Genomic DNA, 72,089 nt, shown 5'->3' on the forward strand with positions numbered 1-72,089 from the left:
CTTGAAATGCTGTAGAAGTTAACATAATGGACTGAAGATCATGAAAATACTGTGTAAGATCACAGTGTCCCAGATACTCTCTGCATACAGCAGAAACAAAGGGAATGTGGTGTATAGCTTGGGAAGGTGTATGTGGATTGAGGTTTTTGTGATAACAACTAGGAGGAATTGCTAGTATCTTGGATTATTCTAATTTTTTCAGACTTCCTCAATAAACAATACATATTAAAAAGTTATATCGATACAGAGCTCTAGCTCCAACACTGCTAATGTTGAAGACAGTAGATTCACCCCCTGTATTTTACCTATAAGAAAAGTTGTATGTGATTAATGAAGCCCAGGACTGTGTTTACTTGCATTTATGCTGCTGAAATTGATCTGAAAACAGTCCAGGAGGAAGGATTTATTTATACAAATTGCATCTCATTGATAGGCAGGAGCAGTGGTGGATATTGCGAAGGAAAAGCGTGTTAAGCATTATATAGTGTTTTATGCCTGTAAGCTATACTTGTCACAGTGGTGTTTAAAATGTTGAAAACTCAGCAGAGGAAATCTTATCACTAATTACATTGTTCTGAACCAGAACAATGTCAGCTCTTTTCCTTGGAAACTGATTTTTTGTTTTGTTTCTTTCTTAATCAAAAGCAAACATTTAGCACCGCGGAAAAATATAACCTAGTGACTTAATACGTCCATATCCCCCTCACAACTGCTTATGTGTAGGGCCCTTCCAAATGCACAGTCCATTTTGGTCAATTTCACGGTCATAGGATTTTAAAAATCATAAATTTCATGATTTCAGTATTTAAATCTGAAATTTCACAGTGTTGTAATTGTAGGGGTCCTGACCCAAAAAGGAGTGTGTGTGTGTGGGGGGGTGTTGTGGCACTGCTACCCTTACTTCTGCACTGCTGCTGGTGGCAGCACTGTCTTCAGAGCTGGGCAGCTGGAGAGTGGTGGCTGATGGCCAGGATCCCAGCTCTGAAGGCAGAGACACTGTCAGCAGCCCCGCAGAAGGAAAGATGGCATGGTATGGTATTGCCACCCTTACTTCTATGCTGCTGTTGGCAGGGCACTGCCTTTAGAGCTGGGCACGTGGCCAACAATTGCCACTCTCAGGCCACCCAGCTCTGAAGGCAGCGCAGAAGTAAGGGTGGCAATACCGCGACCCCCCTAAAATAACCTTGCGACTTGCCACAACCCCATTTTGGGACAGGACCCCCAGTTTGAGAAACGCTAGTCTCCCCCGTGAAGTCTGTATAGTATAGGGTAAACGCACACAAAAGACCAGATTTCAAGGGGGGAGACCAGATTTCACGATCTGCGATGCATTTTTTAATGGCTGTGAATTTGGTAGGGCCCTGCTTATGTGTGAGAGATCAGAGCCAACATCCAAGCAGCGGAGGGCATTTACAAAAAGTGTGTCTCGTCCCAGCCAGGTCAATCAGAGAAAGAAATTGTATTGAATCATAAGTTGCGGTTTTCTTGTCCCCCAAAACAATCATTTGGGGAATAAAATAAAAACATGAGGACTTTAGAAACCTCTTAAGTGAACATCAGCTGAGGACATACCAAGACAGACTCTCCAGCCGACTTCCTGTAAGCCAGTGGGGTAACGCCAGTGAGTGGCACTATTGGAACTGATGAGAGAATACCTTGCTACAAGGAAAAGGATGGCATGTCCTTCAATGCCGCCGAAGACCTGGAGCGAGTGAAGGACCCGCCGCCAAAGTGCTGCTGAAAACTTGGAGCACCACCCTGTGAGTACAAGCCCCACATGGCTTTTTACATGTTTTTTTTTTTTAAAGTTATCCCTGCTGGGGCCCCGCCAAAACTGTTCAAATTGGGGCCCGCACTTCCTAAAGCCGGCCCTGCCTGCTGTTGTAGCATGAACAAATATAAGTGACTTGGTGATAACATCAAATGAAATCAGAGAATATATCAAGCTCAGATTTGTTAATTGCTCAGGTGATACTAAGTGGATGTGTCAGTGTTTTATAAATATTTCCCATCATCCTCAACTGGCAGTTACTTGTTCAGATCCGATATCTGCCTTACCCTCTCAGCTAATCATCTACAGAGATTATAATTATGTTACAATCTACTGTCTGTCATTATTATTCGCATAAAGATTCTGACACTGATGTTAACAATGAGCTGGGAGTATTTCCCTTAGTCTGTCAGGAAAACAACTTCAAACTAACATAGTCAGATCTGTTAGGAATAGATGGAGAGAGCACCTGAGAAATTATTTACAAGGCAGTGTACCAGTCAGTGATGAATTTGCTCTTTTGGTTGCCCGGGATCACAACTGTAATGTTGCAGTGAGGTCCTTGTAAAGGCCTGAGGTAAAATCCCCGTCCTCGGCTTCTGCAAGAGGGCTAGAGCACTAGTACTAAGCAGGCAAAGTATCTGTAAGTATCTCATGCAGCTAACCACTGGAGTCAGTGTGTTGATTAATAGTAAAGGTCTGTCTCATCTTACGCGGGGGTTCCGTTCCGCTGTTAGCGCATAAAGCGAAAACCGCGTATAGTCAAAATTACATTGAGTTCAATGGCAGGTGGAATCGCCCACACTACAGGTACAGTATTAAAATTGTTATTTTCTCTTTTTTTTGTTTTTGGTTTTTGCCGACTGCGTAAAGCTGAAATCGCCCATGTTAAATGCGCGTAAGATGCGACAGACCTGTATAGCCAACTGATTGACTATGCTTGCTGTTCATTATTAAGAATGTTCAAGAGACCAACTAACCAAATGTAGCCAAATTTGCCATCTCAAGACAAAACAAAAAGGAGACATACCCTCCTTCTCGGAAGCAATTCTTGTCTTGCAGTATGTTCACCTTACACAGAAGGTATGCTTCAAAGACTCCTCCTCCAAAACAACTTATATTTATGTCATAGCTTTTTACAAGTTAAAGAGCACTTTATAGCTCACCTAAGATCCAGCCCACTAATTCTTTAACATGCTGGTCTGTACCTTTCCTTAGCTCAGTCAGTTTTGTATGCCACATTCCAAACAGTTGGGTGGAGAAGTACAGCCTGTGCTAGGGAACACCATTTAATGTATCTTGGCTTTGAGAGGCTTCCTGTTGTCGGTTGCTGAAGCTGACCTCAGCTTTGCAAAGTGTTGTGTAATACATGACATGGGTGAATGGAATCATGGGAAGAGAATAATACATTCAGTTAACTTCCCAACACTTATATACATATATAATGTATATTGAAACCATGCACATACTACCCCTTGATGTGGTGTATACTACACCTATCATATATAGATTGGCTAACAAGTGGTTACAGCCCTCCAATGATATTGTCCTTTGTGACCCTGCTCCAGGTCATGTGACTGAGGACAGGACATAAAGTTCAGTCTCTTCCAGCACCCTTATTACACCGGCCATGTCGGAATGCAGGGGGCACAGTGGTGCAGAGGCCAGGGAGCAGCTAGGCACGCCACTGCTCCTAGTTCCCAGGAGTCAGAGTCCTAACCAGGTGCAGCAGTGCAAAACGCCACCTTTGGCAATTAGTATTCATGACTAGCATTCACAATCATCATGTCGAATCCAAACTGGAGTCATCTGTGCCTCCTTTTCTCTAACTTCTGGCCACTTGGTGTTAGCTCTCATTTACTGTTGCTTGGGGCACTGGCCCATCTGGCCCATAAGGACTCATATGTCAGTGGGTTCTGTTACAAAATAAGAAAGTAGGTAATGAGAACCCCAGGTCACGCCTTATGTCCAGTGCCAAGGTCATTATTGCTGTTAGATACTGAGCACTGAATTGAGTGGGAGGAGAGGAGATTAACTAATTGTCAGTTTGTTTATGCTTAAACGGGCTTCTTTTCCTCTGCCAAGTCAGAGTGCTGGTTTGAAAGAAGTTGGTACAGTTCCCTTTACATAATAACATGAACAATATTGAAGCAAGATTATATCTGTCACTGAAGAAATACTATAGTGATGCCTGTCCTCAAAATCCATTAATTGTTTATGGGCTCAAAGCCCTCTAGGTCGTGTCAGAAATCCACATAATATTCTGCAGTTTGCATTTGGATCTCTAGTTTGGAGAACACGTGAGAAAACACTCATAACAAAGTAACTGTCTCTTGCATGCACATCTGCAGCTGTTGAAGAGTGTAGATTATTCCAGATAAAGTTTGCATTAGATTAGGTTGACTTTTTCCTCCAGAGATGCCTTTTTTTCAGACAGTACATTACAACATTATTTCTTGTTTTACTAAAAACACCCACATTTGTTACACGCCTTCCTTCTGGCCCACTAGTGGCAGGTCAGTACGGATGTTACATACAGATATACAAACTGCGTCATGCAAGCCTCTGTCTTCTGTAGGTCAGTGTCAAGAAGCAGCTTCTCCATTGACCTGTAAAAGGCAAGATTTCAGACAAGCATTTCAGTGTGAATGTAAATGTTACTTCCAGTCAGCTTTTGCGTGGGATTCTGCTCACATAATTAATAAGAAAAACTCCTAGAAACTATAATTTGAGAAAAATTGTCATCTAGTTTTTTAGTGACTTCCCAATCGTGTCTGTCATTGACACTTGATTGGCTATAAATCCTCTGAAGCACAGGAAGCAGGAAGTCATGGAAGTGGTTGTTGCCAACTAACTAAAGAATAACTAGGATTGTTTTTATTTTTAAACCACATTCTTTAAATAGGACAGTGTAAACATGCTGCCTTCTGAAAAGTAGAATAAATTACATGAATACTGCACTGGGGAACTTCAAAAATCCAGTTTCAGTGATGATTGCATTGTATATGCAGTTCTGAGTGGCTAGCCAAGGTGAAAGCACAAATACCAGGTTAGATTGCAATATTTTTGTTAGTAAGCCAATTCATTTTATTTCAAACTTTTCCTTTATTTACATTACCAAAAGATTACAGATTTGCATTAATAATACATTTTCATTTCCATAGATGTCCTTAGTCTGCCACGTCTCCTGGGCAGTATGCATCACCCTACCAAACACCTGCTTCTCGATTATGTATCACACTGGAGAGTGGGTCATGAGAAAAGTGGCAGGGCCGTGAGAACAGGGATGCATAGCCTTAGCAGTTCTGAGTGTCACAGGCTGGTGTTTGTAGCTATCTCTATTAAGTATGGAATTCTAAATTCCATGGTTAACTACAGTGTCAGGATCCAGGTGCATAAATTCCCTCTGGGAATTTTCTGATGATAAGGCAGAGGCATCAACACGTAGCACAGTTCCTTGGCCATGTTTCTGTAGTAAAGGATGAAGCAATATTCTAATCTCAGTGGTGGGAGCACAGACAATCAGTATCTGAGGCAAGAGGCTGGGTGTAATAAATCAATACCCTCACTAAAAATATGCATAACCACATTGTATAGCTGAATATTTTACTAGTGGAAATTTTAATCAAAGTCAAGTTTTATAATAATGATGATGGTTATTTTATCAGCAACTATAGGCCCCCTAGACTGAGCTTTGTTGGGACTGATCTCATCCTTGGCAAGAATTTGTTTTAAGGAGTAACAGAAAAAACGGCAAGTGGGCTGATTGTGGAAAGAATGCCAGCTCCCCAGATTCCTACTGCAATCAGAAGAAAGCCCATGTCAGAGTTCCACAGCTCTTTGAAGAGACTCCAGGTCTTACACATGTTTCAGATTATCAACTACAATCTTGAGACAATGTTTGAGCTGCAGTTTTGTTATGTCAATGGTAAAATAATGGCAGAGTCTTCATAAACCATGAAAAGCTAAGTCATACAGAGATTTTATTCTTTGCTAACTGCATTGGTCTCAGGTAAAGCAGAAGATCTGGCTAGAACACATAATATAAAACATCATTCATTGCTCTGAGGCCCCCCTGCTTTAAAGGTTGCAACCAAAAAGCATACAAAGGATTTAGCTCCGACTCTGGATATTTCGCTGCTTCAGTTGATCTGCAGGTGGCATCTCATTCCATTACTCCCCAGCTGATCTGCAGGAGGCTGGGTGGCAGATTTATGTTACCAATCTGCCTGGGGCTTCAGGTGATCAGGCTGAGGCCGCAGGATTGTTAGGGGAGGAGATGAAGGAGCACACCAAGTGACTAAATTTAAAGGTTTATTAACCAAATAACAGCGGAGAGTACTGGGCACGCCCCACATCACTCAGAGGGAGGAAGAAAGCGTTAGTGCCTGAGCCCTAACCCACTTTCATACTTACACACACATAACCCAAGGCTGGCCAAGCCTGGGTGTAACATAAGAAGAAGATGAGGGGAAGCATAGACGAGAGTTCTGCCCTGTGCACAGGTCGTCTAGGGTCCACTGTAAATCTCCGACTTGCTTGAGCTCTCGGGAGGGTTTTAAGCCCTGGGTTCTTCCGGGGGCGTTTTCGTCCAGGGACCCTTGTCCCCCGTGCTCTCGGTACCAGTCTGAACTGGCCTTCCGCGGCTCCCTTAGTTTACTCAAAACACACTGGTTTCAGGGTCATGAGACTGTTGTTTTTCAATTCACTGACCTTTGCAATCTTATTAGTTTTGCAACCCTTTCAGTTCTGTCTGGCTAAGTTTTTTTTTTCTTACAGCTGGCCGGGGTTGAGATACAGGCTTTTGGCTGTTTGGCAGCAGAGAGCTTGTTTGTGTGCGCTGGTGTTGGGCTGCAGTTTTGTTTCTTATTTTCAGGCCTAGCTGGATCATTGAGTTAACCCATTCCTTTCTCCCTTCCTCCCCCCTTTGGCTTCTTGTAACCTGCAAAGGAATCTCCCACTCCACACTCACACCTTTAACCCTTCCCAAGATACTTTTCAATGCATATAAAGGTGTTAGCAATATATAACGCTGGTGCTGACCCAGGAGACCCCATGTGGGGGCGCATTTTATTGTGACAGCTGCCACTGTTAAGAGCACCCATTCCCAGCGTAGCTGGGGGCTGCATCATTATCCACCACACCAGGAACGTGTCTGTTTCACATACATCCCTCCCCAGAGCAAGAATTAATGATTTTGGAGGCTTTGAATGGGTCAGAGTGAGAACCATATGATTCTGCCCTCCCCCAGCCTTCCACCTAGCAGCTGCACATGCAAACTTTGCATCTACCTTGCTGTTGAGAGTGAAAAATGTTAATCTGGTGCCTCTGTTCTGCACTATAACCAGCTACTAGAGGGGACTGGAGAGCAGTTTGCTGCTGTTCTTCTCAAGCCTGAAAACACTCCTGCTTGAATGTGATAAATTAGCCCAAGGGTGGCTCAGACTGATACATAGTACATCCCAATGGGCAGTCAGAATTTGTGGTATATGCCTCCTGATGCCAGCCCAACTGGCATTATTTTAACGCAAAGAATATTTTGTCTAGTTTAGGTTGTTTCCGGCTTAGTGAAAAGACAGTGAGACAGGATGGGTTTGGGGCTGGTTTCAGACAATGTGCGGCCTTCAACATTCGCTCCCACATTAAGGCACTGTCGCCAAGATCCAGCTTTAAGTGAATGACTACAGTTAATGCAAAGATCAATGTCTCTGCAAGTGAAGAACTGAGTGAAGAGTGAAAAGCTGTCCCTCTTTGCTGTTTGTACAGGCCAGGGAACAATGAGGGAGATTTTTTAGAGAAAATAACAGTATTTGTGAGGAGGAGGTGAAAGTTGGGAGATGGGTTCATCCTCTAGGACTTGGGAGACACCACACTAAAAGTCCTTGGAATACTTGCTTTGAAACAGTTTATTGGCGGGAGAGCTGCTGCTTTTCCAAAGGAAACAACGGGAAGGTTTGTAGATTTTGTTCAGATTACAATGGCTGGAACACACATTACAGGCCTCAGGCTGGCAGCTACACCAGGTCTATAAACTGTAGTGCTCCCAAGAGAGTGTGAGCAGAGAAACCATAAATGGGAGGGTTGTTTTTGGACCATTCGTACTGAAATATGGCCAGAAGATCTTTTCCTAGCTGCCTTAAAACATTCGCTCCCACATTAAGGCACTGTCGCCAAGATCCAGCTTTAAGTGAATGACTACAGTTAAGTTATACACCCCCAGAAATAGAGATTTCTGATTAAAAACATCATTAGTCCCATCAGTCTAGTACAACTCATAAATGATACCATTATCAGACAAACATCTGCATCCTAGGTGAAGTCATAGTATTCTTTTCCTCTAACATAACTTAGAGCTGGTTATTTTCATAATTGAAATATTTGGCAACATTTTCAGGCACACTGAGAATTTTACTCTGAAATATCCATAGTGGTATAAAACTACTGTACATTGCCCCAACAATTCACAGGATCCTAATGACTGACTAGAAGAATGGGAGCAAAATTAGCAATATTTCTGTGGGTTTTTTTCACGCTTGCATGAGTTGGAGAAGAACATAACATTCTGGAAGAAGCTGCAGATTTTCACACCACAAGGGCAGGTTTTGCCTGTGAAAATTGGCTTTTTGTGAAAAAGAGGGGAGAGGGGGGAGATGAAAAGTGCAAAATGTTTGTTTTTCACAGAACTGGTGAAAACAGCATTCTAATGGCCAAACTCTGTGGCTGACAAGGCTGAGATGAACATTTCCCCAAAAGATTGTTACGTCATTAAATTAAGTGCACAACACACAAAGATTTTCCAAAAGAGTTTAATAAATAGCGAGGTTCTTTCTTTACTGTATAAACTATAAATATACCATGCAGTCCTTATAATTTAAAATAATTTACAGGCTGAGGTAGGGGGGATGGGAGGATGTGGGCATGAATGTTTGTTCCATCTCAGGGTCTCACTGTTTTCCGGCTGAGCACGCACACACATGCGGTATCGATTCGGATAAATCTCCAGGCTGCTTGCTTGCCTTCCATTGTCAGTGCTTTGACAAAGGTGTGCGTGGTGGTGCAGTAGGAATTCCAGTGCTTAGCATCAATTCCCCGGCACCCACTGGAGACTGGCTTAGGGTCCCTGCATTTGGTTTCGAAAAAGTACTGCTTGAAAACATTGTTGTTAATGTTCACCTCTCCCAGCACTGTCACCTCTTTGCCTTTGATGTCAGTAGCTGTGGTTTTGTCCCCAACCCACATGCTGACACTGTCACAAACTGAGAATTCTCCCCGGTGCAGCACAGGATGAGCAGTCCGCTTGGTTCGAATAGTCCTGTTAAAAGAATCTGCACTGTCCAGATACTCCATGTTCTGCCCATCCCCCAACACTGGAGGGGGCTGCGTGCTGAACAGAACCCGAGGGGACCGGAATCGTCTCTTTCTGAAAAGCTTTGGATCCACAGTGATGTTTGCTGCCTGTCCAGCTTCTCTGCTGTCTACCTTCCCAGCAAGGTGATGAGTGGCCGTGTGTTGAGCTGCCTTGGGAACGTGATTTGCTTTAGTCCGATGGATATTTTGAATGGTGGGTCCTGCAGGAAACCCCCATGGAGCATTGTCCTCTGACTTTGGTGCTGCCTGTATGCCGAGCAAAAAAGCTATAATCAGAGTGTAGTACAGCATGGACATTACGCTATGCACCTAGAATGAAACAAAAACTGAGGGTTACTACAAGTGACAGGGACGTGAACCGAAAGCACTTGTGCTACACGAAAAGTGCCCACTCTGACCTTGATGGGTATTTACTGATCTAATGCTGCTAATGACAATGAATTTGCTGGATATTTAGTACTGTAATGCTGATCATACAGATCTCATCAGGTATTCATGTGAGTCCCAGATGTTCTTCCAGAAAAGCTCATTCAAACAGCACTAATGTGCTTAATAAAGTGGTAATCCAAGGAAATAATGGCTGGATTATAATTAATTTCTTTGGTATTTGTTATTAGAACATTATATATGAAGCACTTGTTTGGGGTTACTAATGTGGAGACCATAGGATAAGAAGGTGTTCTCTGGAGTACGTATCTCCATTGATATTTTTTTCAAGCTCTTTGACAATGGCTACTGCTACTCTGGGGCCATTTTGGTCACAGCACTGGGAGTTATGGGTAGAGAAACACCCTTCTTTATTCGGACAGTCGTGAGCAAGTTCAAGTTCAAGACATCACTGAATAGAGAAACAAGGCCGGGGCTCGTCGCTCTGGAAGCTGGAGAATATGCACATCTGTTTGGGTGTGGAAAAATGTAAAATCAGTTTCTAAAAATTCTTCAGGAACAACGTTATTCCATAAGTCCAGTGACAGTGAAAGCTGCATTAGGCAACACAGACGTGTGTTAGGTAATGAATCAGTAGTGGGCATCCTAGGAATAAGAGAGACATTTGAAACATAATCTGAAATTGCACTTACGGGCAGACATTGTATTTCCCCTGCAAAGCATTAATAAGTAGAGACAGGGCATAAACAGAACAAAAACTATCAAGCCAGACTCCTCCCCTGTCTCAGTGTCTCATTTTGCCTGACATGTTTCAGCTGGCCTTGGATTTCACTGCATGTCCGGCAGGCACGCACTGACTGGACAAACATGATTTCACAGGGGAAAATTCAAACTCTGCAATTTAGCTCTAATTTCCCATAATGTTTTAATATTTTTCTGGACATGGATCACTTATTACTAAAGCTCCCCCCTCCCTTTCTGTTCAGCCTTCCCTAGCCTAAAATTGGGAGGATTACTAGAGTACTTGTTAAGTTTTTATGATTTTGCTAAGACTGGGATCTCATGGAGAACTCAGGAGCCTATGAGGAAACTGCTCTCTGAGATAAGAGCTGGATAGAACTAACCAGCTGAGTTTGTGCAGGACTGGATGATCTGATGGATTCAAGAAGCGAGCCGAAGATGCCAAATGGAAGGAGTTACTGAAGACGGTAATGATGCGAAAGTCCCTGCAATAAGGGGAGAGAGAGAGGCCAAGAGCCACTTTAGCAATTCTCAGTGCAGTGACCAAACTGGATTAAGTGGAGACTGAATGTTGGAGCGAGAGGCAGGTTTTGCTGCACTGAAAATCTTCACCATCCCAAACCTAACCTCATTTAGAAGGACCCAAGGCTGCCTTCTTCCCACATTCGGCTTGTGCTACACAGGCATCGTCTGTGTAAGGAAATAGAATTTGGAGGTGGGAGTAGCACTACAGCCATGTGAGTCTACGAGTAACCTCCAGTTCTCCAACTCAAATTAAAGTCAGATGGTTCACAACATCGCTAAAGAGTTTTCTTTTTTCAACAGAGATGTTATTGAAAAAGGTCTGCAGAACAAAATCCAGACGTAGTTTAAACACCCCCACAGCAGCCTCAGCCAAATGTATTTACATATAGACCCTTTGTTTATACTTTCCTTCTATAGGAAAGAGAGCTTAGTGATGCCAATAAAAGCCTGTTTTCTGCTTTTGTGTGATTCAGAATTCACTAAAATGCAGCAACATGTAAAGAATGATTTATCTCCCTTCCTCCAGCTCTTTTATTACACAGTTACTAACATCATTGTAGTCTGTGCTTTAAACCTACTAACACAAAATTGAAACCATCTCCAATTTTTTTCCCCATCCCCCAACTTTACAATTGCATTGCTCCATATTTCTCTTCACTGTAGCAAGTACTGTGCAGGCAGCATGGTGTGAGGTAGGACTAACCAGGACAAAGCTATTTGTTTGGGATTTTTAGTACACTTCTACCTCAATATAACGCTGTCCTTGGGAGCCAAAAAATCTTACTGCGTTATAGGTGAAACCGTGTTATATTGAACTTGCTTTGATCCACCGGAGTGCGCAGCCCTGCCCCCGCCTGGAGCACTGCTTTACCGCATTATATCCAAATTCGTGTTATATCGGGTGGCGTTATATCGAGGTAGCGGTGTAGTTATTTTTTAACCTTGAGAAAGCATTTTCAAAACTGGATCTCTCCATTTGTTTATGGGAAGTGGAAGATGAAGGATTAAAGCAATGTGTACCTCAATCACAGTTAATTGCATGTGCAAAATAAATTTAAAGCCCAGGGAGACCTTGAAGTGTGTGAAATATGGATTTGCTGTCTTACATAAATGGCCATTCCACAAGGTTTGTTTGTTTCTTTTCTTCCATTCACATGCTTAGTACATATTTGACCAGGGCTGCCCAGAGGATTCAGGGGGCCCGGGGCAAAGCAATTTCGGGGGCCCCTTCCATTAAAAAAGTTGCAATACTATAGAATATTATATTCTCGTGGGGGGCCCCTGCAGGGCCCGGGGCCTGGGGCAAATTGCCCCACTTGCCTGCCGCCCCCCCCGGGCAGCCCTGTATTTGACTCTTAAGTGCTGCTCTTTGAAAATGTGTAAAGTGTATGCCAAGTGCATCTGAGCTTCAGAGAGGTTTTACAGAGCTGCAACCTTTAGGCATGAAATTCAGGGACACCTCTTAGCAAATATAGCCATGTGGGTCATCACAAACCTTTCAATACTAAAAATATAAATACTGCAATGGAGAGTACTGCATAACAGATGTGACTTCAGAATGGCTCAGCTTCCATTATAATACAGTAATTAGTAAATATTTCCCACAAATGATGTAATCTGCTAGAAGAAGAAGGAAAGACTCAATGAAATTAAAAGGCAACTAATCAATTTTTTTTACTGATCTGTTTAGTTCACCTGGGAGTTTGCTGCTAGAGGATATTGTTGAGGAAAATCACTTAGTAAGAGTCATAACAAATTAGGTGCTTACAAAATAAGAATATTAAGTGAAAATAAACTGGCAAAAGTAAAAATGATAGGGTCTGTTGGTCTTCCAGCTTCAGAGTATAAACCAAGCACTCTTTGGGCTAAGAAAAAAATCTGCTCTTTCCACACCTGGTTGTACAGTTGATCAAGTGTATTATTATTTATTTGCTCTTCTACTTCTCCTCTGATGCAGCGGGTACAAGCCACTGCTGGAGACAGGAGGCTGGTGTAATGAGACTTGGTCTGTTTTGATATAGCAGTTACTATTGAGCTTACCTCTGTGTGTATTGAATGGAAAGCTGCTCCCAGGCAAGGTCTTTAGTGCCTCCAGACTCTGAGCTGAAGTTGGATGCAGCATGCCATCAGGCCAGTCTGACTGCACAGCTAAGAATCTCTGAACAATCTAGTCTGGGTTCTGCTAGAGGAATGAAAGTATCTGTGTCAATAATCATTCAGAAAATACGCTTTTCAAATAACCTTTCCCCATTGTTAGAAGGAGCACAGGAGCAAGACCTGGCAGGCAGGAAGCTCACTTGCAGGGCTCTTCGAACTATGATTTTTTTTGGCTAATTTCATGGCATAGGAGATGTCTGAAGCACAGCACTCTATGACTCTGCGGGCACTGGCCTTGAAGAACAACAAAGCATGAAAGCACATGCTTAACTTTAAGCACACGAATGCCACTGAAGTCAATGGAAAGTAAACTTTGGCCAGTTTAACTTATTCAGTGGCTGATTGTGCCAACCTCCCTCAGACTGCATCTGACCTTACTCTGCAAGTGGTCCATTCGGTTTCAATGTGGGTAAACGTGGCAGAACTAGGCCCCGCTAGTGCGGGTGCGCTCAGTGAGAGGATCATCCACCTGGCACCAAGGCATTAAAGAAGCTTTAGAATTTTTTTTTAATCAAGTTATTTTTAAACTGAAATTTCACAGGCCAAATCTGTGGAGTCAAACTATGCTTTTGGCTGCCCCTGCACAAGCCCCCGGTTTTCATTAAAAGGAGCTGCACATCAGGAAGTGAGGTTGTGGGATTTGGTTGATAGTGTGGCTCTTAAAAAATCAAAAGGCAAAGTTACTTCTTTTTAATAGTTTAATTGAAAATTTCCAAAGCACTTTTAGCATGGGGCTTGCACTAACTAAACCTGGGAGTAGCTCGGATAGCATCATGGTCTGTTGGAGCCTTTTGATTTGACAGATGAAGGACCTTGCATCACTTTGATAAGATGAGGTGGCCAATGTCTGTATGCAGATTATGGTCCACAGTCTACAGTATGGAGTTTGTTATAGAGAAAATTCCAGAATAAGGCAAATTACAATTACATGAATTTGTTAAGTTACATCAAACCCTAAAAACAAAATCGTCATGCTATAGAACTGAGTAAATTATATTTTAGTAAGAATGTACTAGTAAAATAATAACCCTTTCAATGTAGCCTGTTAGTTTAGTAACACTAATGATAGAGTTATAATATACATGCCACTGCCAAAAATAATCCAACAATTTTTCCAACTGTTCTGCCACCCTAAGAAAACACTGCTCAATTCCAACTGGCTGGTTATTTAACCACAAGAAAAAGTTTCATTTCAGCAGTTTTTTTCAAAGTTCTTTTACTCCATGCTTCCCGGATTCACCATCATGGCTGAATCCAGTAAATGATGCAGTGTCATTCAAATGATGCTGAAGACAGCACCTATCCATGTTTCCATTGTATATCCAATTCTCAGAGATTAATAGCATGTTAGATATACTGAAGCAAAACTTTCTTCAGAACTTGTCAGTTTAGATTTCTTTTTTCTAATTTTAAAGCTAGTTTAAGCCACTGCAACAAACATTTTACATGGAATTGCAAAATATAAATTTTCCTTCTTTCGGGATCTTCTCTTACTCATGCACTAGTTAAAGAAGTAGCACGTTATAAATATATACAGCACTATTCACACGAGTATCTTGTAGTGATCTACAGAGAAACAAAGCACTTTACTACTTAAAAAATAAAACAAAACAAAAAAAACCCTCAGACAAATGGTTACTGGAAAAGTCATCAACCTAGATTTAAATAACCTTCTCTCTTCTTTTGTATCACATGTTAAGTCCTGGCTGCCCACCCTACAATAAAGGCACGCTAGAAAAAAAGCAGAACAACATGAAATTAACAGTTTGCTAACAAGTATCGGGTTCTAGAAATGATGACCCATATTAAAGCACACAGAAGGAGACTCTCTTTTCACCTGGGAGACCGTAAGCAATGTATGCAGGCAAAGCAAAACCTAACCTACACCACATAAAACAAAGGAATTCAGCTCCATTTTTCTTCTACTAATAGACATCTTACCTCACGTGCTCCAGGATCTGCTTATAAAAATAAAAAAGAACAAAAGGACACATTGCCCGGATGGAGGTTATTCAATACTTGAAATATATTAAATGAATGGCCCCTGTGCCTCCTCCAAGATGAATACCAGTGGTTAACATTATTGCCAAAATCTTTTCTTTTCCTTGTTATGTTAAAAATACAAAAATCCTGTATCCATTGATTTCAATACATGTCTAGGAAATTGTTGTGTAGAATTATTCTATATAATCCGAAGAATCAGTAGACAGCCTTTAAGCACACACACACACACACAAAAGGGGTGGAAGTTCTTGCAGGAATGTATGGAATTAACACCAATATCTGTGAAAATTACAACAAAATATTTGCAGCTCTGACATTTGCTAGAAATACAAGAAATAAATACATAAAAAAGGAAGTTCATCTTTCGTTAGATCTATAGTAAGTCAAACCCTTTCTGAAAACTACAAACCTTTTTCCAATGCCCCTACAATGGGGGAAACAATAGATACTCATGCAAAGTCAAAAGAATTCCAGTTCATGGTTATAGAGATCCATTACTCCACTAACACAAAATACAGCACTGCAAGTTCAATACTATCTACCTCTTCTTCCTAGGAAATCCAGAGTGCACCAACACTCCAATAATATTAATGTTTGATTTAAACCCACAAAAGAGAGAATTTGGAGTTTTATTTGTCACAAGTCCAGCTCTTTAGTGCCATTGTTTCCTGGCACACTGAATGATTTCACAAATAGAAAATCTTGACTCAGGGCACCAGTGATACCTCAGCTTTACTATGGCATGATGGGCAATACATACTTGGGTCTCCTGTGGCTAAGCTGGGAGCTAAAGGAACTTTGTCACCTTCAAATCAGAATTCCCCTTCCTAGAATTTCCCTTTTTGTGTTTATCAGAATCCTAATATTGTATTTAATAGTATTTTTCTGTATAATTTTAACCGACAGACATTATAAACTCAGCTTTTATCACAAAATTATATTATATATGCTTGATGGTAACTGCCAAAACATCAACCAAGCGGTTGGATATAATGAAGGCTGGATTTCATGGGTATTTTTAAGCTTATGTTTAAAGTGGATTCATCTAGCTCTTTCATTAACTCAGTAGCAAAGGTCAGAGGAGATGAAAACCTGGTATCTTAAATTTACTTGATACACATATAATTATGTTTCAAAAAGTCTTCTAGTGTTTCTTATTTCTGGTTCCATTTGACCATGACATCATGAACAAAGGACAACTTTCCACCAGGGAAATTCACTCTGGGGCTAACAAGAGCTTCACAGTACTCATCTCTCCCAAGGGGACTTGAATCATTTTGAGTAAGAGAATCCCTGAGATTAAGAGCAGATTCTTTTTTCCCACACCTATAGAATGAAGGAAACCAGCCGCTTTCTCCTTCACCACTAACCTAGTGCAATTTAGCTATTTTAGACTCAAAGGAATGTGAATTCCAGCAATTCAATTCCCAGCAGAAATTGCAGTCTCTCTCTACAGATTGCCTTGTTTCAATTATATAGAGCTCAGTCACCCACTTTTTGAAAGCAAGAACAATCTGCCTGTTCTTTAATACATGTCACCCAAAAACGAGCCATATTATGAGGCCAGGGGAAATTATTTGATGTCAATACCAAAACTGCTGGATGTTTTAGCTGCTACTTTGTACAATATGTTCCCCTTCTGTATTAATCTACAGTCACCCAGCAGTTTAGTAACCATGGTCTGTAATCATTAGATTATAAATGTTACACTCCAATCTCTCTTACTGAATCAGTTAGTGCCTTAATGTGCATCACTTTCCCAACTGCTCTCCCAATTGTCCAAATCCAATTTATTAATTGATAAATGAAATGTATCAGCTTAATAATGTTGTGCCACATGCTTGAAAAATATTCAAAGTCAATAAATGTGTTAACCCTGAGTGTACAAAAGCAGGATTGTGATAGCATTTCCCATGTATTACAAGATATCTGGACACAGATTCTTATTGATAATGTCTATAAACAAACCTCTCCTGTCCTGAACAAGAAGCTACAGGAGCAGAAGACGTGCCTTCAGAGCCAAAGATGTTCAAATACAAATCACAGTCCAGTTAGCTTTTGCAGAACTGTCTATGTGATTTTACTGTTGATGGCAATTAATTCTTGCTAAAACATGAATTCTGACCAAAAAAGCCCTTCCATTAGACTGTTAGAGACTAAAATGTGCTGTAAGTATTAACAGCTCATAATTCCCATCATGTCTGGTTGGAATGTATTCTTGCTACACGGATTTTCCTTAAAGATTGCCATATTCCATTTTTCCTTTGAGGTTTCACCCCTTATGTTATGCAGCTCTGTAAAGAAGGTGATTTCATTGCTTTGTCATAGCCCATAATGCAAGACATGAAAGATCAGGAAAATATATAAAAACCTGGTTGTGCAATCGGTAATTAAAGCCATACTCCTATGTTACATTTTCTTCAGTGTGAACTGAAAACTAAGATGCAAACCTTGAGTTTATACAAGGACACCTATGAAAATCTCACATAATTGGTGGCCTGGTACTAAACTGGTGGGAGCAATAGCTGTGCGAAAGCAGATGGTTGCTGTTTGAACTGAAGGAGGAGATTCTCTCAAAAGTTCTGCAGAACCTTCTGACTTGCTGTCCATAAATGCCCCAGTGATTCTCTTCTGCTTCTAATTAGACCACAGTTTCCACCCTGAGTCTTCAATTCTTGTCACACTATTTTGTGAATGGAGATTACATATACTTTTTTTGCTCAACTGAAAGAGACCTTCTTTCTTTTATGTAGCAATATCTTATCACTTTCTTCACCCATGTTGTTTTAAGAAGATGCAGACCGTTCACACCTCTGGAGACAGCCCTCTGAACAGAACTGGCCAAAGGCTACTAGCAGGGACAGCTCTAGGCACCAGTGTTCCAAGCATGTGCTTGGGGCGGCACTATTCAAGGGGCGGTGCTCTGGCCCTTTGGGGGCGGCACTTTGCTTCCGCGGCGGCACTCCGTTTTTTTTGTTTTATTTTTTTTGCTTCATTGGCGGCAAAAAACCTGGAGCCAGCCCTGGCTAGTAGATTTCAGAAACATCTAAATTACTCAGTTTTTTCACCTACACATTTCTTCTGTATGGATTTTTATCACATTAACCGTAGGATTGGTGCCTTCTATTAGTTGGCTTTTGTGTGGTCTACCGTTGTGCAAAAACCTTCTGCTGGTGAAACCAGCCAAAAGCCACATTTTTATGGGATTATAATAAAAATTATTTTGCACCTTCCATATGCTCACCTGAGAGGCAAGTGAATCTTTTAAAGAGGGGCTAACAAAGGTCCAGAGAAGACAAAGGCTTGCTTTTTCAGAGGTGTTTAGAACCCATAGCTCCAATTGTACCAGCTTTATTATGGAATAATGTACCAGTCGGGCCATGGTTAACGTTGCCAGTAACTTTCAATGATAAGTCCTATTTTTGACCCAGGGAAGGGAAGTTGGCTGATAGATTAGTCATGACAAAGCCAATATACTGTGTGTAAGCTCTGTTATCTGCCCAATTCTGACTGCATATTGGGGTTCCCTGAATACTAACAAAGTCCAGTTATGAATGTAATCATTTCACTGGATGAGGGGAAAATCTGCATAACATTAATTTGTTATGGGAAAAATAAGACTCAAGAGTTAGAACCTGCTTTGTTTGCATCTGAGGCATGTTCGCTGATTCTTAGTACGGCAACGCTTTTCAAACACTGCAGCATGGCATTTAAATGGAACCAACTTGCAGAACATTCAGCTGCGTGTGTGGTGGGACAGAATTCTGAAAAAAACTATCAGGTGATCTCTTAGGCCCCTTGGCCCTCTTAACCGGCTCATCACCATACTATATCTAACCTTTATGTGTGCAGACAAACATCGTTAAAGTTAATTGGGACTACTAATGTGATGTTACTCAGTATGAGTAAATGCTGCAGAATCAGGCCCTATGTGAGGATAACACAAGGAGCAAGGAACATTATTTTTATCTTGGGCTCTTTTTCGGTGCAGATATGTTGGTAGAGAAAACAGAATTCAGCCTGCTAGCATGCACATTATCACAGTTGTGCAGTAAACCAGATCTCCCACATTACAAGGGAAAATATAACTAATATCCCAATCAAAAGTAACAGTAAAATTCTATTCTACAGAAAAATAAACCTAGCCACATGGGTTATGTTCTAGTCCTATGCAAGACACTATTTGGAATGCCTATTTGTGTCATTTCTGAAACAATACTTTAAAGAAGATGGCAGATTTTTGGGCCAGATAAAAATGAATAAATACTTAAATAAAAACCACAAGTGGTTCAAGCATAGCTTAATGATTAGAAAAATTCAGATGTTCCTTTAATTTATTAACTGATGTGTATGTCTCCAAATGTAAAGTGTACTTCTCCAACTCCTAGTCACTGCTGAGTCATAAAATCATAGAAACGTAGAGCTAGAAGGGTCCTCAAGAAGCCATCAAGTCCCGCCCCCTGTGCTAACATAGGACCAAGTAAACCTGGACTGCACTAGTCATGCTCCCTAGAGCAGGGCCTGGTCTACTACAAAGTTAGGTGGACATAAGTAGTCTTGTGTCGACCTATTTGTGCATGTGTCTACATTCAAATTTGTCACCGGGCAATGTAAGTATCCCATTACAGCAACACAGTATAACCACCTCCCTGAATGGCATGAAGCCCTGGTTGACCTACAGATGTTGACGCAGTGCAAGTGCAGATAGTGTGTAGCCTGTGCCAACCCTAACAATCCTCCAATGCTGTGACCGCTTTGGTCACAACTTTAAACTCCACTGTTCAGGGGTCACAGAGACCAGAAGCCATCCCCCACATTTTAAAACCGTCTTGCGTGTTTTTGAAATGCTTTTTCCTGATTGCTTGCCTTGGCGAGCACATCCAGCAGCGCACCTCTGTTGTGGGCAACTTCCCAAATTACCACGCCAGCACCATGCACTAGACACACTCCTGTTTGGAGCAGACAGGAGGTTTGGATCTCTTGGGCCCATGGGAAGAAGAGACTGTGCAAGCACAGCTACGGACCAGCCACAGAAACATGGACATATATGAAGAGGTGATGCAGGAGATGCAGGCAAAGGGGTACAACAGGGATCAGCAGCAATAGTGCCAAGTGTAAGTGACTTTACCTGGCATATCACAAGGCCAGGGAGACCAACAATAGGTCTGGTGGTCCACTGGAGAACTGCTGCTTCTACAACAAACTGCATGGCATACTTGGTGAAGAACTCACCAGCACCCCTCACACTTCTGGATACCTCAGAGGAGCCTGAGTCAGAGACCCTCTGCCACGAACAATAAGGAGGAGGAGGAGGACACAGTAGCCATGCTGTGAGCCACAACCAGTTTGAGACTCCACCATAGTCTAGCCAGTCCTGTCAGGTGAACATGGATGAGTCAAATGAGAAAACTTGGGTAAATGTATGCATGAATTTTTCCTTGCAATGTTTCAATATAAAGATGGCACCTGGTATCATAACCCAGAGGCCTCAAACCCAAGTCCATGGAGTTTATAGGTACAGCTATGCTGCAACCTTCCACTTGGCAGTTTGCTTATATCTGCTCACCCAGGACCCATAAAGCTCAGCCCCAGTTTGAGGCTCCACCCCCTGACATCCCATTGGTGGAGTCCCAGAGCAGCTGATTGGCCTGCTGCCCTTACTTAAGCCAGCAACAGGCACAGGAAGCTTTCTGAACAACCAGCAGTCACCTGGTTGGGACTGTGTACCTTGTGCTGTCTGCTCCCCCAGCTTGACTTCCTGGTGCCCTGACCTGGCTTGGCTCCTGGCATCTGACTTGTGGTTCTGATCTCTGCTTTGTCTCCTGCCTCTGAGCTGGCCTGACTGTGAACCCTGGCTCTGAGCACTATATCTGCTGCTCATGCTCTGCCTCTGATACCTGGCCCATCTGAAGTTAACAAGATGTAAGTATTGATTTTTCATTGTTTTACTCACATGAGACGCACTAGAGGTAGAGTTGGCATTTGCTTTTCATTCTCCTGGTGGGGGAGGGCATGTAGAACACTGAATGTGCGTGGGGATGTCCCTTTTACCCTCCTGAGAGATCTCACTGAAACTTCTGCAGTCCTTTCCTGAAGGCTTGTAGGAAGAGCTGCCTTATTTTTTCCTCTGCAGTAGGATGTTCCCCATGCCACTCTGCAATGATTTCAGCTGGGCAAGCTTTACTAGGCTTATAATATGAAGCAGTAACATGAGTTCTGATTACAGGAAATAGAATGTAGCCAACATCCCCATAAGAGTATAATAGTCTTTCAGGATGTTGCATGACTAATAGCGTACCTAAAGCATTTGAGTAGAACTCTGTGCCTCAGCGTGCAAAAGGGATTGCTTTGCTCTCTAGTGATGAAGCACACCTAATTATTGCTACCAGCTAATCTGTAAAGTATTGACAGCTCTTGGCCCTGCACCTGACACAGTGACACCAGGTGCTGCCCAGAAGAGCTTACAAACACAAAGGCAGACAGGCAAAAGTCTGGGTGCACTGGGAATCCCAAAGGGAGGTATAACTGGGAGGTGAGTCTTCACTGTCATTGTTGGTGGATCACTTCATTTGGGCATCTTCAAACACATGACTCACTTAGGAAGGCTCAGAGTTACTAGAGGGTGGTAACTCAGTAGAGATAGGTGTTGAGAAAAGGGAACAAGCAGGGTAGAGTGACTTGCATCCATGGGAGGGAAGTGATAAATGAGATGAGGTAGGCCACAGTGGAGCTGTGCAGGGCTTTGATGGTAAGAATGTGTTTAGCATGGGAAGCCCATGTTGGGGCTCAGAGTGGGAGGGCTTGACATGGTAGGAGGAACAGGCAGAACGGTAAAGTGGGAGCTGCATTTTGATGGACTGGTGGGGTCTGATATGGTCATTGGAGAGGAGGAGACTTTAGTAATTAAGGTGAGAGGACATGGACAGCCACCCTAGCTGTCAGGACAGAGGAAGGGATGGATTTTTCATAGGCTATGGAGAATTTGGACATGACCTGGATGTTTGGGCAGAATAAGAAGGCAGAATCAAAGATGACCCCCCCCCAATTGTAAGTTTGGACAGCCAAGAGGATGTGGGACCAACAGTGACAAGATGGGAAGGTTTAAGAGGAAAAATAAGGAGTTCAAGTTTAGCCATATTAAACTAGAGTCATTGGCAAGCTATCCAAGTGACGGTGCCAGGGAGATACCTTGCTGAAAGACAGCACTGGGCAGAGGGGCACAAACCCAGAGGAAAAAAGCTGGTTTGAGAGTGACCAGCTATGAGATAATAGTTGAAGCCATTTGAGTGGATGGGTGTCGGCCCTGAGGTGTGACTGGGAAGAGGTTGTCAGAGCCCGAGTCCTTTCACAGAAGAGGGTGAAAGCTAGAATAGAGGATCCAAGCTAGAATTAGAAGTGAGTGAATGGAGGCAAGATTTGTAAATAACCTGTTGCCTGAAGGGAGCTGGAGTAACGACTCTGTCCCATGACCTATCCGGGTACCTACTACCCATTCATTGTACAGTCAGACCCCAACACTATATATCTGATTGTCACTAGTAATTCTGGCAGTGGGCTCCAGAGTGACACAGCTGGTTAGAGCCGGGAGCAGACCACAGAGTGGGGGTAGCAAACATTTTAAGTTGCCATGATAAAAGTTTAAGAACCTTTTTTTGGGCCTGATCCTGCTTTCATACCATTTTTATATCCATATCATTCCACTGACTTTAATGGGGTTACTCCTGATTTACACCTATGGAAGTGAGGTCAAAATTAAGCCCCTTTTATGTCAATTATTTTTATTATAGGAGAACAGGAAAATGCCCTGCTTATCCTCAAACAGGGCAGTTTGGCCTCTCCCCGATATAAAACTAAAACCTCAGTAACATACATTCCCCAGTCATCCAATTTTTGCTTAATATTACCCAACACAGTGAAAACCACTAGGAAATGTGCATCTCAGAAATTCTCCTCACTTATGACTCTGACTTTGTTAATAAGGGGAGGATGGCCCCAAGCTCATCTATACAAATATTTTAACAATGTGTGTAAATTAGTGATACAATGTAACTTAAAACACTGAAAAGCCGGAAGGTCTGGGGAAGAGTGGAACCATGCTGACAGCATCATAATGACGGGTCTTACCTTGGGGTAAGATCAAGCAAAGGATATAAAAAAAAGAACTCTGAGCTCATTTCTTAGACTGTTATCAGCAAGTTACCATCTAGTGCAGGGGTGGCCAAACTTCCTGACCCTCCGAGCCGCATATGATAACCCTCAGAAGTTTGAGTGCCGCACGACACGCACAACCTGCCCTGTGGGACAGCATGTGCTGGGGCTTGAGCTACAGCCCTGAGACCACCTCCCCGCAGGGCAGAAGCCCCAGGCTCCCCATGCCCAGTCTGGTGGGTGGAGAATGGGGGTTGGGGGGAGGGCTCCATGAGCTGCACTTTAACTGCAAAGAGCCACACGTGGCTCACAAGCCACCGTTTGGCCACAGCTGATCTAGTGCATATATTACAGTGCCTGTGGGATACCACTTGTCTCTAGCCCTTCTTACTAATATGCCTCCAATGCTGTAATGTTCCACGAGTGCTTCCACGGGAAGGTGATACCTTTGGGAATAACACATTGCAATGTCCCTTCCTATGCTGCAGTATCATTCTGCACAGTTGTAGAAGGACGGGTGGCAGATCTACTTCTAGACTTCAGGTTCAAATCCAGACCAGACAGTGAGGAACCAACAGGTATTATCAGCTGGCTGTTTGATCAGTGAGGTTGCTGTCTGGTTCATGGGGGTTAAGGAAGACCATGCTAGCAATCTCATTGCACTCACTGCTATTGTTGGCTCACACAAATGCAGGCTAGGGAATTCTGGTGGAAGAATGTGCCGATGTATGAGAGTACCCTCATATTTATGGGTGTCTTTGGGATCAGGGCTCTCTATGGTTTCTCCCAATCTAGAGCGCACATTCATGAGGCTTTCTAATCACCAACAACTGTCTAGAGAACTGATTTCCTTTTAGTAACAGCACATGACCTTTAGAATGCTGCCCCAGTTAAGGGTTTCCAATGGGACTGAGCTGTCACTGACAATCCTGAGGGTTAGCAGGGTGATAAAAGCGCACAAAGTTGCCCTGACAGAGATAAAATTATCTAATTTAGATAACTAAGACAAAATGGCTTACACAGAACAAATGTTACTAAAATTAGTCATGTCATTCCAAGGGGCCTTAAACACGGTGAAGGAAAAATGAGTTAATAGTCACTCATGAGACTGGTGGGAAGTTTCTCTGAAAATAAAGGACAGGGCAAAATATCGGAGGGAGTGTGAGGCTCAAGACACAAGGGCCCTAATTCTCGGTAAGTCAATGGACTCAAAAGGTTTAAAGCTGGTATGATGGAGTGGTGAATCAGGCCGAAGATGCCCAAAACTCTGGCTGCAAAGCATTAGCTGAGCATGCAGTTGTAGAATGATCATAATAGTAGCCACAAATCAAACCTAACGCTAATGATTGACACATGATGACTAGCTTGGAATCTTCCATTGCAGACTTCGGTCTATGGATGAGTGTTTTACTGGAATTTTGGGTTTCATAAATCCTAACTCACTGGCACAAGGCACTGACTGAAAGAGGCTAAATCCTCACACAGAGGCCTCAGGCACTGACTGGAAAATCACAGCTGAGGGTTCAGGGTGAAATTCACTCCAAGAATGTGAAGCCTTCCTATTTGGGGTGGATGGGAAGTGAAATTCACTGCCCCCTGCCAAATCCAGGGCTAGGGTGCAGGGCTGCCATGCAGCTACCACTCTAGGCACAGGAATAGCATCATAATGTTCACTTTTGTTAGCAGTAAAAAAGAGATGTCAGTTTATACCACAGGGCATAGGGAGGTCTCTAAAACAATCTGTTACCTGCCTGAGATCAGTCATACCTTGTGGAGCATGTAACACGGAAACACAGAAGTGTTTGTATAAAATAAAAACTGGGAAATAGAGCTGGGTGAATAACTGACTTTTTGTTTTGGTAGCAGTTCTGAAAAATCAGGAAAACTGTTTGACCTGAACAGAATCTGAAACTCTCAGAATTTTCAGTCAATTGAAAAAGTCAATTTTGGATCAAACAAAATGCTTGTTTCTTAGTATTTTCAAGGGCTAAATTCACAAACTGGCCAGAGGAGGAGGAGCTTGTGCTGCCCCCCTCCACCTTTGACCCACTGGTTTGGGAACTCACCTGTGATGTGAGGAGCATGGGTTCAAACTCCTACTCTGCAACAACAATGTGGACTCAGGTCTCCCCTGTCTGAGGTGAATGCTCCAACCCTCAGGCTATTGGGTATTCTGGGGCAGGTCTCGCTCTCAATCTCTTCAGTTGAAGCTGTTCAACTTTATATAAATATTAATTGGGGCAGCAGGATTCAGAACCTTATTTTTTTCTCCAACATGCCCCTCCTCCAGTGAGTGCCCTAACCATTAGGCTCTAGAATAACTGTCTCTGCCTCAGTGACTATTTGAGGTTATCGGGGATGGGGGCGGGGCCAGCTCCAGGCACCAGCGAAGGATGCAGGTGCCTGGGGTGGCCAATAGAAAGGGGCAGCACTCTGTCTGTTCGCGAGGCAGCACAACTGGGTCCGCGGCGGATCCTTCAGTCCCTCTCGTCCTCGTCGGCAGCAGCTCAATCACTCCGCTTCAGTCTTCGGCGGCAGGTCCTTCAATCAGGTTTTTTTTTTCTTTGCCGCTTGGGGTGGCGAAAAAGCTGGAGCTGGCTCTGGATGGGGGGAGCACGAATACCACAACCTTCAACTCCTCCTAAGTCACCTTGTGAATCTAGACTGAAAATTGTTTTTGTCCTAAGCTACTCAGTGAATGTGTGCCAAATTTGTGAATAGTTTCAAGTTGACCAAAATGCATTTTTTGGCAAATAAACTATTTGTCCAAAAAATTTTGCCCAGTTCTACAGTTAAGTCATGATCAGAATCTCTTGGGCAAACAGATTCCATCATTGTAAGATTTCTCCAAAACTTTATTTTAGAAAAACATTCTTCACACACACACACAACCTTCAGGAAATGCTGACATAATCCTCATGGTATTTAATGATTTTTTGTTGTTGTTTCAATTCTTCATTCTCCATTCACTCTTTATCCAAACAAGGAATTTTTAACTCCTATCAGAGTCTCTCAAACTTTCCTATGCTTTTACTTTTTGTAAAAGCCACAAGTTTTTCAACAGGATGGGAATTCTATTCCATGTGATAATTATTACACTTGTTTGTAATTGGCAACTGAAAGAAGAAAAATAGATCAGCAGTGAAACAGAGGTCAGCGTTTGCAATGTAGGCGGTGGCCCTACAAAATCAGAAGCTAGATGAAGTTCATAAAATTCTTGTGATATCAAAAACAGTGAAATTGTTTTGGAAATTATGCCAAGCTATGAAAGACTGGAGCTGTTTTCAAAGATGAAACAGATTTGTCCATGAAAAGGGATTAAAAATTTGAATAGAAGAGATCCCAAAATAAGCCTGTACTCTACGAGAGGAAGATGTTCCTCTGCTCATAAAAGGCTTTCTAAAACCTACAGAAATACTGTTAATACTTAAATAGAATATTGGTTGCATTTACAAAAATGTTGTTCAAAGATCTCAAATGATTTTATACACAATAATTAATTAGGCCTTATAACAGACCGATGAGGTACCAGTAGGAATTATGTGGCAAATCAGTGGCAGAGTCAGGACTCCAGAGAGAAACTGCTGAACTCGAATTAATATGCAAACTAGATACAATTAACTGTGGCCTAAACGGAGACTGGGAATGGTTGGGTCATTACACTAATTGAATCTATTTCCCTATGTTAAGTTCTCCTCACACCTTCTATGGGCCATCTTAATTATCACTTCAAAAAGTTTTTTTTCCTCCTGCTGATGATAGCTCATCTCAATTGATTAGACTCTTCCTGTTGGTATGCATACTTCCACCTTTTCATGTTCTCTGTATGTATAAATATCTCCTGTCTGTGTGTTCCATTCTATGCATCTGAAGAAGTGAGCTTTAGCTCACGAAAGCTCATGCTAAAATAAATTTGTTAGTCTTTAAGGTGCCACAAGTACTCCTGTTCTTTTTGCGAATATACCTAGGAATCCTGTCTAGCAGTTTGCTTCTCTAGCCACTAGATACACTGCCTTGCTTTTCTTTACTTCAAGGAGACTTTCCTATTTCTAAATGAGGGATCTGTTCCCCACATGGGACATTGGGGGCTTCTTGTTCTTAGCAAATGAATTCCCTCTTTGTTCACTCACGTTACAGCCCTGAGAAATAACCTGCCAATTTGAAAAAGGTAACAAAAAATACTAATGAATGCTTCAGAGACTTACTACCTCAACTTCCAGTGCACTTGATATATGAAACAGCCAATAACATCCCAATGCAGTCCTGTTTACTCTCTGGGTTATATGCTTTTTATTTCAGGGTTTTTATGGTTTTGTGTGACTCACTGTATTACAAATCCACATGAGCTTTAGGCATGATATTTGAATGTAAAATTTAAATGTTAGTGATCTAACTTAAATCAACAAAGCCTTAGTTAATATTTGAAATTGCTTTGAGAGCCTCCTATGAAATGCTCTATAAACATGGAAAACATTGTTATAATACATTCTGGAACATGAGTTCTGTAGATGACTAGATACCATTGGGTGTAATGAGTTAAACTGAACCGGGAACTTAGGTCTTTAAAATATTTTATGACCTGAATTAAAGCAATATTTGAGTAGAAGAATGAAAGCCAATAAAAACCAAAACAAACCCATTTAACTTATACTATATCAAATCCTAAATTTGGACCCATCACTAATGGGTTGAATCTGTGCTCTCATTTACATCCAGGAAATCCTATGCAAGTATATTGGTTCCAAATGACTAACCCTACATATGCAAAAGTGACATATAGTGACTTAACATGCATGCTTGCGCATATTCTGGGTGTGAAGTTTGAGCCCATTCTAGAGACTGTATCCCAATAATTTCAAAGCAACCGTTCATCAGCATACTCAAAGCAATTACTCCATCTGGTAGCTGTGCTTTTCTTTTGGAAAATTAAAATTCTATTGCTTCAGTTTAATCCAGGAAAAAAGGTATTTTTTTAGGGATTTTATGTTGGTTTTTGGCGACCTCCAAATTATCACAGATGAAAGTCAAATGTTCCCTGTCTCTGCACAAACAAGCCCCATTTAAATCTGATGCAATTTTGAAATGACCAGTTGTGAACTCCTAAGAATAGGGGTTATAGCTGAATTACCCACAAGAAAACGACAACCTTGGAAATGCTACCAGAGTACAGTATAATCTGTATTACAATTGTAATGTTCTCTGGAGCCACAAGCAGATCCTCATGAGAATGAGGCTCTCCTGCCATGTTGGGTAGTTCGTTCACCAAGAAAAACATTAGATGATAAAAGCAATTTGTACTGATGCTTTGGCTCTTCTAGACGTCATCAGAAAGAAAACAGACAAAAAAATGTTCAGCTTTGACTTCTCAGCTTGCAGTATATGAGCAGAGCCACTGAAGTGCTTTTTAGATAGAGGCACATTGCGCATAGTGGTGTTCCCAGAATTCATGCTTATGTGACTTTGTAGTTTGCATGTTTTTGCTACCATGATGATGTGGGATTTGCATAAATCTGAAGACATTTTAAAAAAATTTTTTAAAGCCCTACATCTCATTTTTTTTGTCTGTATTCTACTCTGGACTGTCTTTACATTGCTCCTTTGTCTTTGATTAATTATCAGAAGAGTACACCACTGTCATTCCTGTCCGTGTAAATCTGCAGGATTTGTTTGTGCAGCTGCCGCTGTTACTTGGCACTCCTGTATTTACTGTTCTTGCATTTTTTCCACTTTGCCCTCAAGTAGTAGGAAATGCAAATGAACAGATTCTACATGGCCCTTACTCTGGTGCTAGATGTGGGAGTAAGGAAGGGAAATTCTTTCCCCAATCTGCATCATCCATTGCAGGGCCAAGCTAGATGGCAGACCCTGTTCCCTGGTGACCCTCAGGTAGGGTGACCAGATGTCCTGACTTTATAGGAACAGTTCTGATATTCGGAGCTTTGTCTTGTATAGGCACCTATTACCCCCACCCCCATTCTGATTTTGCACATGCTATCTGGTCACCCTTCCCTCAGGGCTGTTTTCTCTACTTGTTTGCTGGGATGTGTGGCACCCAAAGGAGCAGGGACATTGCTCCATGCTACCCTCCCCCAGCACTAACCAGTGGAGGCAGAAGGCTGCATGCCTCTAAGGAATGTAGCAGCGCAAACAGAACTCCACACTGGGAACTCCGGGAGACATTGGGTATCGCAGTGGTTCTTCTGGGGCAGTACAGAGCTGTAGCTCCCCTGCCTAAAAGGCAGTCTGGATCTTGAGTGTAAGGACTACATGGCTGTGAGACCTGTCCAGTTTGCTCGGCAGCACACTCAATAGTCAGGCATCAGTTACTTGCCAGTATGAAATTTACCTCTAGGAACACGTAAAACAACCCTCCAGACCTTAAAGAGCCTTGCACAAACTACACCACCCAGCTCCTCCCCTGACTCTGTGCCCCTTTCTTGGGCTGCATTTTCAAGCTTCTAGTGCTCTGTCCAAGTATCTCCGCTGACAAACGCCCTTTGGCTCCAGCCTTTGTACTTCCCTCCATGCCCACCCACAACGTTTGGGGAAGCCTCTCCTTCAGTGTTGGCCAAGCTCCCTCCTCCTTTCACACACGGGAACACTTCTCTTCTGTGAAGAGTTCCTGCTCTGCTGACCAATCTCCTCCTGTCCTGCACTCCCGTTTCCTGGTGCTTTTAGGCTACAAGGTCTTTGCTGGAGGGACTCACTTGTTCTCCTTGTACCCAGCACACAATGTCATGTACAGCTGTGGTGTTCTACACATGGCAGAAACCACACAGTCAGGCAATAAGTCACTAAATGTGTCTTCATTTTCACAGTGAAATAACTTCATTCAGAAAGATTCTTGGGTCCCATTGGGATGTAACGAGAACCTGACAGTGAACCCAGTCAGGCCAGAAATACTCAGCCCTACTTTCTTCACTGGTGGAAATCCCAATACCATGTGAAAGTGTCAGGCCACAGAGGCGAGCAGGTGCTGCCCAGAAATCCAGCTAATGCTTCCAAGGAGGAAGGAACATTGGAACTGAGTTCATATCTTAGCTGGGGCTGTGGGCTCTTGGGAGTGGACCCAGTGTGGAGTGGGAGTTCTTTCTGTATCATGTCTGAGCTTGAGGGAAGGGAGCAGCTCCAAGCCTTTCATGGCAAGAGGGTTTCTCACCCACCAAGAACATTAGGAGGAGCTTGAAAAGGGGCTGACTCTGAATCAGAACTCAAACTACAATTGTTGGGGCCTGAGAAATACTGATCTACACAGGTGCAGAAGGGGTGCAAACTGTGGCTGTTATGTTATAGGGTGAGGTTATACTAATGTGAAAATGTACACCTATGCTGAGCCCTGCTGCCTGATGGCCAGCATTGACCTCAGGAAGGGTTTTGTTTTTTCACTGGTAGATCTTGGGGAGTTTCTGTCCAGCTTTGCTGATCCCACATCAACTCACTGCAAAGGATCAGATGCTCCTTAGAGAGATGGCCCAATCCTCATTTACACTAAGGTTACTTTTACATTTATGCCCACTATAAGGCAACATAAAGGGGTCTTATTGTAAATGAGAATCAGTCTGCTGAGCAACTTCTACTTACAAACAGGAAATGTTTCACTATTTATAAGAGCTTGGACTAACCTGCCATCCTCGATATCCTTATAAATCTACAGTCGGCAATAGAGGTTCCTGGTAGCAATATTTGTTTCAGTAGTTTGTGGAGACTGAATGCATCCTACAAAATACTTGGAAAGTCAGGAACCTCTTGCTGTCATCAAGGTTTTTGTTTTTGTTGTTTTTAAGCATTTTGTAAGGTAATGTTCAATCTACTTTCTATCAGGGTAGATACTGCTAGCGGAATACTTACATGTAGTTGAGTTTTTCACCATATTCCTCCAGAAATATGGCTTTCTGTGTAGGCTAAATTACTCCTAGTGTTTAAATTATAAAGTATTGGTGGTGGTTTTGCTTGCACAGTTTTGCAGTGCTGGCACTTCAGCTGCTCTTATACCTTTCACTGATCTTCTGACTGCTGGGCTCTAAAATGTAGTAATTCAGCAACAAATGGACCAAGATCAGATGCAGTGTTGTTGTGCTCATGTATGCCCGATCTCGATTTGGTATGATACATTTATCTTCCTCATAGCTCTTTTGCTGTATTAGATACGAGCCTTTCTCCATTTTCACAGTAAGATCACTCTATAGTATGGCTATGGAAATCCTTGGGATTGGGATGACCTGTCTTTTGAAACTGATGGAAATAATCCTAACTCTTTACGTGTATTAAAGGAGTCTGGCAGAAGCAAGTTATGCTAATACCTCTCCTAGTGAGGTAGCTCCCTTGTTAGAAAGTGGAATCTGCAAGCAGATGAGGGGGAGACTAGAGAGCAACTGTGGGAAGAGGGTTAAGCACAGCTGAGACCCCAGAAAGATAACTTGTAAGAACAGCAACACAATCTTCAGAATTTATTCCAAATACTTCTCTCAAACTGATCACTAAAATGTTGACATTTACCTTTCCAATTCAAAAATACTATGGGCCTGATTATCATTTAGTCAGATCCCTCCATACCTCCGTGTGAAGGACACTTGCAGTGGGTATAAATATAATTTTACCAAATCATGTAAAGGGGGCTGAGTGTAATTGAGAGTCAGGCTCTGTACATTTAAAGGAAGTATTAATGCATTTGGTTTCACAGACGTGACATTTAGAGGCCAGGTCCTCAGGACTACGGGGGCCAGATGTCCCGATTTTATAGGGACAGTCCCAATATTTGGGGCTTTGTCTTATAATAGGTGCCTATTACCACCCCCCATACACACACCCCATGTCCCGATTTTTCACAGTTGCTGTCTGGTTACCCTACTCAGGACTGACACAATCACTTGTAGATTCCCCCCAGTGGGAGAATCCTTGCATCTATTGAAACCAGTTTTGCAGATACCCACAAAACTGCTCCCTGACGGCCAGCACAATTCTCAGCAGGATCTTCACAAAATATGATTTGGTTGAGAGCTTTAGTATGAACTAAGGAAGAGGGATAGTTTCAACTCTAGCTCTTAGATGCGTATGGTAACTTTTAAAAATGATTTTATTTGTTACATTCAGGGAACAATCGGGGTCGCACTTGAAGCCAGTCCCCATGCATACGTAAGGGGACTGTTGGCTTAGTGGGGTTTTTGGTTGGCCCTCTCCCAGTACCAAGGGAAAGGGCCAATGGGAAATCAGAAGCCTGAGACTCCCCAGGGCCAATGGGGAGAGGTCAGTGCTCCAGATTGGCCCAATTGACAGGGCAGACAGGCCAATGAGGGAGTCAGGAGCCTGGGATCCTGTCCTCCGAGTGCGCTGGAGCTGCTTGGGGCAGCGCAGGGGAGAGCAGGGGCCGGAGCTGGGCCGGGGGCAGAGCCAGAAAGGAGCAGCCCAGAGAGCAGAGCTGCGCTGGAGGCAGAGCCGCGCCGGCCAGAGGGGCGGCCCGGGGAGCTGCGCTGGAGGCAGAGCCGCGCCGGCCAGAGGGGCAGCCCGGGGAGCTGCGCTGGAGGCAGAGCCGCGCCGGCCAGAGGGGCGGCCCGGGGAGCTGCGCTGGAGGCAGAACCGCAGTCGCGCTGAGGCAGGAGCTGGGGCCATCTGGAGCCGAGTGCGGTGAGCAGCTGGGGAGCACGAGGGGGGACCCCAGGCAGAGGGCCCAGGGCAGGGCGAGGTCACCAGCCAAGGGGTCTCACAGGCCAGACTGGGAGGGGGCAACGCTGGGGGGGAAGGGCCCTGCCACCTAGAGCCTGAGGGCGGCCCCGGGTTGCCAACTTTCTGACCAAACAAAACCAAAAACCGAACACCCTTGCCCCGCCCCTTCTCCAAGGCCCCGCCCTACTCACTCCATCTCCCCACCCCCACCCTCACTCGCTTGCTCATTTTCACCGGGCTGGGGAGGGACCTTTCTCAACCGCGTGTTCGGTTGAAAACTGGCAACCCACCTGCAGCGTCCCTGCCCTGTTTTGTTTATTGGTTGCTGTTTAATCAGTCGTGTTTGCTTTGAACTCTATGTAATGAGCAGTGGGTCGGGGACGTGGCCGGGGCAGAGAGAGCACCCTGCCATGGGGACACCCTAGCCACTGTCCTAAGTGACCACAACGAGACGGGGTTCCAGCCCCCCAGGGATCCTGGGCCCGGCCTTGTCGGGGTTACGAGGACTCTGCCCCATGGGATGGAGGAAGGGGACCCTCAATGGCAGGCAGGCTCCTGGGTAAAGGGAGTGGGAGCGAGGACTCGGATTCTTTCACTAGCCAATTCCACAAGGGTGGTGTCTAGGCCAGGGAAGTTTCCAGGATAGCAGGACCATTCCTCCGCTTACACATGTTAATCTGTTCCCTGGGTTTTGCAGTTCAGTGGATTGAGCACTTGCTTTCTCACACTGCACCTCCAGTATTGGTTACACAGTTATGGTTAAAATCTCCACTGTCTCCTTCTCACTCACTTTAGCTTTCTGAAACCTTTGCCTTTGTTGCCAAACTTTTGCATGCTTGGACTCTGCCTGAGGGGAGGGAGTAATGGGGTTGGGCTGAGGGAGTTATACCAGTTTTCCACTGATTGCTAGCAATCTACACAAATTCCTGCAGGGAAAACATCATCTGGAAGTGGAATGGAGCATTTTGAAGTAAATCAGAATGCTGGCTTGAATGCTTGGTAGCTTCTTCTGTTTATAGGAATGAAATCCAAAAGGATGTTACTAAGACTTTTTATTCGACATAGGGAACCCACATATTTCTCCTCTGAGTTGATTAGACTCTATCACGTTTGACAACTCTTTGGCACATTGAAAAATAGGTGTTTCCTTAAGGCACTTGTTAGATTCTTAATCTGCCCCAAATTGTGCAATGAGAATTTTATCAACAGCACTTCTGTAACTGAATCATCCTTATTTCCAGCCCCCTTGTAGTTGTGCATTTTTAATTTTATCTGTCTACTTGCTTTGATTAGCATGTGTGATAGTTGCTATTTCATCACATTTGTAACATAGGAAATTCCATACAAATCTAATGCCCCTGACACAATCCCACACTTAATGCAGTCAAAAGGCGTGAATAATCATATCATAACTGTATCCAACTTGATGCAATACTCTTTAATTACCAACCACATAGTGATTAAAGTTTACAACATAAGGTTGCCTTCAAATTATGTATCTGGAGTTTAACATCTGTTCTTATAGCTGTACTATGTACTGTAACACATACCACATAATGCAGGCAGCAGAAACATGAGTAGGGTTCATTGTTACAGTAGAAGCAATTACTTCTCTTCCTCTGCACCAATGAACATCACAGTAAATGCTGAAGGGTGCCTCCTGCCCGTAAGGCTTTCCCCAGCACAAGCTTAAAGCTAATCTCCTTGGTTCTCCTCGGAAATGCTGAATATTTCTTTTCATTTTCCTTAAACAAAAGGGAAGTTCACTAAAATGCTCCCTCTTCCTGTCTGTTTTGCTGTTTGAATGGAAATGTGAGAAGGAAATACAGGAACTTATTCAAGGGTTTAATTAGATGTTCTAGAGAACTCACTTCTGCTTCACCTTATCCCCTACACCAGTGGTCCCCAACCTTTTTGTGGCCAGTAGCACATTCATGTTTTCAGAAGAGTGTGGCGGGCGCCAACAATTTTTCAAGGCTTATTTTATATTTGTACATTAAATAATATGAAAAACATCATATTTAACATTACATAATATATGAATCCATCAGCTAAAGGTAACTTTACATGTAAAAGGTATTAATTAAATTATTTGGCAATTACTCTTTCACCTTACCATGTGAATTTGCTTTATCTACCTGTAAGAAAAACTAAGGAGTTATTACAAAATAAATATCAAACAGTTTTCATCTTATTTAAAAAAAGTAAAACACTGTTGAACTGCTGGTCCAAATATAGTTATTATTCTTTAACATACATAGCCAGTTATGATTAATTAAAAATATTCTTTGTATTGTTACTTGTATCTGGATTTCAATAAACAAATATGAAAAAAAGTTAAACACAAGTTAATCATACGCGCTCATCAGCACTTAATGGAAAATAGGTATAATTAATTCATGTTTTTTCTAATAAAGTCAGTGTGATTTTTTGGCAGTGCATTTCTTCAGCCAATTTTTCATAGTTGGGAGAGTAGGATGATATTCCGTTTGTAAGAAATTGTCAAGATGGGCATCTGTAAGCCGAGATCTGTATTTTGATTTTATGATGTTCATTGTTGAAAACAGAACTTCGCATAGATAAGTGGAACAGAAATAAGATTTTATTTTGTATGCTACATTTTTTTAAGGCAGGAAACTTTTTTCGGTCAACCAGATTCCAAAAGTTTTCATCTGTTGCGCAGGATTTTAGAAAATATCATTTTGAAGGTCCAAAATCTCCAGTTCCACGTCTACTGTTCTTTCTTGAATGAGACTTGCAATTGTTGTAGCCATTTCTGTTACTTCTATTTGGCAAGTAAAAGGATTCACAAGAAAGGCAACTACAGGCTCAATGATGAACTGTTGAAATCTCTTTTCAAATTGTTCCAGAAGTGTTTGAATGTGGATAACAAATGGTGATGGGTTAAAATCACTCACATACCATTTTCTTCATACTTGGGGAAATGTACGAGAGGCTTTGTCTTATGTGACATCCACAAGATCAGTTTTGCTTTGAATGATTTTACAGAACCTATCATCTGAGCCACACGTGTCTTTCCCTGGAGCTCAAGATTTAAAATGTTCAATTTGTCAGTGATGTCGGCAAGAAAAGCCAAGTCCATTAACCAACTGAAGTCTAATTGCTCAAAGTTCTGACTTGTGGATTTTCTCTTCAATTAGGCTTAAACAATATGCAAGAACTTTACCTTTGCTCAGCCCTCTTCAGGGGCGGCTCTAGGAATTTGGCTGCTCCAAGCACAGCGGCATGCAGCAGGGGGTGCGCTGCCAGTCGCCGGTCCCGCGGCTCCGGGGGACCTGTTGCAGACGTGTCTGCGGAGGGTGCGCTGGTCCCGAACCGTGCGGGACCACCGAACCCTCCGCAGTCATGCCTGCGGGAGGTCCACCCGAGCCGCGGGACCAAGTCATGACTGCGGAAGGTCCGCCGGAGCTGCCTGCCGCCCTGCCGGCAAAATGCCGCCCCAAGCGCGTGCTTGGCGTGCTGGGGTCTGGAGCCGGCCCTGGCCCTCTTACTTCTGTGTGTAAGATAAGATCAGATTGTTTATCAACATCTTCCAACAGGGCCTTAAAGTCGGTGTTGCAAAGGTTTTGCTCAAATAGAGTTATTTTAATAACGACATTCATGATGTGTTGAAAAGAGAGAACTTTGACGCACAAAGCTTCTTGGTGGATAATGCAATGATAAGATATAAAGTTCGGAAAGGATTCATTCTTCTTACATAGTGCAATGAATCCATTGGTGCTGCCCATCATTGCTGGTGCCCCATTAGTGGTGATTGCAGACAGCTTGTGTAGTGGCATACTAATTGATGTTGCATATGATTTGAATAAATTATAGATGTCCTCACCCTTTGTTTGCCCTTTCATAGGCAATATTTTTAGTAACTCTTCTTTTACGGTGAAGTCACTAAATACCATCCTCACCATAACTGCCAACTGCGCTGTATCCGATATATCTGTCGACTCATCGAATTGCAGTGAAAACCAGTCACATGTCCAAGTCATCCTTTAGCTGAGTTTACATGTTGCTTGAAATTGCATGTATCCTCCTCATAACTGTGTCTGATAACTGCCGACAAACACCGCGCCTGCAGCCTGAGTTCTCTGTCCCCGTCAGGCGTGGGGCTGCGGCTTCTCTCCCCTGCTGGGCACTTAGGTGGGTGCACATAAATGCCCCACCGGGCGCACATAAATGCCCCGGCAGGCACCATGTTGGGGACCACTGCCCTACACTCTAATTCCCAGCACAAATCTGTGGTGCATCATGACAGGAGCCTGCCCAATCTGAGTGTGGGCTTGATGCAAAATTCTATCCGATCTCTTACTGACACTGTTTTAAGTCTTAGCTATTTAGCACTGCAGAGCCTTGGGACAGGATTAATTGAATGCGCAAGCAGCACCATTGCTAGAATGTATAGCTCTATTACATTTGTTAGATAAATGATTTAGGTTTTGTATTTATATTATCTACCCTGGTGCTAGACTCTGCCAAACACGGCATTTACATTTAAGCAGACTTACTTCAGAGTTCAATGTTACCTTGGAAAGTGATCTGTGGGGCACTTCATGATGGTGTACAGACAGCTGGCTAATAACAGACTGTTTCTCTTTCTGTTACCATGTGATACTTCATCGTAGAAGCAGCTAAAAATGCATCAAATACTTTTCCATGTAAGCAATTCCAGTTGTTTGTGGACAGCTAATTGAAAAACAAACACCTTCTCTGCAGGTCACTGCGGCTAAGCATGGGTGCACATAGGAATGATCAGGCAGCAAAAATACTGCACAGTGAACAAATTAGTAAACCAGACTGTTCTAACTGAATCTGATTTACAATCTCTGATATATCCTCTAACAGATTAAGAGAGGATTTAGTTTAAGATATAAAAGTTGATATAAGCTGTGGGGTCAAACTCTTCTTTTCAGTGTTGAATGAAGTGATTCCAATACATATCATTTAAATGAGTTCACAGAGTTCCCTGGGATCTTTTTTTAAAAAAAAGCATCAAAATTGGGATGATGTGGTGCTGCTCATATGAGCTGATGTATACAAACCCCCAAACCACCATGTCAAGAGATTTAGCATTTTTTTATAGCACACACAGTAGCAGGGGAAAGTCTGATGGAAAATCCATAGTTCAATCTACTGTGAGAGTAAGTAACAGTAGTAAAATAAGTCACATTTTTTGAGTTTTGCATCATTATATCATTCATTATTCAAAAAAAAAGTTTATATTTGAGGGGGAAGAAGGGGGTCTATATATTATATATATATATTTAGTTTTTTTTTTTTTTAATTGTTATTGAACCAAGAAATTAAGGCATTAACCAACAGTCCTCAATAGTCAGTTGTAATGACATTCTATTGTGAATGGGAGGGGACGTAGGTCACACAAGTGTGAAGGGAAAGAGATGTACAAGTTAATCTGTGTATTAAATTGTGGTCTACAGTACAAAAATGTTTCAGAACACCTGCCCTGGGAACTGGTTCTAGAAACCTATGTGGTGTTGAATAGCTAGGGCCTAAGCTGTGCTCACAATCAATGCCACAAGAATGGATTCTTTGGCCGTTTCCTATTTTTATTACAATTTTTCACCAGAGCAATCAGACCTCCAGAATTGTAGAATAATCAGCACAACAGGAGAAATAAACTATGGAGGAGACTTTCAAAGTCTCAGGTATCTAAAATGGTGTCATAAGGAGGAGGGAGAAAACTTGTTCATCTTAGCCTCTAAGGATAGAACAAGAAGCAATGGGCTTAAACTGCAGCAAGGGAGGTTTAGGTTGGACATTTAGGAAAAAGTTCCTAACTGTCAGGGTGGCTAAACATTAGAATAAATTGCCTAGGGAGGCTGTGGAATCTCATCTCTGGAGATATTTGAGTAGGTTAGATAAATGTCTATCAGGGATGGTCTAGACCAGGGGTAGGCAACCTATGGCACGTGTGCTGAAGGCGGCACACAAGTTGATTTTCAGTGGCACTCACACTGCCCAGGTCCTGGCCACTGGTCCAAGGGCTCTGCATTTTAATTTAGTTTTAAATGAAGCTTCTTCAACATTTTAAAAACCTTTTTTACTTTACATACAACAATAGTTTAGTTATATATTATAGACTTATAGAAAGAGACCTTCTAAAAACGTTAAAATGTATTACTGGCATGCAAAACCTTAAATTAGAGTGAATAAATGAAGATTTGGCACACCACTTCCAAAAGGTTGCCGACCCCTGGTCTAGACAGTATTTGGTCCTGACATGAGGGCAGGGGACTGGACTCGATGAGCTCTCGAGGTCCCTTCCAGTCCTAGAATCTATGAATCTGTGAAAGACATAAATGCAAGTTTGTTCTTTGAATCTTCCCCCAACCTGTAAAAAGGCCTTATGTTCTATCTGACAACACTATTTCTGCTTTTGCCTGTTTTCTTCTGGATGAACTCTAGAGTCTGAAAAGGATAATCAAATCATTGTGTTAAGCAAAAGTCTCAGTTTATGCAGGTCACTTTCTGCCTATTGTAAAGTCAAATCTAAAGAGTTAAAAATAAAAATGCTTCAGAGAACATACTTCCTATGCCCAGGATACCAGTGTTTCAAAGTGCCATCAAAAAGCAATTTTGATTACTTTATTTGATTAGGTTATTAAGATCTTCTTAGGAATATAAAGCAATTAACTTCAAAATCTTAACAGAGAACATAAAATCAGCCATTTTTCATGCTGGAAAATGTATCTGCCTCCTGGCAAATTATTTCCTTTCACTTCCAAAACATGTCGAGTTGTCAACAGACCATAAAGCTGCAGGCCAAATTGAAATTGATTATGAACTCTCTTAAAAAGCGATCTTGTTAAAGCACAAAACACTTAAAATTCAGATCAAAGCAGGAGGAAATTCTGCAGTTTGTTAAATTGTTGTATGTGACATGGAGAAAAATGTTCCTTATCAGGAGCCATAATTTCTTTAGTATTCTTGCAACAATTAAAAAAGAGAGAAGGGTGGAGAAGCACATTCATTCTTTCTCTCCCCCTCTCTGAGTCAGACACAAAAGTGGGAGAGGGAGGAGGGAGAAATATAGTTCATTTGTTGGACCCCATGTTGCCTTAGTCCTTTTTTTGGGAGGTACACAGATAGTATAGTGATGGGTGTCTAGATAAGAACATAGTTTGTAGCCTGATTTCTTCTCCCTCATGTGAGTGGTTTCACGTGCTTTGGCAAAGCTGGGAATGCACAATTCTGGCAGAGAAGAGGCTCTGGAATGTGCAGCTCAGCACTGAACCTTGTGCACTCTCCTATTTACAGCATATGCCTGAGAAGATGAGAGAGAAAAGAGTTGGCAAGAACTACTGGGGCAGGACAGATTTGCATCTGGGAAGAGCTGAAACGTCTTTGAGTATTTATAATGTGGATAAGATGCATTAATAATAGGGATAGAAATGGGGCCTGGACAGGAATCCTGACATGGAAAATTAAAAGGCTGTCTATTGTCTCTCGCCTGTACTTTCTGTAAGTAAAGCTTAAGCCACTATGCGGGGTAAGAAATCACTTTCTCATCCCACAAGAGTTTGTTTTTGAGATTTTGAAATGGGACAAAAAGGTCAATCTTCAAAATTTTCACAAACTGGAAAAAAAATCAGATTCGGTCAACTAAAATGTTTTGTGTTCAATTTTGACCTTTTAAAAATGCAATGTTTTTAGTATAAATAAAATTTCTAAACAAAATTGTTTCAAATTGAAAAACACAACTTTTCATTTAAAAAGTGAAATAAAACATTTATCAAAACCGACCCTTTCTCGCAAACAGAAATTTGATAATAGAGGTGTTCACTCTAGCAGACAAAGGTATAAAAGTCCAATGTCTGGCAGTTGAAGCTAGAGAAATTCAGGCTCAAAACAAACTACACATTTTAAACAGGATAATTAATCATGGAAGCAATTTGCCAAGGGTTGTAGTGGATTAATTGGAAACTTCTAAATAAAGACTGTATGTTTTCCTAAAAGATGTACTCTAGTTCAACCACAGCTACTGGCCTTGAAGCAATAACTAATTTAGCGGGGGGGGTGTCCTCTGGCCTGTTAGGACCATTGTGATCGAATCTGACCTTCATTTCTGGCCTTAAAATCTGACCGTGGAGTCATGGCCCTTTGCCCAGTCTTCATCAGCCCCTGGAGCTGCCAGGCTGCAGAGGGGAGCATAAGGATGTAGCTGTGGGAGGGCTTCCCTGTCACCCAACAACTCTGGAAGGGATTGGGCTCTGCAGTGACCACAATGTAGGATGCTGCTTAGAGGGCCCAATCCTCATATCACTCATGATGGCTATGGTCAAGCTAGCATAGGAAAGCAACATGCATCTCCTCTAATGGTCTGTTAGTGGATTGGGCTGTTCCAGGGCACGCAAGTTGCAGAGAGAGCATGATCAGGAACTTGTCCTGTCTGCGGGGGATATAGGTTGCCAGTTAGGGTTGGTTGTATTCCTGGAGGTGTCATCCCATGACATAAGCTTTAAAGATTCATCTTTAATTCCTGGAGACTCCAGGATAATCCTGGAGGGTGACAACCCTAGTGGGACAGAGGCTTATCCCTATATTGTGCTTAGCTTAGATGACAAATCTCGAGAGGAAGGAACTGAGCTGGGGACTGCCAGAAGTGAAGGTGACAGACAGACAGACAAGAGAAGGGGTTTTCCAAGTGAAACATTCTGATTCTGCCCTGTGGAAAGAATTATTGGTCACAGGTTAATAAAGTTTCTTCTGAATTTGTTTGTACTATCCTGCATAGTCTCCTCCTTTTCTTCTTTTGATTCAATGCACAGGCTTGTCCCTTTCTTCCCCAGGTAAGGGGCTGGATATCTGAGCTGCTCTTTTGATGACAAAATTGAATGGGCTGCTTGGGGGTGGGGGGAAGTCTCAAGTGTGTTCCCAATTAAAGAGAATCATTTAAAAATACCCTTTCAATGGTATCTTGCTCCTATAGGACTTAAATACATATCCATAGTAGTGTAGAGTGTGGGAGACTTGGACATAATTTCTGTCCTTTGTTAGAAGTGCACCACTCCCATTGACTTCAAGTCATATACACTGGCTTGGTTTATACCATAAGAACAAACAACTGAGGGAAGAACTTGGCCCTTTGTATGGATAAGTCTCCATATTTGGTGGAGTCACTCTGCTTGGGCTCCTCGTCAAAGACAAACATGAAAAGATATATGGAGCAAATATAACTCTTATTAATAGTTGCTAATGGTGAACAGCAGTCAAATTGAACAGAAAGGAGGCCCTGGGCATGGAAAGCCAGTTGGATAGGGAATAAATGGGAGCTGTTACTTTACGGGTGCCAACGTTATTATGCAGGAGATATCACATGCAGCCATCTACTGATCGAGTAAGGAATCAGGAGAAGCCAGTGGAATTAACTGGAGTGTTTTGCCTTAAGTAACTGAGAGAGGGTTAGGCTCTGGCCCATAGTGGTGGTCCCTCTTTATAAATCTATTGAGGATCAAGCTGTCGGGACCTATTTGGTGCACCCAGTGTGTCCTGTATTGATCCATAGTAACAGTACTCCTCTCTCTGCACTGACCTTACTGCTACATGAAATATCACAAATAGGTTAGAAAATGAATGACATCACTGTGGACTAGCTGATGAAAAGATTCCAAGAAAATAAAATTGCACAAAGCTTATCTAATACCCAGTGTTAACCTTTTTGTCCAGTGGTCCATGTTCCTGCCTGTTACAAGGAGGCCATTTTCCCCTCAGAATCCTTTAAGGTGCTGATTTGCTTAATTTGTATTTACCCTTCTGCGCCGCACCCCTCCCCCCCCCACATTAACTTGTATCTGAGATATATCTGCTGAACATTCAAAACCATACTTATTTTCACAAAGGAGAGGAATATGGCATACAGTAGTCCCTGAAAAAATGATGCTCTGTAGCTCAACTCAACTTGCTGTGGAAACTGGCTTTTGTCTGGATTGCCTGCACATACCACACAGTTCCTGTTGAGCACACAGGACTCTGCCTTTCTTGAAATGCTGTTTTCTAACTTGTCACAGCAGTAGTCCTGAATTGTGTAATAGCTATGGGGAAATCATCCTTACTGTGGCAAAATGACAGTGACGGTGCTATTTTTCTACATCAATTGAAGAACATTACTACCACAAAGCTGTGATAAATTGGATCATTTTCCATTCCTGTGCTAATGCACCACAACTTAAGTGCAGACATATGATGATACTCCATGCCCTCCTCTTTTACTTCTCTTGCGAGGATGTCCAAGCACCTTGATAACATTAAATACTCATAATGTGCATGTGAAATAGGTAAATCATCTTATCCCCAGGCTATATATTGGGGAAAGTGAGGGTCTGTCTGCATTGCAGCCAGGAGACAGCCTCCCAGCTCTGGTAGACACTCGCACAAGCAGGGCTTGAGTTAGCCCAGTAACAATAGCAGTGGGGATGTTGCAGCTTGGGCTGTCAAGCCTGGGGAATCAGATGGGCTGGGGTGCACCAGCCACAACATCCACACTGCTATTAGTGTATCCTAAGCCCCAGTAGCACAACTCTGTATACCCGAAGTGGGAAGTGCGCTCCCAGCTGCAGTGTTGCATATCTTGAGGCACAGAAAAGTTAAATGACTTCCAAGGGTGACAAGTACTATATGCTGTAAAATAGAAGAATACTTTTTTCTCGTCTTGTTTTGTCTTTTCTGTCTAAAATATAAACTCTTTGGGGCATCTCTCATTGTAGCACCTAGTATAATGGGGTCCCTGATCCCATTTGGGCCTCTAGGTGCTACTGTAATGTAAATAATACCACCCAATCAATGGGGTCATCAGTGTCCTAAAATAGACCATCGTTAGGGAAGAGGGATGCCAAGTCTCTCTAGGCATTGCCTAGTATGGTGGCAATTTAAATCAGAAACAAATGGGAGCAAAGACGAAACAAAATGAGGCCTGTATCAGATGAACTCAGATATGGTTGCTTGGACTGTGTTTTGTGATTATGATTCCAAAACTATCCGTTATAGTCAAGATTTGGCCAAGTACTTCTCCATGTTCCGTTTTAAATTCCCTGAATATTATCTGTTTGCATCCAGAGGGGCACTTGGATTATCTCTTTTGATGCCAGCATTTCCAGCTGCATCACAATATACCAGTGACCTGGCTGATGGATTACTAATATTTAAGAATGATTTCCCATGATGAGTTGCTGTATATAAAAATTAAGAATTAGATTAAGATTTGCATAATGGTAACACTTACAGGCCCCTTCTTGCTAGGCATTGTACAAACATGCACCAAAAGGCAGCCCCTGCCCCAAAGAATTTCCAGTCTACATAGATAAGACAGAATAGGAGACAGGAAAGTATAGTTTATACCCATTTTATAGTAGGAGAACTGAGGCCCAGAGAAATTAAGTGACTTGCCCAAGTTCACAGAGTAAGTTTGTAGCAGAGACAGGAATTGAATCCAGGTCTGAGTCCTAATCTGTATCTTAACCATAAAACTCTCCTTCTCAGAGGAGACTTGCGGATGGGCTCACAATATCCCTCCATTCCTACGATTATATCCTTATAGGGATCAAACCTCAAACAGATACTGGCTCCATAAACTGTAACTCCAGTCCTCTTCTGTAAGAGTGAAGACCAGATATGAATCCAAATATAGAAATGTCAGATAAACTCCTATTCCCTAATAGTGAGGAATACCCAAAGAATCAGATATTGAAAGGAATACAGAAATTTGGCCTTGTAAGGGACAAAGGACAAAAAAATGTCTGCATCTTAGAACTGTGAAAACCAGCCATGTTCTCTCAAATACTTGAGGTGTTGATCCTATCCATGGGAAAGAGAATATTGCAAAGACAGCAAATGTCTGATATATAGACACGCTCCCTGTGACTAGGCTTATCTTTTTAAGATGCAATATAAAAAATTAATAATGTAGTGGGTATTTGCTATCTTAGCAGTTTCTTCTTCTCAGTACCCAAGGCCATTTACCCAAATGATTGCAATTAATGCGAATAAGAGACCCTGTAATCTCGGCCAGAATGCTGTGACCTTTTCAACACGAAATACTAGCTTTACAGATGGCCAGAGTGGTAGAAGGGTAAATAACTTGATTTAAAATAGGGCCTTCCCTCCTAGGTAAGAGGATGGGTGTGTGCAACATAATTCTCTGAGAGCTGGGGCCCTAGAGAGGTTCCTGTTCAAAATGAGAGAATGTAGCACGTATTTGGGTTATTAAGGTTACCACTGACAGAAACAATTAAGGAAGCTCAGCACATTGGCACAGGACAGAAAATATATTGTGGTTACCTGGGAACCCTATTGCTGTTCAGTTGGATCCAAAATTCACTCATACATGGAAAGTCAATTGTACGCAGCACAGGCAACAATCAGACACCATTTACAAAGTCACATTTAGTTCAAATGAATTATTTTTTAATATGCACAGTACTTAAATCTCCAATTTTCTTCCCTGCCTAGTCATTGTACATAATATTCCTGAGGGCATTCTGCACCTAAAAAAAATTAAAATTCTTTGCACAATATTTTAAAATTCTGCAAATTTTAGTTGTCAAATAAGTGTGGAGGCTCCAGCCTGGCGTTGGGGAGCACAGGCCACTGGCTGCACAGAGGAGGGAGATCACTGTGCAGCTCCGCCCCCCCCCCCCACGGACTCAGCAGTGAGGCTGCACCCAACCCTCACACAGCACAAGGACCCAGCCTGCCCCAGGAACACCCCAGGGCCCTGCCCCACTGTGTGGGCAGGCAGGCTCAGCAAGGCAGGATCCAAGTGTGGAGAGGCTTAATGTGGGGGGGATCCAGGTATGGGTTGTGAGGATTCTGTGTGGGGCAATCTGGATGCAGGCAGCTCAGTGGGGTTTCAGTGTGTGGGGGGGATCTGGATGCACAGGAGCTTGCTGGGGGTGCTGGGTGCAACAGTAATGTGACTCTGCGGGGTGGTCAACATGAAGGTGGTTGGGGCTCAGTGTGTGTGGGGGTCTGGCTGTGGGGGGGATGGAGCTCAGCAGGGGGGTCTGGGTGTGTGGGACTCAGTGGGGGGTCCAGATGCTGAGGGAGTGGGGATCAGGGGTGGGGATCCAGGTGCAACTGGTTGGGACTTGGTGGAATGGGGATCTAGGTGCAGGTGGCTTGTCAGGGTGGTCCAGGTGCAGAGGAAGTGGGGCTCATCACGGAGGGTTCTGAGTGTGTGGGGGGGGTGAGGCTCGGTGGGAGGGTCTGGGTATGAGGGGGTCTGGATGCATGGGCATTGGGTGGATGAGGGAGCAGCTCCCTGTACAAGGATCCCATCCCCTGCAGCTGAGGAGTGATGGGTGCAGGAAGTGGTGGGGAGGGGGAGTTTGCAGAACATCTTGCACCCAGGGGAATAATCTGGGAGTGGGTCTGACCTGGCCCTGGATGCTGTGCAGGGGAAGAAGTCCCGTCCGCCCCAGCCCAGCTGTGACTAGCAGCTGAGCCAAGGGTAGGAGCCACAAAGCTGGGTCTTCCCCAGTCCTGCCCCACAGTGATTTACCTCTGCCGGCTGCCCTGGGCACCCAAAACATACTGCTCGTGAGGGTCACATGACCGCTCTTTTGGCTTCCCTTTGCTTCCCCATCAGAAAGTCATTTTTCTGGGGGGGAAATGAAGAAATTTGCAGGGGATATAAATTCTGCACATGTGCAGTGGTGCAGAATCCCCCCCAGGAGTAACATAAGTGTTTACTTCTCAGACAGTGAATCTTTCACATTTAAAGGGTACTCAGAGTCTTTAAGATGTCGGTGGGCATTTAAAATTAAACTACTAATAAAATAACATGCAAAGAGCACTGATCTGGTATAATTGGGATAAATAACAAAAAGTTCAAAAATAACAGTTGGTTGTTTTGCTGGAACTGAGACTTTTTAAATGTTCTAGTTATTGTGAGACATACAAAATTATATATGGACACACAGTAGTAAATAGGAAACTAAGCAGAAATCAGGGATTCATTACAAACAGCTGTCCTCTGGTCTTTCAGAAATATTTATGTAAATCATTATAGGCCCAGTCCTGGGGACTGCTCAGGCAACAGAATGTGACCAAACTCACTGCCTCATTACTGTGCAAACTAGTATTTTCAAAAGTGGCCTTTACTTTTGGGTGCCTTGATTTTTAAATGCCTAATTTTACATATCTAGAACCTGATTTTCAGAGGTGCTGAGTGCCTAAAACTCCAAAATGGAGTCCATGGGAATTTTTGGTGCACAACACCTCTAGAAATCGGGTCCCAAGTATATAAAATTGGACATTTCAAAATGGAAGCATCCAAACTTGGACTACTTTTTAAAAATTGGTCTTTATTCTCCTAGTTGATGCAGATATGAAACTGGTGGTACAGTGAATTTGGAAAGCTCTGAGCAGCAGCAGAGGCACTGGAGCAGTCTGTCTGCAAACTCAGAAATATAACACTGCATCAGTTGCTTTTAGAAGATTTTCTTCACATCCAAAATAACTAGGAACAAGTTTAATATCCATAAATGTATGGCCAGCCTGCTTCCATACTGTTTACCTGGGAAAACTGCCCACTGATGGGTGGATTTTTTTAAGCCTTGATATGTAGCTATCTCAGGGCAGGTCTACACTACAGGGTTAAGTTGACCTAAGTTATGCAACTTATGTTATTCACATAGCTGGAGTTGCATAATTTAGGTCAACTTAATCCTGTAGTGTAGATGTGCCCTGAGAGAGCTACATATGTAGCTTAGGTCGACTTACTGCAGTGTCCACACCGCACTGAGTTGATGGGGGAAACTCTCCTGTTGACATACCTTATGCTTCTAGTTCAGGTGGAGTACCAGAGTCAACGGGAGAGCAATTTGCAGTTGATTTAGTGGGTCTTCACTAGACCCGCTAAATTGACCCCCAGTGCATCGATCGCTGCAGTGTCGATCCCTGGTAAGTGTAGATATACCCTCAGTATCCACTTTCAGACATCTCCATGATAGAAACGTAGTTCTTTTTGCTTCTGTAAAAATTTGAAGGGCAGAATTCATCCCTTCACTAAAGCCACCAGAGTTGCATTGCTTACATCAGGGCTGAATTGAAAAGTGTTTAATCACCGATGGCTACATTGTTTCATAGTTATGGGTTTGATTCTGGAAGGTGCTCAGCATTGGAGTCAATGGGACTCCTCATATGTTTAAAGTTAAGCATGTGCTGTGGTGCTTTGGGGCCAAAGTGCTCAGCACCTGGCAGGAGCAACCCTCTTCAGAAGTGATGACCAGATGAAGATGCATTATGCACAATTTGAGTTGTCCTTGAAGTTACTAGAAATCTCTTTGAAACTAATTGGCACCTAAGTGTGGACATGCTTTTTCATATTTCAGTGAACTATCCTGCACATGGCCACTTCTCATAATAAAGGGTAAATTTCAAAACAGAAAAAAGTGCTCACTTCTGAGCCAAAGCTGTTTAACCAGGAAACAAAGATAACATGTAGTATGGGGTAGTTGGCAAGTCCACATGTGGAAGATTTCTGATGAACTCAATACACTTTCCGTTTTTTATTTAGATTTCATATGGCTCTACTGAAAATAAAGAAAATGGGCGAATGAGACACAACTCTGTTAAAATCAGTAAGAGTTCTGAGGCACAATTACACACTTGATCACTTAGAGAAAAAACTGTGAAATTAATGAGTTGTAAAACATCATAAAAATAATGTTTAGACTTGCAAAACCACATTAGTTGACAGCCAGAAAAATACTCAGAGTAATAGGAAATCATCAAAGAAATAATCCCCATCCCATTGACATTGTAATCTAACTTCCTCTGTGTGACTAAAGACTGTCAAACAGTTTAATCTTCTTAGTTTTCCAAGCAGCCACTACATAGGAGGGATCTCCAAATAAGCTTATGCCAGCAACTTCAACACTGTAGCAACTCTCACAAATGTAGCAATTAAAAATAAATGACCAGCCACCAGAGTGAGAATCCTGATCACATTATTTCTGGAAAGGATTTGATGTTTGAATCATATCTGATTGTCATAGTTTTGATGAGGGTTGGCAAGTCGTCAAAAAAAAAATTTAAAAATAAAAAAAGCCAAAGAAATCACCTCCTGTGTGGTTGGGCAATTTTTTGTCTTTATGCTTTAAACAGTTTCCACTGAAATCAGTGGGAGTTTTGCTACTTAATTCAGCGGGAGCAGGATCTTCTCTTTTATTGGCACATTGTTATGATATACCACGGCAAGGGACATGAGATTTTGGAGATAGGATTATACATTTAAAGAATGATCTTTTGGAACAGTTCTTTTAGAATACATTCAATGGACCAACTTCAGTTTTCAATTTTAGAAACTTCCTGAGCAAAGCTATAACAGTATCAACTGAAGCAGAAGTTGCAGGTACCACTTTACAGTCAGTGGGTTCTAGGCCAGGAACATCTGAACATCACCAGGAAAATAATGTTGGGGGTTGCCAATCCAAGGAGAATGCCTTAGGTTTGACAAGCTGCAGAGCCTGTATCATGCAACTTCTTTGGATTTTTATTGGAAACTGTAACCATAACAGAATTTTTTTTCAGAGGATTCCACTGAGAAATCTGGAAAGTGTAATCATGCATTACAACTGTTCCCAGTAATGGAGAATGTGACTTTGATAGGGGTTGATATGGACTTCTGCCAATGGGAATCACTTTACAGTAACTCTTTGAGGCTTTATGGCAAATGCAGGATCCTTGGAAAAAGAAGAAAGGATCTTTGCTAGGAGGTAAATATTTCTCTCCTCAGTGTTTGAGATGAAGTCCAAAAGGTTTCTCGTACACCGAAGCAGGGGTTTTAAAGTGATACTGCTGAAGTTTGATATACTCACTCAGGCTTTTCAAACTATCTGGTACAAAAGTTTTGATCTGGGACTCTGCTGCACCAAAATGTCATCCAGATTTGGAAATACAAAAGGCCCTGGTCTCAATATGGTAGCTTTATTTTTCACCATGAATAGCTTTATAGGACCTGAAGACGAGCTCTGTGTAAGCTCGAAAGCTTGTCTTCACCAACAGAAGTTGGTCCAGTAAAAAGTATGATCTCACACCTTGTCTCTCCACTAAATTTGACCCTTATCTAATGCCCAGCAGTGACTTTGTATACGGCTTCCTATAACATTCTGTGTATTGACTCTTGTGCATGGCTGAGCAGGCACATTCATTATAAGCCCCTATCTTCAGGTGCTCATAACTCTTAGAAAAACATAGCCTTTGGGCTCAAAAGTCTCATGCTTGATCTTAGAATAAAGGAGGTTTTTGTGTGTGCCTTGAGAGCTCAGTATAATTCTGTGACCTTTTATGCATTCTCAAAGTGTGAAAAAAGTTCACATATTAAAATAATTCAGACACTTTTGAACTCTATTAACCACTTCAAATGCAGTTGTGCTTACTGAGGACTTTATTAAGATCTACCATTTAGAATCTGCTCCTTCTCACATTTTTACTTCATTAGTTATTACTGATTTAAACAAGCGTAAGTGGAATTAATCATTCCCAATTAATGTTTAAGAGTCAAAGTTACGTATACTACACATGTGTTGCTTCGCTTATCTTTAGGGAAGTTCAGAGGCAGAGCACTTCAGCTACAGGCACACATCAATGCGTGCACAGCTGGAGCCACCAGACATTGCAATAATGTCACTTTATACACAACGCATCATAACTTGCAGTTGTAACTTGGGGTACGTCCATACTACCCACCAGATTGGCGGGTAGTGATCTATCTATCAGGGATCGATTTATTGTCTCATCTAGACACGATAAATCGATTCCCTGAATGCTCTGCTGCCGACTCCGGAATTCCACCAGGGCGAGAGGCGGAAGCGGAGTCAACGGGGGAGCTGCAGCTGTCAATCCCGCGCCATGAGGACGGGAGGTAAGTCGATCTAAGATACGTCAACTTCAGCTACGCTGTTCTCGTAGCTGAAGTTGCGTATCTTAGATCGATTCCCCCCTTGTGTAGACCAGGCCCTTGCACATACCATATAGTATAAAACATAGATCGTAATAGCAATATCAGATGCTACTCACATGGAAAGTGGCTACATTATGCTTCCTGTAGGAAACAGAACATTGGTATTTCCAGATTTTAGCTAGAGTAAGTGAGATGCTATTTGTATTCACATAAATCTTTAGTCCTTTCTGGAACATTCCTGAGCTACTTGCCTCTATATGGGGGGGGAAGTATTAATTTAAAATGGACAAAATATTTGCTTTTTAATATGAACTCGCAGTGTGACACTGTGGCCAAAAGGGCTAATGCTTGGGTGCTGTGATGGGGTGTACAAACCTCCCTCTGGGCCCAAAGGGGTCAAAGGACAATACTGGATCCAGGTAGCCCTGCCCCACCCCACCAGGCCTGCAGAGCATGCTCCACCTGGAGAGAAACCTTGAAAAGGAAAAGATGGAGGAGGAAGATAGACTTATGGTGAGGTCTCCTGAGCAAGCCTTGCTGTGAGGAAGATGAGCCCAGCTGAGATTAAAGGTTTAGGTGTCTTCTTTTTTGCTATATTGGACTTGCTTGTCTTGGTCGGGGAGACGGGTGGTAGCATGTGGGCACACCAGAGTGCCTGACACTGCTGCCTCTCAAAGGGCTCTGGGTCAGAGGTCAGCGGTGTGGGAGGGCCCTGGCCCCCTGTGATGGGGTATTCACCCCACATCTGCCTAGAAGAGGTTAAGGTGGCAAGGTGGGCCAACTAAGTGCCTCGGTTACACCTGGAGGAGGAGCTAGGGAGCAACGAGGACTAATTAAAGGAGGAAGCACACCTGGACAGGAACAGGCAAGGCTGGTATAAAGCTGGGTAGCTGAGGGCAGACAGGGTGGCAGCCTGGAGTCTCTCTGAGGTGAGGAAGAAAAGGGAGTTTGGCCTGCAGGGAACAGTGTACCTGGAAGTGGGTGGAGAAGGAGACTGATAGAGGTAATGTAGGAAGCAGTTCAGGGAAACAGCAACGAAGCGTGGGGCAAACCTTAGCTGCTGGTTGTAGGGTCCCTGAGCTGGAACCCAGAGAAAAGGGTGGGCCTGGTTTCCCCCATCAGCCACTGGGGAAGTGGCACCACTGAGAAACAGTGAATTGGAAGACTGCTTGGGACAGCTGATACAGAGAGACTTTGGTACACAACTGCATCCCCTACCCGGAAGGGGAAAATTACAGTGACCAGGTGGGAGGGCCAAGGGAGCAGTTGAGGAGGGGGGTGGAGAGAGAGAGTGAGCACCCACCGGAAGGGGTGCAAGACTGTCCAAGCTAATCGCCAGCCATGGCCAGAAGGCGGCGCTTCAGTGGTGAGTAGAGCACCATGTGACGCTCCCCTGCCAACTGCCCTTGTTGTGAGGGTGTAACCTCATTTCCACCCCACCTCCCGCTCTAGTAAGAAGAGAGTAAGAATGTTGAAAGCCCTGAAATGAGGATAAGCCACTGAAGGCCCTCCCTCCTGGGAGGGGAAAGACTGGAAACCAAGTGCACTGAGCACCAGGCCACCTGGCTCTGCTACAGATGTAAAAACAGAACTCTTAAGTAGGCATAGAGAGGTTATTTTACTTCTGTATTTGGCATTGATGCAACTACTGCTGGAATACACTGTCCATTCTCGTGTGTACAGTTCAAGGAGGATGTTAATACATTTGACAAGGTTAAGAGAAAAGCCATGAGAATGATTCAAGGATTAGAAAACGTGCCTTATACCGGTAGTTACACTCAAGGATCTCAATCATCTTAATAAAGAGACCATTAAGGGGCATCTTGATCACAATCTATAAGCACCTTCATGGGGAACAAATATTTAATAAGGGGGGTCTTCAGTCTAACAGACAAAGGTATAAAAAGATCCAATGGCTGAAAGTTTAAGCTAGACAAATTCAGACTGGAAATAAGATGTAAATTGTTAACAGGGAGAATAATTAACCACTGGAACAATTTACCAAGGGTCTTGGTGGATTCTCTATCACTGGCTATATTTAAATCAAGATTAGTTTTTTTTTTTTTTTTTTTTTTTTAGAGATGCTGTAGTTCAAAAAGAATTATTTTGGGTAAGTTGTGTGGTCTCTGTTATACAGGAGGTCAGACTAGATCAGGGATAGGCAACCTATGGCATGCATGCTGAAGGTGGCACGTGAGCTGATTTTCCGTGGCACTCACACTGCCTGGGTCCTGGCCACCAGTCGGGGGGGCTCTGTATTTTAATTTAATTTTAAATGAAGTTTCTTAAACATTTAAAAAACCTTATTTACTTTACATACAACAATAGTTTAGTTATATATTATAGACTTATAGAACGAGGTCTTCTAAAAACATTAAAATGTATTACTGGCACGCGAAACCTTAAATTAGAGTGAATAAATGAAGACTCGGCACAGCACTTCTGAAAGGTTGCCGACCCTGGATTAGATGATCACAGTGGTCCCTTCTGGTGTTAGAATCTATGAACTTCAAGTGCTCTCTTACTCTGGTATTTCAGGAAAGAGTTAATTAAAGTGCCCACTTACCCCTGTCTGTTCAGCATTTCATGCCTCTCATACCACCTCGAATATTCTTCTCCTAATGCTGAAGATCCCCTTGTATCCAGAGCCCCATTATTATCATTGCCTTTCTCTGGACCTTTATTTCGGCTGCATGTATTCCAGCTGTGATGCAGTATTCACGGCAGGGTTGTATTAACTTTTCTATAATATTTCCTTGCTATTATTTATCTCATTTTTGTTGCACATTTGGCAGATGTCTGTCTTGAGCATCCCATGCTGACAATGAAAATCTTCCTTTGACTTTACTTACAAAATTCATCACTATATACAGATGACCTTTTTTTTCCAGCATACGGAACATTGCACATGACTCTCCTGAATTACAGCTGCCCTCAAATTGACCTATTATATAGTTTTGTTAGTAGTTTTCTGCAGTTCTTTAGTCATAATCCTCCCTGCTCTTGAATAAATATTTTTTGTGCCCTGGTATGAACCTCTTTCTACAGTGAATAAATGAATGCACATTGCCTATATCATTCATTTTTCTTTGCCATTAGTCTTTAAGCCAGTAGTTCTCAAACTTTTGTACTGGTGACCCCTTTCATATAGCAAGCCTCTGAGTGCGACTCCCCTCCCATATAAAAAAGGTGTTTTTAATTTATATTTGATACCCTTATAAATGCTGGATGCAAAGCAGGGTTTGGGGTGGAGGCTGATGGCTCATAACCCCCCATGTAATAACCTTGTGACCCCCTGATGGGTCCTGACCCCCAATTTGAGAACCACTGCTTTAAACAAACCAAATACAGTTGGTATAATTTTACCATCAATGAATTAACAGCCTGTATTAAAGAATTTTTTTTAAAGTGAGCTTTGTGTTCTGCAAGACCACACAGTATTTTACATGTTAAAATACTTAGTGTAAATGAGACTCAGACCCTATGGCCTCTTTGCAGCACTTTGGCAGTGTAAAAGGACCTTAATGTAATTTCCACCCATTTTATAGCCTCTCTTTGCTGCCAGTATGGTGTAAACAAGCCTTTGTACAAATGAGAATAAGGCCCATGTGCTCTCAATGTGTGTGCACACATGCTAATGGGGTTTATGAAGTCATATCTAGAGCAGAAATGGTTCTGTAGTGTTTGACTACATTGATTCCTGCACTGAGGCTTGATTTTTTTTAAAGGTATTTAGGCACCTAACTCCCATTGATTGAGGTTCCAAAAGTAGATTTTACTGAGCTTTATTTTTACAGGAACTTGGGGAGGAGTTAATTTAAAAGGTAGAGTTAAAACTTATGAATTTTTAGGGCACTTAACTTGGGAAAATATTTTTCATAGCATGATTTGGCTCTTTTCTGTTCCACAAGTTGCAATTCTTGCCGGGGATCCTTATGGAGTCCAAATCTTATGTTTCTAATCGATGAACTGTCTTCCATGTAGAAAACACTTCAGTAGGTAGATCCCATCTCCTTCACAAGTCTCCCGACTATTCTCTGGTTCATTGCCTTAGTTACTTCTTGCTAGTGGATGAATGTTTCCATTCTTATGGGTGGTCTACATTGCCTATAGGAGTTCCTGTTCCTTCAAGAGGCCAGATTTTCAGCTGGCATAAATTGGTGTATTTACACTAAAGTCACCCATTCAATCTAGCTGAGAATTTGGCCTACTATCTGCATGTGGGTCAGGCTGTTATCAGTCCCCAGTGCCTTCTATCTCATTATAAGCAGAAAATCCAACAGGACACTGAGCCAGAGCTTTTACTCTGCTTCCATTTGGGGAATTAATTCCAGGCCATTGCACCTTTTAATATTTAGCCTATAGTGAAATCAACTATTTCCATCTCAAATGATGACAGTTCCAGGAGCAGATTTCCCCCCGAAAGTGTTAGTGCTAAAATTACTCCCCAACAATGGACTGAACACAGTATTGCAAGACTTGCTGGAGGAAACTTAGAGAAACATCTCTGTCCCTGGTTTTTAGAAGTGGGATATGTGTATAATGGGCTCTGTTGTTCATCACAGATGTATACACGCACATAGATGTGCAAACACCATTAGAGTTGTTCATTAATGAAATCTAGAGCAATTTCTACATTTTATCAAATAAACCCATTACACTCATGGTGATGAGATGGCAATTGCCAGCAGAGGTCACCATTGCTTTAGATGGTTTGAAAAATCCTGCCTTCATTTGCTTTTGTAGGGCAGAGATTTTAATGACACTCAAATCTCTAATTCTACCAATATTGGACTGATTTTATTGGTGGTGAGATTTAATTTCAGTCTTCTACTACAGGTTGTATTTCAGGTGTAAGTATTGTAGAAGGAAGAGTTGGTCCTAAAATAACTACAAAACTGTATTACTGCCTTAAAACTACAAGTATATAATTCCCCAATACATGTAAGAATAGCCTTTATAATTTATACTAGAAGAGGTGGTCAGAATGCAAGAAATCTTCATTAAAATGTAATAGGATTTTCAAATGTTTTTTTTTTAATTTTTATTTCTTAAACTCAAATTAAGAGTAAAAGGGAGCATCATATACATGACCAAAGCAAGTGGAGTCATATAGGAGCTTTTGCGATCTAATCTACTTATTAATAGTCTGCTGCAGCCTCCACTTTGCACAGCTTCAGTCCCTACATGTGGCCCAGCTATATCTCTTCTATTTGCTCCTTAAAGGAAGGGCAGTTAGTGTAACACTCACCTCCAAAAACATGTTCAGTTTTTCCAAACACACATTTTGATGCACATTTTAAAGCAAGTGGGTAATGATTGTGATGAATTAGGGTTGCAACTGTTTTTATTTAATACACGTGACGGAATAAGCCGTTGTGCTTTGTGTAACTCTTAACTGAAAGCCCAAGAACACAGCTGAGAAGAGGAATTCTTAAATTTTGAATGAAGAAATTAAGGTTGCGTAGCTAACAAGCAGAGAAAGTAATGAGCAATATAGTCATCACTACTTCCTCTGCTATTACATTGTGAAATAGATAGATCCCTTTAGGGTGAGTTGTCTGCATTTCTCAAGTTGTTGAATAACTCCTACTACTTTGCATATACTCAACAGAAAAGTGACTGTCTTGCTGTATGATCTCTCCAGATCCTGCTGAGATTTATTATATAATGACTCATGCATTTGAGGGCCAAAGCCTGCTTCTCTTACTCATTTGGACAGTCTATTTAATTTGGCCATTGATCCCATTATTGCAGTCCTCTTGAGAAAGTACTGACACCACAGCAGGCTTGTGAGCTTGACGCACATGACATAGCAGTTGACAGAGTTGTTGTTTTAAAGGAACTTCTTTCTGTAATGTATGCAGCAACTCAGAACTGTAACCAATGTGCACTTAGGCAGGACCCTCAGATGACTGTCTTGGGGTGCAGAGGAGAACTCACGCATTTTGTTTTAGCTTGTATCAAAAAGTACCCAAGAGGCTTTACTGCGCTACGCTTCAAGGCATGAAAACACCCATGAATTATTTTCCTAACAGTTACAGAGCAACTTCCAAGTTGTGGCAACTTGGAAAAACCAGCCTGACAAGCAAGCTTACTATTTTTTTCCCGAAAAGTTCTGGAGCATATATTAAGAATTTAAAGTGAAGGAAGAAACCCCCAAAGTGCGCACAAACTTTATCAAGTTACATTTTGTTCTGAGCTCCCCAATTCTCTTTCCCTTTTCCTGACTGGGGTCCCCAACTCTGTCTCCCTGATTAGTGTCTCTTCTATATAAAACAACTTTATCACCAAATACAAATCAATAAACAGTTTCATCCTATCACAGCAAGCAGACAACAAGGAGTTTGTAAGCTTTTCCACGTGAACCTAGAGAATTTGTATCTCTGGTGAACTGCTGCTTCTTCCAATGTCTGATAGCCTTGAATCAATTCTGCTCAGCCTTACACCACAATTCAGTTCTGATAATGAACATTTTCTGAACTAAGGTAGGATTGTTTTAGGAAAAATGTGTCAAAAGTTAAATGAGCCTAATTCCCTGAAACTAGCAGGGTAATGGTGATTTCTTAGAGGTACCTGTGAACATTAAATTAGTTTGATTTACCTAGGTGGACACAGATGAGAGAGAATCCTTGTATTTGTCTAAGACTGGGCTGCTCTGTAAGGATGTCACAGGTTTTTAACTTAGCCACAAACGCTTATTGAAGCCTTCCAGATAAGGATGATGTCCAACTCATATTAGGTCCATTTTAAGTCTCAATACACCAACCAAAATATGGGGAAAAATATCAGGCTTTTTGCATAAATGTTACTTTCTAGTCACAGCCAGTATAATCCATCTTTCAAACACATCTGGACTGCCCCATCCAGGAGGATAAGGATCAGAGTACACCAAAACCATGTTTGCTAAATATAAAAATCCCAAACTTCTACAACAACCATTGTGATTGCTTTGTGAAAGCCCTTTGATCAGAGTGTTGTCACTCACCTCCGAGCTGTACCCTGAACACCACTGGGAGATGGAATCCTAAGGGGTGCCCAAGCTGTTCCGTAGACCGTAGTATCCTAGTTTGTGGACACTTTCCCAAATCAGATGAGCCATTCACACACACTGCTTCTCCAGCCTTATTCACTGCTCTGAGGGGTGAGAGCAGCACTGACTCATATGAGATTCAAGCTCCCCCTGGGTCCTAGTGTCTGAAAATCAGAGAGCTGCATTGATTCAGGAAACCAGCCTTTGGCTCAGAGCCTAAATCCATGCAGAGATGCACAGATGTGCAGTGGAAGTTTCAAAGTGTGTGCACAGACTCTGTAGGAATATACACAATAAATATTAAGTGAGGCCAGCGACTCCCCACTGCATAAATCCAATACTTTATTCTCGGCTACAGTAAGTGACTTTAAAATGTATGTTAGCTTCTGGTCTGCATCTTAGTTCCTGCCTCCTGCACTGTACACTGATCTTGGTCTTAAAAGAGCTGCATATATGTAGAGGGACCATCCCAGCTCCCTGTGGGATGGGTCCTTATAGCAATGGCTCATAGTGTCCCTCATGGCATTCTGCTAAGCCAGGGATATTGCGGACAAAAGCCAAGATTACATTGCACAATAAAGAGAGATACAGGGAGGTTTCTCTTAATTCTTTGTGTGTAGAAGGATTAAATGCACTGAGAAATTAATAGTGTTTCAGGCACTGAGTATTCTGTCACCAGTGTTTGGGAGGGATACTGAGAAATACAGAGAAGAAAAGCAAGAGGAACTCTGGAAAATCTTGTAGAAGAGTTATAGACAGACCCCAGAAAAAATCAACCCACTCCAAGAATCTTTTAACAAATCCCCGGTTTGGCCACTTAGGACTGCATTTGCCATTCTGCTGGATGGAATGGCCCTTGGAGCTTCCCAGAGATAGGAGGGATAGAACTTGGATGTTCTTCTTCAAGAGCCTGTTCATGTCAATTCCAGTCAGGTGTGTGCACATGCACGATGGCCAGAAGATTTTCCCCTTAGCAGCATCCGTCGGGTTGGCCGGGGCGCCCCCTGGAGTTGCGCCCTCATGGGACCTAATATATAGCCCTGCTGACCCACCCACCACCCCTTCAGTTCCTTCTTACCACCAGTGCCAGTGGCTGGAACTTCCTTTAGCTCTTGCTCAGCAAGTTTCTTCATTATTTTGTGTATATAGTTAATTGTTGGTAGTACTCCAGTTAAAGTTTAGTATAGGAGTGGGGGTGGGGTGTTCCACCCCACCCCCAATCCTGCCCCAGTGCCATGGCATGCTGCGGTCCCTGGGATTTAAGAACTGTGTGGTTTGCGCCAAGCGCATGCCTAAGAGTGATCCGCACTCGTTGTGTGTTAGGTGCCTGGGGGAGACCCATCAAAAAGATCGTTGCAAGATCTGCCTTGAGTTCCGCCCGAGAACACTTAAAGAATGGGAACAGCGGCTGAAGGTGATTCTCAGGGAGGCAGCCTTGCGCCCCTATTCCAACTCCAGCTCGAGAGACCCGACCCCTACAGCAGCATCCTCGACATGGAGCACCCTGGCGCCATCGGCGACTTCAGCGCCGAGGAAGGACTCCTCCAGGGACACTCGGCACCGACATGGCTCCTCATGGGGCCAATCTGATAGTAGGCACTGCTCCCACTCGCCAGTGACTCAAAAGAAGAAAAAGCCAGATGACCGTTTTCCCCCGGCTAAGGCTCGAAGTGCGACCCCAGGCAGGCCTCTCCTCAGCATCTCCTTCTGGGGCCATGTCAACTCCTGTCTAGATGAGGCAGTCGAGTCCAGCCCCACCCAGGGGTGAAAGTAACTTAAAGGACTTGCCGGTACTCCAGAGTCCTGTGGAGGGGAAGGGGCCTCAACCGGAAGAGGCGTGGCCTCTATCGGAAGAGGTGGGGCCTTTAAATCACCGGGCTTTAAATCAGGATTTAAAGGGTGCGGGGATTCAGCTGAAGCTAGGAGCCGGGCCCTTTAAATCAACCCCGGAGCTACCAGCTGCAGAGGCAGCTGGGAGCCCTTGGGTTTGGGCAGGGGTGAAAGTAATTTACATTTCTTACCCATATGGTCCAATTGCAAGCAACCCACCTCTCCTATGTACTTCATGGATCCCTCCCACTACATGACATAGAGAAAATAAAGCTACTATTACTACTACCAGGACTGTCTGTAATAAAACGTTACTATTGGAATAAGCCTGAAAAAGTGAAAACTCACTGTCACATTTTTCTCCGTGTTTTCCTTCCTCCTCCAGCCAGGCTGCGGACACTAGGGCCTGGTCTACACTACGCGTTTAAACCAGTTTTAGGAGCGTTAAACCGATTTAACGCCACACCCGTCCACACTAAGAGGCTCTTTAAATCGATTTCTGTACTCCTCCCTAACGAGAGGAGTAGCGCTAATATCGGTATTACCATATCGGATTAGGGTTAGTGTGGCCGCAAATTGACGGTATTGGCCTCCGGGCGGTATCCCACCGTGCACCACTGACCGCTCTTGACAGGAATCTGAACTCGGATGCAGTGGCCAGGTAGTCAGGAAAAGCCCCACAAACTTTTGAATATCATTTCCTGTTTGCCCAGCGTGGAGCTCCGATCAGCATGGGTGGCGATGCAGTCCGAAATCAAAATCCAAAAAGAGCTCCAGCATGGACCGTATGGATGTGATTGCTGTATGGGCAGGCAAATCTGTTCTATCAGAGCTCCGTTACAGAAGACGAAAGTCCAAAGCATTTTAAAAAAATCTCCAGACAGACGCCATAGCAGGGACTCAGCACGCTGCTGCATGACAAGCGTAACGGAAAGCCAAAGAATCAAATAGACACTCATGGAGGGAGGGGGGACTGAGGACTCAAGGTATCCCACAGATCCTGCAGTCTCCGAAAAGCATTTGCATTCTTAGCTGAGCTCCCAATGCCTGTAGGGTCAAACACATTGTCCGCGGTGGTTCAGGGCATAGCTCGTCAATGTACCCCACCCCCCACCCCCGGAAGGAAAAGGGGAAAAAAATCATCTCTTGACTCTTTTAAATGTCACCCTATGTGTACTGAATGCTGCTGGTAGATGCGATGCTGCGGCACTGAACTGTAGCATCCTCGCCCCCCCTCCTTGGTGGATGATGGTACACTATGGCAGATATCTGTTGTCATCATCAGCCTTGTGGCAGATGGTGTAGTGCAATATGACTAGTATCCATCCTTGTCATCATCCCATAAGTACTCCTGACTGGCCTCCTGGTCATTCCCAGTAGACGGTACAGAATGGCTGGTAACCGTCTTCATCATAGCAACTGGGGGCTGAGCTCCATCAGCCCCCGCCCTTCATGTGTAAAGAAAAGATTCTGTACTGCCTGGACTATCATAGCAGCTGGAGGCTGCCTTCCCCTCATTTTATTTCACTAACAAGTCACTGTTTCTTATTCCTGCATTCTTTATTACTTCAGCACACAAACGGGGGGACACTGCAATGGTAGCCCAGGAAGGCTGGTGGAGGAGGGAAGCAACAGGTGGGGTTGTTGCCGGAGCACCCCCTGTGAATGGCATGCAGTTCACCATTCCTGCAGGATCTGACATGGAGCGGGTGTGCTCTCTGGTTCTCTGATACACTGGATCTCTAGTACACGTGCCCTGTATTATAGGCAGGACTGATTCTATTTTTAGATACCCTAAAGGAGGGATTGACTCGGGGAGTCATTCCCATTTTTGTCTTTTGCGCCCCCGGCTGATCTCAGCCAGGGGCACCTATGACAGCAGCAGAAGATATAGTGCAATACGACTGGTAACCATCACCTCATTGCCAATTTACAATTTACAATGGCATGGTAGACGGTACAGAACGGCTGCTAACCATCTCTGCTGTCATGCAAAAGCAAATGAATGCTGCTGTGTAGCGCTGCTGAATCGCCTCTGTCCGCGGCATCTAGTACACATACGGTGACAGTGACAAAAGGCAAAACAGGCTCCATGGTTGCCACGCTATGGCATCTGCCTGGGAAATCCAGGGAAAAAGGGTGCGAAATGATTGTCTGCCGTTGCTTTCCCGGAGGAAGGAATGACTGACGACATTTACCCGGAACCACCCGCGACAATGATTTTTGCCCCATCAGGCACTGGGCTCTCAACCCAGAATTCCAAGGGGCGGGGGAGAGTGCGGGAACTATGGGATAGCTACAGAATAGCTACCCACAGTGCAACGCTCCAGAAATTGACGCTAGCCTCGGACCGTGGACGCACACCACCGAATTAATGTGCTTAGTGTGGCCACGTGCACTCGATTTTATACAATCTGTTTTACTAAACCGGTTTATGTAAATTCGGAATAATCCCGTAGTGTAGACGTACCCTAGGCTCCATGCTTTTTCCCTGCCTGGCACTGAGCAGCAGCTGCAGGGGCGACCCTCTAGCTTGCAGCAGGGAGCAGGAAGACTGGCTGAGGGAGGGAGAAACCTGCCTCCTGCATAAGAACAGTTTAAACTCAGCTGTTCCCTGCACGGTTCAGTAACATTTCAAAGAGGATCTGCAAGCAGTTTGAACATCACAACCATGATCCTTCCTCTGCTGGGGAGGGAATGGGATAGATTTGAACTTGGAAATGGTTCAAGATTTTGATTGTTTTTTGTGTATAGGAGATCCCCTCATCCTGGGGGCAGAAAAGAACTGCCCCTGCCATGGTCACACACACCCTCCCCCCGCCCCAACAACAACTGGAAGTGAAATTAACAAGGATGCCAGAAACCACTCCTAACCCCGAGGGCTGAACGGCTCAGGGAACAGCTGAGTTTAAACTGTTCTTATGCAGGGGGCAGGCTTCTCCCTCCCTCAGCCAGTCTCCTTTTCTTACTGGTCCTCCGTACTGGCCCGTACCTGCTTACTTTCACCTCTGGCCCCACCTCTATCTCTGGCGCCTAAACAGCAGTTTCAGCTCCCATCCATGCCGGAAGCATACCAGGCTGCCAGAGATCTCCTCCACCTGACAGCACCTTTTTTGCCTGCCAGAGAGGAACCCTCAGCGCCGACGGAGCTCCGTCCTCCAGTGAATTCTAAGGGAAAGCTGCTATGATATCGAGGTGCTCCCCTTCGCCTTGTCCATTGGCACCTACATGCTCCGACAGAGAGCCTTCCCGCTCCCTGAGCTCTCAACGTTTGAGGCACCAAGGAATGGCTCCTCCGTGGTCTTCAGTGTCTGAGACCTTGGAGTCGGAGCCCGACTCCTATTGCTCAAATAGGAGCAGAAACTGTAGAGTGAGGTCGGGCAGAGATGGAAGGGAGCATCAGGAGTGGCCTCTGCAGTGGCAGAACCCGCCTCAGTGGCCCTTCTGGACTTCCTGGGCTTATCACCAGGGCCAGGGAGGAACCCAGGGCCCACGTTCAGCAACGTCTTCAGTTGCTTCTGCCACTGTTGTGCTGCATTCTACTGTGCATACGCACCCGGCACCTACAGTCCCAACGCCATTCCCCTATGGCACCGTGTTCGGCTCCGACTTTGGAACTGGCCTTTGTGACGGCGACACACCTGTCTCCCACGCCTGCACCATTGTTGACATCAACCTCGATGCAGGCACCTACAGCCCAGGTGCCGATGCCAGCACCTGGCCCCCCGGCACCTCTGAGCTTGCCGATGCAACTCCCTCCTGTGAGACTGATGCCAACGTTGACTGCGAAGCCTATGGCTCAGGCACCGACATTGGCACCACCTCCTTCTGTGCTGCCCTGGGAGTCATGTGACCTGTCCAGGGCAGATGGCAGGGAGCTTCCACCACTGGTACACACTTCCTCCTCTTCGCCACCGGACGAAGCATTGGCAGGGATGTCCAGAGCTCCTGCGTTAGAGGACAACAGAGTTCTACAGCAGTTGCTCCGCAGGGCTGCCCAAGGTTTGGGCATCAAGGCTGAAGAGGTGGTTGAGGACACGGATCCCATGGTGGATATTCTAGCGCCCTTGGGGCCTTCACAGGTAGCATTACCCCTCATAAAGATGGTGGTGGACCACATCTATGGCAGATGCCGGCATCCCTGCCACCCACTGCCAAACGTAATGAGCGCCGGTATTTAGTCCCTTCCAGAAGCTTTGAGCATCTCTACTCCCATCCGTCTCTGGACTCGCTGGTCGTTGATGTAGCTAACCAGCAGGAGAGACAAAGTTTCCAAGGTCCTTCCCCAAAGAATAGGGATGCTAAATGCCTGAACCTCATGAGTAGAAAAATCTACTCTACTAGTGGTTTACAACTCTGTATTGTGAACTAGCAGGCCATTGTGAGCAGGTACTTTTATAATACCTGTGCTTCCATGGCTGAGTTCACGGAGCTTGTCCTTTAGGACTCTTGGTCAGAGTTCACTGCCTTGGTGGAAGAAGGGAAATTTAGTCTCCCATGCTTCACTGCAGGTAGCCTTAGACACTGCAGACACTGCCACAAGAGTCATGGCAACAAGGGTGGCTATGCAGCGGGGGGCCTGGTTGCAAGTCTTAGGGTTACCCTATGAAGTCCAACAAACAATTCAGGACCTCCCGTTTGAGGGTGAGGCTCTATTTTCAGAGAAGACGGACAAACGGCTCCACAGCCTAAAAGATTCCCAAGCCACCCTCAGATCCTTGGGCTTGCATACCCCCGCTACACAGCAGAGACATTTCCACCCACAACTCCTCAAATGTTCCAGCAGCAGAACCACAGGACAATTCTAGTTGGAGGAACAGGAACGGTAGGAGAAGGCAACATCCCTTCGCTAATCAAGGCCAGCCCAAAATGCCCTCTGGGCCTAAACCGGCCTTTTGAAGTACGGTGCACCAGACCAGAGACTGGATTCACCCTGACATACCTTTTCCTCCTAACTATCTCCTTTCTACCATGCATGGGCCTGTATAACTTTGGACCGCTAGGTGCTTTGCACGGTAGAGAGGGAATACTCCATCCAATTCTGTGCCCTCTCGCCCTTTCACCCCCTTCCCTGTTCCTCTTCAGGGACCTTTCTCACAAGCAACTTCTCATTCAGGAGGTGCAGTCGCTCCTAGCACTGGGGCGGTGGAGGAGGTTCCACTGGAACACAGGGGCGAGGGTTTCTATTCCTGCTATTTCCTAATCCTGAAGGCCAAAGGCAGCCTCAGGCCTATCCTGGACCTGGGCGACCTCAACAAGTTTGTGAGGAAACTCAGGTTCCGCATGTCTCCCTGACCTCCATTATTCCTTCACTGGATCCAGCAGACTGGTATGCCACTTTCAACTCGAAGGACGCGTATTTTCACATAGTGATTGCTCACAACCACAGAAAGTTCCTCAGGTTTGTGGTAAACGGTTCCCATTACTAATTTACTATCCTCCCTTTCGGCCTGTCAGCGGCACCTCGAGTCTTCACCAAGTGCATGGCAGTTGTTGCTGCTTTTCTGCAGAAACATTAGATACAGGTGTTCCCATACCTCGACGACTGGCTGATCAAAGGCCGATCCAGGGCTCAGGTGGAAGCTCAGGTGGCATTCATCAGAGCCACCTTCAAGAATCTGGGACTCCTATTGAACGAAACAAAATTGACTCTGTCCCCAGTCCAGAGGATAGAGTTCATAGGAGCAGTTCTGGATTCAACCCAAGCCAGAGCATTCCCCCCCGCAGACGAGATTCCAGGCCCTCAGTGCCATGATCCAGGGACTCAGGCAGTTCCCCACCACCACTGTGAGAAATTGTCTCAAACGTCACGGCCACATGGCGGCCTGTATGTACATGGTCCGGCATGCCAGACTCAGGCTTCGGCCGCTTCAGTCGTGGCTTGCGTCAGTGTAGAGACCTACCAGGGACAGCTTGGACAGGACTGTGACCCTGCCTCGTCCTGTCCTCGACTTGCTCCTGTGGTGGATGGACGCTCAGCAGGTGTGCTCAGGAGTCCCCTTCACTGCCCCCACAACCATCCCTGATGCTAGTGACGCACGCATCAGACTTGGGGTGGGGAGCTCATCTGGGGGACCACAGGACGCAGGGCCTCTGGTCACACACAGATCTCAGGCTTCATATCAATATCAGGGAGCTCAGGGCGGTACGCCTAGTGTGTCAGTCATTCCACCCATATCTAGCAGGCCAATGTGTATTGGTCATGACGGACAATGCGACCGTGATGTTCTGTATCAACAAACAGGGGGGTGCATGCTACTCTCCCCTGTGCCAGGAAGCCCACAAGTTATGTATTGAGCACTCAGTCGATCTAAAGGCGTCATACCTTCCAGGGGTCCAGAACGAGCTGGCGGACTGCCTCAGCAGATCTTTTCACAGCCACGAGTGGTCCCTTCACCTGGATGTCGCATCTTTGCTCTTCCAGAGGTGAGGCTGTCCTCTGATCGACCTCTTCGCCACATGACGCAACAGGAAGTGTCAGCAGTTCTGCTCCTTACAGTCCAGGCTCCACAGCGGACGTGTTCCTCCTCCACTGGGTGGGGACCGCTTCTATACGTCTTCCCACCCATACCGCTCGTCCACAAGGTCCTGCTCAAGATCCGCAGAGACCGGGCTCGGGTCATTCTAATAGCACCAGCCTGGCCCCACCAGCATTGGTACACGTCTCTCCTAGACATGTCAGTCGGAGCCCCAATTACTCTGCCGCTCTTCCCAGACGTTCTCACGCAGGATCACGGGTGGCTCCAGCACCTGAACCTGCAGTTGCTGCATCTCACAGGCTGGAGGCTCCATGGCTGAATACGTTCAGCCTCTCTTGTTCAGAACAAGTTAGATAGGTTCTCTTGGGGAGTAGGAAACCCTCCACTAGGGCCATGTACCTGGCCAAGTGGAAGAGATTTTCGATCTGGTCAGCTCAGCGTGACTTTTCCCCGGTGCTAGCCTTAGTGCCTCAGATTTTAGATTACCTTTTCCACCTAAAGGAAGAAGGTCTCTCCTTGTCTTCCATAAGAGTACATCTAGCTGCCGTCTTGGCTTTCCACCCAGGGGTACAGAGCCGCTCAGTTTTCGCTAACCCCCTGGTCAGTCACTTCCTGAAGGGCCTCGACAGGTGTACCCACATGTCCGCCAACCGGTTCCTGCTTGGGACCTTAACTTGGTCCTCTCTAGGCTCATGGGGCATCCCTTCAAGCCTCTAGCAACATGCTCCATGCTCTACCTCTCCTACAAGGTCGCGTTCCTGGTGGCAGTAACTTCAACCCGGAGGGTGTCTGAGCTCAGGGCTCTAACATCCGAGCCGCCCTACACTGTGTTTTTTAAGGACAAAGTTCAGCTCAGGTCTCATCTGGCCTTCCTCCCGAATGTGGTATCTCAGTTCCACATCAACCAAGACATTTCCTCCCAGTTTTCTACCCCAAGCCTTATGCGACTAGCAGGGAGGAGAGGCTCCACACTCTTGATGTCCACAGAGTGCTGGCCTTTTACATCGAAAGGATGAAACCATTCAGGAAGTCAGTACAGTTCTTTGTCGCAGGCCAGCCTGTTTCGACACACCGCATTTCATCATGGATTGTGGCCTGCATTACCGAGTGCTACGGTCTAGCAGGGATCCTAGTGCTCCCTATAATGGCACACTCTACAAGGGCACAAGCTTCATTAACAGCTTTCCTGCCTCAAGTCCCCACCCAGGAAATTTCAGAGCAGTGACGTGGTCATCAATACACACTTTCGCCACACACTATGTAATTACTAGGCAGGCCAGAGATGATGCGGCCTTTGGTAGAGCAGTACTCCAGTCACTGGACAGCTCTGACCCCACCTTCTAAATTTGCTTGGAAGTCACCTGATTGGAATCAACATGAACAAGCACTCGAAGAAGAAAAAACAATTACTCACCTTCTCGTAACGGTTGTTCTTCGAGATGTGGTGGTGTTGTCCATTCCAGTGCCCAGCCTCCTACCCCTCTGTTGGAGTAGCCGGCAAGAAGGAACTGAAGGGGTGGTGGGTTGGCAGGGCTATATATTAGGTGCCATGAGGGCGTGACTCCAGGGGGTGTCCAGGGCAACCCGACGGATGCTGCTAAGAGAAAAATCTTCTGGCCCTTGTGTATGTGCACATGCACACACCTGATTGGAATGGACATGAACAACACATCTCGAAGAACAACGGTTATGAGAAGGTGATTAACCATTTTTTCCCTCCTCCAACGTATTGTCCCCTGCCATTTGGCTGCTACACATTTTAGTAGTATAGAAATTATCACACATTTTAGCACTTCTAATTCCATTCAGCAGATGACAGTGGTGTGAGGAAAGGCATGTTGTTTCTTCAAATCCATCTCAGGAAACTGTATAGGCAAGAGGGAGATAGGGAAGATTCTAGATAGAAGCTGTGCAGTAAAACAGAGGGTATGTCTATACTATGGAGATTATAATGGCATAACTATGCAACATAACTTTGTAGTGAAGATGCAGCCTACACTGCAAGAAAGTATTTTTTCTGAACACCACCTCCCCAAACAAAGTTAGTTATCTCGATGGAAGCCCTCTTCTGTCAACATAGTTGCATCTACACTGTGGGGGTTTGTTGGCATAACTACAACAGCCAGGGATTTCATACCCTTGGCCATGCTGATATTATATTTCAGTGTAGGCCAGGTCAGAGCTAGGCTAGTTTTAGGGATACTGTTTTCTTATTCTAATAAAGTTCCTTGTTCAGCATCAGAAGAAATTTAATAAATTGACTCTTTAAATGGTGTACATAAGCACTTGCCAGCCTATTACAAAAAATATCTTGTTGTATTGATGAGATTAGTAGACAAATTTACTGTTCCTTTCATAGGGTGGCAGGCACACTGAAAACTCCAGTTGTGGAGCCCCCACATAGTTGGTGTCAATATAAAATTGTTTAAAATCCTTAAGGGAATTGTAATACAAAATGCTTAGTAAAAAATACAGGAACTGCTGTCCCCAGAGCCAGATTCAGTTTGGTTTGTTTTTTTCCTAAAAGAAAAGTGATTTCCCACACAAGGTACTCACCACAGGTGAAACGCTGAAGTCATCATTGAGTCCGCATTCAGGTGGACTGCCATCTGATTCAGTGGGAGTTTTGCCTGGACATGGGTGTCAGGATTTGGCCTCCTGTTCATATTTCACTGTAGAAGTGTGAGGCTATACTTGAGGTGAAAATTTTTATTGCTCAGCTAGAAACTGCTCATATTAAACCTTTATACTGGAAAATCTGAAAAACCACTTTGAGCAGCCTTGAAACAGATACAAAAAGACCTCTCTTTCTGTATAAAAGTCAGAGAACCTTTAATCTAAATTCTAGTGCTCAGAATTTCTGCAATGGATGTCATAACAGGAGCGACCTGTTTTCCTGCAAAATCAGTATGGACTCCGATAACCTTCTTCCCAGGTTGATCTTGTATTTACATCAATTTCATTATCACTGATGTCCGATGAGGAACAAGCCTTTTTTAACCTTGCCATCCTCAAGTTCACAACATAAGCTGGTGGACCTGAACAAAAAAGATAATTGAAATCTCCCTTGACAAAGGCCAATTCACTGTTCGTCAAATTCCCATCATGTCCCAAATAAATTTAACCTCTGGGCTTCTGAAGTAGATGAACCCTCAGGGCACAGCTGCAATAATTACTAATTAGAATCCCAAGTGGACTGCTGTCTCTGAGCTGAACTCCAGTTGTTGGCCAGAAGTCATGCGTCTCTTCTTTCAGTATTGGCTCAACCCACTACTTAGGGGGAAATTCTTGTTTCATGAATGGACACTTAGCCTTACTTCTCTCATTAGTTGGGGGTTTGTTTGTTTTAAATCTGAATATGAATTCACTGTTCATGAAAGCGTGGTGCTGACAGCTTTAATCTGAACTAGAGCAGGGTGGTGGTCTTGAATCAGCTGAACCATTGGATAAAGTCAAAAATAAGCACATGCCCATTGTAACAGGATTTAAAAGGGCAAAGCTGCACTTGTCAATTCAATTTGTTACCCAAATAGTCCCTAGATTTTTGGAATATCAAAATTGTTAAATCCAGAAAAGCTGTGTTGTCCAGCATCCATGAATACAGCCAAAATACTTTGTGTGTTACTGAGACAAACTCTTTAACTATATGCCAGGCTGATGAACAGAACTAGATGAAGAAGTAAGAAAAAGACTTACTTGTTAGCCAGTGTTCTTGAAAGCAGTGTCAAAGTGAAGTGACCTAGAACACTGGTTCCCTTAGTGCATCTCTTTCTGCTTCAGAGCTTGACAGGTTCCTTCACTCAGACTAATGCTATGCTGCTTTCACTGGTGTTTTATTTGGTCTGAGACCCTGATTTAAAAAACAAATAAAAAAACTAGCTGCTTATCCCTTCTATAGCTAGCTTGAGAAATATTCCCAATCTATCCTGAGTCCGTCTCATTTCATATAGTTCACATTAGTGGGGCGTTCTGGTCAGGCCGTAATGCACTCAAGCAAAATAAGTTTTTCTCAGAAAAAAGTACCCCAAAACCTGGCCTCATATATTGGTTTTAGAGATTTGAATACAAGCCACATTCTGGTAAAACCATATAGCCAAATTTCCAATGATGCCTCAACCCAGCCTCTAAATTTATTCTTGCAGTTTTGCGCACATTTTTTTTTCGTCAAGCATACAGCTTTTGCATCTGCACCTAGAGTTTTATGCATGCAGAAATGTATTGGTGCAAATTCAGAGCTCACATTTGAAAATTTAATCCCTTTGATAAACTTTGTTTTTCCCTCAGGACTGTCAGATCATGAGATTTGAAAAATAAAGCATATTTTAATGAAGCTGGACTCATTGTCTTAACCAAGGGTCCTTAGTGATGTAGGAGGCAGTTCCTATTATGCAGTATTTTGGCCCATTGCACCAGCCACAGCAAAAGACTGTCCTGCATTCTAATGCCTTCTTTTCCCCTGAAAGTGACTTTACATTTCCTGCTGTGAAATTCTCAATTACATATGGGAACAGAAACTGTAAGCGCAAAAAAGACAGTGAAATGAGGCCCCCAGAGAATCAGACGCATTTGGAGTATCTCCTAAAACTCTCAGGGAGGGAATGAGGATAATAGCTCTTCTTCTTCGTTCCAAAAATATATATCTTTGTTAGTGTTCTGGGGGCAAGGGAGGGTCTCCTCCCTACAGTCAGTTACATTCATTGCTCCCCGCTCTTTTTGTTACAGTTAGTATCCGTTTTTTGCATATGAAGCTTCTATACAAAAGAATTAGAAGTGTTGCCTTAACTGTGAGTGCAGGAGGTTTCTTCAAACACCATAAATGGTACTTTGAGTATGAGCTATAGTCTACATTAGCCACTAAAGATTTATCTTCTCCAAATAAGTAAAGGAATTTCTGGAAAATAATAATGTTGAGATGAATATATTCTGTTTTGTGTAAACTTGTCTGAAGGCCTCAGTCCTAAACCTGGATAATCTTGAATGAGATACCACACAACAAATTCTCTTTCTATTTCACATACAGTAGAGGAAGAGTTGGAGTCAGGAACTAGATGTTTTGTTTTGACTGTTTTGCCTCAGAGCCAGAAAGTGTACTATGAGAGAGAAACTGTTTCCTATCAGTGAAATGCGTTCTGTAGCATTACATTATTGTACCACGGTTAAGAGAGAAATTATTACAGAAAATCAGGAGCTCACTCATGAGTTATAGATAAATAGGTCATATAAGCCAACTCATTACTGATTTGCTGTAGAGCTCAGTGTCCTGTAAATATTGTCTTAACTGTTTCTGCCATATGAGTTCTTGCTGAAATCAATAATACACAGAATTCAGCTGGGGCACAATCAGAAAATTGATCCACCCTTGATTAATTTATATTATATTGCAGCTCAGACCATGCAGTGCTAGAATGTTCAGAGCTGGTGAATGATGCAAGTGATCTATGCTAGGCTAATTCTTTTTTCTTATTTGGAAGGGTACAGTAGGAATGCACTGTCTTGTTGTTGTTTATAAGAAAAAAATCTCAAACTTTAGTAAAAGCAAAATGTGTGTTGACTGTATAAGTGCAGTAACATCAATTGAAATCCATAACAACGGGGGAGGGATAGCTCAGTGGTTTGAGCATTGGTCTCCTAAACCCAGGGTTATGAGTTTGATCCTTAAGGGGGCCATTTAGGGAACTGGGATAAAAATCTATCTGGGGACTGGTCCTGTTTTGAGCAGGGGGTTGAACTAGATGACCTCCTGACAGGGGCAGCTCTAGACATTTCACCACCCCAAGCAGGGCAACATGCTGCAGGGGGCGCTCTGCTGGTTGCCAGTCCCGCAGCTCCATTGGACCTCCCGCAGGCGTGCCTGTGGAGAGTCCGCTGGTCCTGTGGCTCCACTGAAGCCGCACAGCACCAGCGGACCCTCCGCAGGGACGCCTGTGGCAGGTCCACCAGAGCCACCTGCCACCCTCCCGGCGACCAGCAGAGCACCCCCCGCGGCATGCTGCCCCAAGCATGCGCTTGGCGTGCTGGGGTCTGGAGCCGCCCCTGCCTCCTGAGGTTCCT

The 72,089-nt window shown here is 43.7% G+C and overlaps 1 protein-coding gene across 6 annotated transcripts; it reads right to left on the reverse strand.

Annotated features, from left to right (window-relative positions):
• Nucleotides 1-8,598: 8,598 nt before the first annotated feature.
• On the reverse strand, nt 8,599-57,815 carry NGF (nerve growth factor). Of its 6 annotated transcripts, none has more exons than XM_039533415.1 (4): nt 57,685-57,815; nt 12,833-12,971; nt 10,651-10,752; nt 8,599-10,171 (listed from the first exon to the last, which is right to left on the reverse strand). In XM_039533415.1, exon 4 carries the CDS (start codon nt 9,434-9,436, stop codon nt 8,708-8,710), a length of 729 nt encoding a protein of 242 aa, XP_039389349.1. In that variant the 5' UTR covers nt 9,437-10,171; nt 10,651-10,752; nt 12,833-12,971; nt 57,685-57,815; the 3' UTR covers nt 8,599-8,707. The 6 variants fall into 6 exon arrangements, with proteins under 6 accessions (XP_039389349.1, XP_039389350.1, XP_039389347.1 ...); XM_039533416.1 differs by having other exon boundaries at nt 8,599-9,448; nt 12,833-12,974; XM_039533413.1 differs by having other exon boundaries at nt 12,833-12,974.
• Between the last annotated feature and the right edge of the window lie 14,274 nt (nt 57,816-72,089).

This window comes from Mauremys reevesii, linkage group 4, assembly GCF_016161935.1.
Source record: "Mauremys reevesii isolate NIE-2019 linkage group 4, ASM1616193v1, whole genome shotgun sequence".
In the NCBI taxonomy this organism is placed as follows: Eukaryota; Metazoa; Chordata; order Testudines; family Geoemydidae; genus Mauremys; species Mauremys reevesii.

Coding starts and splice junctions, on each gene's coding strand:
- NGF (XM_039533419.1), bottom strand. CDS start 9,436: ATGTCCATGCTGTACTACACTCTGATTATAGCTTTTTTGCTCGGCATA.